The sequence below is a fragment of the Nicrophorus vespilloides genome, unplaced genomic scaffold, assembly GCF_001412225.1.
Source record: "Nicrophorus vespilloides isolate i.1.1-1 unplaced genomic scaffold, Nicve_v1.0, whole genome shotgun sequence".
NCBI classification, from domain to species: Eukaryota; Metazoa; Arthropoda; class Insecta; order Coleoptera; family Silphidae; genus Nicrophorus; species Nicrophorus vespilloides.
Genome location: NW_017096968.1, coordinates 98,399 through 161,011, shown reverse-complemented (window position 1 = coordinate 161,011; position 62,613 = coordinate 98,399). Strand labels below are relative to the sequence as shown.

Below are 62,613 nucleotides of genomic sequence, written 5' to 3'. Positions count from 1 at the left end.
CGAAGAAGATTAAAGCGATATAAACCACAGGACCTCCCTAATCGCTTTGATTCGTGAGTTTTTTTTTTTATGGGCATTCTGTGGAGTTTGGTCGCTGGATCAATCTCCAATATAAAAAAAATTTTAATTTTAATTTCATTATTTAGTCAATATCTAGAGCATGTTATCTGTTTTTTTTTTCTTTTTCTTCTTGTAGATAGATTGCTTTAAAAAAAAAAAAAAAAAAAAAAAAAAAAAAAAAAATTCCATTAGGTCCTAAAAAAAACCTATATTTTCTTTAACAATTTGAATAACTGTTTTATAGTGTAAAAAACATCAGAAATATGAAAAGATATGAATTATTTATGTAATTACATAAATATAACAATAAATATTGTTTTTAATGTTAAAAAGATCAACAGTGAACAAAATATATTTATTAGGAATACAATTATCAATTTATAAGTTCACATTTTACGGAACAGAACGAATAAAAATAACTTATGATTAAGATTTTGTGCAACTTATTAAATGGAAAAATAAATAGTATTTTTTTGGAAGTATCTCAATAATCCAAGAAGTATTTTCCAACAATGCAATATTTGATATTTCTTTATATCGATTAAGTAATCCTCAAAATGTAAAACCCATAAAAAAATACGTCAGACAGATCAGATGAATCATCGAGTCAAGTTGCGATTAGTCAAGTTACTCGAAATCAATTACAAAACGAGTTTCAACGTAAATGTAAAATGTTCAGCGTTACATAACACGCGTTATATTCGCTTCGCAAATTCGTTTCAATTTGAATTCAACGCAAATCCGCTTTACTCCGTGTAAACAACCACTCAATTAGGCATCGAATTATTAACGTGCGTTATCGAAACATAAATTTTAAAGTTCGACGACTCCGTCTATCCATTTTCGTTTCCATTGATATCTAATTAACATAAGATCGTAATATTCGTATTTGTTGTTTACATCTAATTTGTTTGCTTACCGAATGATAAATTAATACTAATGAATGATTTTATTTGAATGCGCATTTTATATACGCTTGTTATTTGTAATTAAGTCAATTTTATATTATTTATTTTAAATAAAATATGAACAATAAATTGAGATTTATATAAAAATTTGCAATTTTTTTTTCTAATTCAGTGGAACATAAGACTCTTACTCGTAACGCGAAACACTCATCTTCTCTTCTATTGCCGAATGGACCAATCTGGAATGCGAATTCGATTTGTAGAAAACATAAAAATTGAAATAATTAGTTTATTATTTATGATACATACCTAATTCTCTTCTTTTTGTGGTCTTATAGTGGCTTTTTCTTCGCGGACACATAATATGTTTGAACATAAGTTTTAAAAATGAAGTAGCAGTCGCAGAATCCAGGTCTTCTCTCGTTATGCGAAAAGTTGACTATTAAGCGAGTCATTGTTGTTACAATTTATTTGCTCGTTAATCGACTTGTTAAGCAAGGATCCACTGTAAGAGCATTTCTTCAGAAAGTTAATATTTCAATAAATTTGTTACAATTTACAAACACTGTTTAAATTTCTAGTTAACTAAATCTAAAAGTTTTTTGTTGGATTTTGATAGTTAAATTAGTGTTGATTAACTATGTGAAAGAAATACTATAGGTGAATGCAAATGTGAAAAAATCCGTGCGTGGAATTGATTTCCATAAATTGCCATAAATAGATTCGATACTTGCTATTCTGTTCCGGATTATAAAAAATATATATGTAGAGAGAGAGAGAGAGACAAAAAAAAACTGTAAATATTTCAAATAGCATTGATGTGTGAAGTGTCATATGTAGTTATCTTTACGAGACCGAAGTGCAATTAATTAGCTGAGATGCGATTATGGTATTAGTAGGAAATGGGATCGGAAGCGTGAAGAATTTGGGAGAGAAGTGCATTAAACATCCCCTGCGGTTTTCGCACTTAGTTTCAACGATATATAAAGCTGCCCGAAAACCAGTATCATTCAGTTCATCCTTCAAGTCTTTCGACAGAGCAACAGCAGAAGCTACGAAGACACGAGCAGCAGCAACAATAATAACAACAGCAGATTTAGAAATAATCAAGTAAGTCGATGTGAAAAGAGAAACAAATAAGCTAGCTAGTTTGTGTTTGTCGTTGCGTAATCCGCGGTTTAAGCAAGTAAATAAAAAGAACCAAGGAAGGTGAGTCCGAGCCTCTGTCCGGTTGATTGCCATCGAATTTCCATAAACCTACGACAACATCGGGCAACGGACAGAAGGAGGTTCGTCCGTGCCATTAACATCGAGTCGACTCGAGCACGGAGTTGTGGGGTTCGGATAACCCGGAAGCTGCCCGCTCCAAGGATAATTAATACTCGCGATCGCAATCCTTATATAGAGAATCAGTGCAGTTAAAAAAACCTTTTCCAGAGATCTGAGCAGTCAGGAAGGAAGAGCGGAAAGCTCGACGCGAGAGACGAACACATCCAAGACAAAACTAAAAATAGAGACGTGGAGTAAAGAAAAAAACAAGCGCGATGAATAATGAATATCCATGTGTTGCGGAAATGAAGATGTGGAGAAGTGCCTCGCATCCGGGTCTCCCGGCCTTGCACAGTCTAAATATGCCAAATAAATAAATATATATATATGTATATGGATTCCGAGAGAAGAAAAAAAAATCCCCACATCGACTTGAAATAATGGTAATAACGATAAATGAGGAGAGAGAGTGAAAACTGTTATTTAACGCGACTCGGACTTGGAACAAGGACGACTATTGGTTCCGCGGACGGTGACTCCCTGTCCAATCGCATATAAATACAATTGGCGCAAATCGAGTTCAGAATTCGGTACCATACAAAAAAAATCGATTGGTTACTTAAAGCTCCAAGCCGAAGTTTATGCTAATCGGTGATCCATTCTTGAGAGGGGGTGGGTAATATAATAGCCAAATCAAATTTGTAACACACCTTTTGTTCAACGAAAATAATACTCTCCCTTCTACTCTCTCTATGTGACCCTACTTACCAACCCCGTCATCTTATTGCAATTGTACTGTATTTCTTTCATTGTTCCACCCCTGCGTGCGTTTGTTTTTCTGTGTCCAGATATGGTTTCTTCGAGAAAATTCATTGTCTTGACCGGAGCCGCGCTGCTGCTGCTTCTGGTGGTTTCGCAATCCCCCGTCGTCGAGGCAAACCCGATCGGTAAGAAACAAACAACAAAATTGCGAAATTTCAACTGAAATCCGTCAGTCCGTCCAAAACAGATTTGAAACGACGGCGACACTTTCACATTCGTTTCTTTTTTCTCTGCTCGTTCTATTTCATTTATTCTTTTGGGCATTGCTCTGATCTCGTTCTCCTGTTACATTCTGCCTGCAGGGATCTGCATTAGGAATTGCGCGCAGTGCAAGAAGATGTTCGGGCCCTACTTCGAGGGTCAACTCTGTGCCGATGCCTGCGTCAAGTTCAAGGGAAAAATCGTTCCCGACTGCGAGGACATTGTCTCCATCGCACCCTTCCTCACCAAATTTGAATGATGATATACTTCGTGCCATGAGAACCGCAACAATGCATTCCAAGCTAATACTCAACAAACGCCCTTTATTATTTTGTGTTCAACGTGTCTGTGATTTTATTTTACTTTATTATGCTATGTTACCTTGCCATGTTTAATATACGATTATAGGTTTAATATAACAATAATGAGTTTTCACTTTAAACCTTATACTAAAACACTAATTCAAACACACAATTAAAACACTAATTCAATTGATGCATAGTTACAAAAATAATAAAATATCAAGTACAATCCAAGAGGTGTACTAGACACCAGATCACCTATCCCCAGCATCTTCTTACTAAACTTAATTAGTTACAAGAGAATGTAAAATCGGTTACATAATAACCTTAATTTTGAATTAGGACACACCTAACTTATTAAAACATTAACAGAAAATTGGTGCAATTTAAAAATTTCTTATTGCTAAACGGAATCAAACAAAACAGCAAAATAATTTTGCCATCCCTCAATAAAAATATGCTCATCCCTTTCTACGTCATCAGCTTCTGGCATATCAAAAATGCAAACGTTCATTTCATATTTTGACTGTTGCATTTTGCTCATTTAAGTTTTCGAAAAAAAAAATAGATTGTTCAATTATCGAAAATCAGTAATAATCTTTCAAGGCATTGACGATAAGGTGAAGGTGAGTGCTTTCTTTATTGTAACAGTCAATGAGTCGACCAAGTCACTCTTAATAAGTAGCCGTATGCTTAATAATTGTATGAACAAGCAGATATTTAGAATTGACTAATCTATGTCAAAGTTACCAGTTATAATATATTCTAAACATACACTTGTGATCTAATTTCTTCTAATTTATATGATATATGGAATATTTTAAATCATAATAAATAAATCAATTAAATATAGCGGTTATTAAAAATACACTTTTACTTATTTGCTAAATATTATTAATCAATGATAAGTATGTATAATTAGCCTTCGCGAAACACGGATATAAGGTACATAGAAAAACCGCGTTTTGCAAATTCTATATAATATTATATTTTTTTTATGTTGTATAATTTTTATTTACAATCTGTTCAACAATGTGAACATTGAGCAAATTTAAGATTGCGGTAGGTAATATTTCCCGGTGGATAGTTACCATTATGATGATTTGATTTTTTAATTTGTTGGTTGGCTGTCGACTTGTAGGTTAACGTCAGTAGTATATTGATGCTCTGCGATTCCACTATTTTCTTCCACTGTCATTGTCCATGGACTTGGCTGAAGGTCCATATGCTAAACCTCATTCATTTGACTGTTCATCTATGATGAACGATGGCCCTATTGCTGCAAGCATTGAGAGGGCTCACAAAGGGCCTAGCTTGACCAGGATTTGAACCGGCGCCCACGGAATCGTGGGTAGGGCGACTTAACCATTCGGCTATTAGTAGCTCCAATAATATTATATTCAATATCTTATTTATGTATTTATCTTTACACCGATGCAAAACAGTAGAATTGTATTGCTCATTTTTATTTATTTGAGATTGTACTCCGTATCGTGAACCATACACTTGATGAATACATTTTGTTAATCCAAATTTTTCCACCACAGTTTACTTTTAATGGAATTTTCTTTAAATCTCGTATAGAAGTGTTCTATTCATAGCCACAAATAGATGTGTTCGATTTTTATATTCCTCAAATTGTTCGTGGTCAGTAAACAATTGACATGTCAATGTGTCCATTGTAATGTTCTTTTCTTGCGATTCCCTAATATTATCCATTTTTCATTATTAATTCAAAACATTTTACAAATTGTGATAGTACATTTTGGCAAAGTATGTCCCGTTAATGCAGCAAAAGTTGATTTCGTTTCATCACTGTATTAGTCATTCCACAAGTTTGAAGCTGTAGCGTAATGGGTGCTATAATATATTATTAGAGCCTCCAATGCGGCATCTGCTGTTAGACTATATCAATCAATCCTTGTTCACTACATAATAGTATTCAGATTGGTAGATTGTGCAATAATATTTTAATCTTTAATTTTCTTTCTACTCTTTTCCATCTCTCTGCTTTCAAAATATAGGCAAAAAAATAGTTCAGCAACCACGTTTTACTTCTTATGCAATCATGTATTTCTCTTTTGAATTCAAAATTTGATTGCCTGAATCCATCTATTGCTAGTTTTATATCGTGTACAAATTGCTTTCATTCTCAAGTTGACAGTTAAAAGTCCTGAAATAACCACAATCACTTACATCATTCTTTACACTATATACTTAAACTAGACCAATTTATAGATTTATAAAGTAGCATCCTTTTTTTCATTTGGAAATAGGTTAAGAACCTTCACCGTCAGTAAATCAGAATAAAAAATCCCAGTTGTTATTATCAATAAATGACAATACAAGATTTAAATATTCTTGAAACGTTGAACTCTTCTTTTTACAAAAAACAATACTATTAATAATAAAATAAATAAAACACATCTATAATTTCAATTTTCTTTTATTAAAATTCATTAACAAATAACTATATAATATAATTTAATAAATATATTTAACCAGAATGTTATATTCGAAAATCTCGAAAATCAATATATACATAACCTTCCACAAAAGTAACAATCGATATTAGCAATTAACTCTTAAATTACTTTCAGTTACACACTTAGTGCTTTAGCTCTTCTTGCTGAAGACAATTATTTTCCACCACGTTCAACGATGCGCTGGACACAGTCTGCTAAGTTGGCGTTCAACGCCAGGAAGACCGAGGCCCTTTTCTTCGGGAAGAAAACAAATCAGCGGAAGTCACTTTTCAAATTAGCTGGAGAAACCATTCATTGCTCCAACCACATCAAGTACCTAGGCGTTACAATTGACATCAAGTTGGACTTCGCGGAAAACGAAACGAAAACAATCCGCGGCAGCCGCCAAGCTCCTAAGTACAAGACTGTCCAGGACACTAAGCAAGTAGGAATCCATTGCGATTTCGGGTCACATCATCAGAAAGGTTGAGAGGTTCACCATCAACTAGCCGACTTCTGTACAGTCTTCAAGGCAGAACTGCTCGCCATTAAAGAAGCTCTGGGATATCTGCTGGACAAATCTATCGAGGGAGGACAAGAGCTATTCGATCTTGTCTAATAGCAGAGCAGCCTTGGAGGCACTCCGACGTACCGAGGTTCTCACGGAGCTCGAGCATGAGACCTGGGAGCTAGTTAAACAGTTAGCAGGGAGAAGGATCCAGCTACCATTTCACTGGATTAAGGCGCACGTCGAGAATTAATGTAACGATAGGGCAGAACAACTGGCTAAATCTGCATCTGGCGCTGATTAATCCAACATGCCACTACTAAGTACTCCATGGCAACCCTCAAGTCGCTAATTTCTCAAGACTCGGCCGAAGCTTGTCTGAGAAGGTGAAGCACCTCTGAGACTGGTATCTAGACCAGAGAATTTATACCGTCTATCACGGAATGGCAGAGGAAGAAGGACGAGCTACCTCACCAGGCGGTACAACTGATCACTGGGCATGACAAATTTGGACACTACCAAAAGCGGTTCAACCAAACAGAGTTATCGGATTGTGCCTGAGGCGAAGAAGAGGACACAATTCAACATTGCTTGTTCCGCTGCCATTTGAAAACCACCTGGAGAAGCAGCGTAGAGAGGCGAATGACTCTACAAGGCCTACGTGGCCTTCTATCATGGCCACGTAACGAAGAAGATGTCATCGAAATCGCCGAATTGTGGTGTGCGTTTGGTCGGGAAGCCAAATGCCTCGAGAAACTTGAGCACGACGTGTAATACAGGCGTCAAGGAGCCGCCAACACTACACCATCACAAAGGATGTAATATTCTGTGTTATTTTATTTATATAAATTTTATTTTATCATTATTAACAGTAATAATTATTTCATTTTTTACTTTCTTTATTATATTTTGTTTTGTTATTTTTATAATAATAATAATTTATTAGCCAAACATGAATACATAAGAAAAAAAAGTACATTCTATACATACTTAAATTCTAACATAAAATTAAAAAAAATATATATATTAATAGACTGGTCAAAGGGCTAACGTTAGTTTACATATTATATTATTTAAGAATGTGCTATGCTTTTGCTGCCCAATAAATAAGTTAAATCGACCAATTCTTGTTCACGACATAATAGTTCAGCAGCTATCACATTGACATATTAATGGTAAGTACTCAGCTTGGTAGATTGTGCAATAATATTATAATTTTATATTTTCTTTCTACTCTCTTCCTGTTCTCTGCTTTCAAAATATAAGCGCAAAATAGTTCAGCGACCACGTTTTATCTCTTGTGCAATCACGTATTCCTTTTTAGAATTCAAAATTTGCTGAAGACAATTATTTTCCACCACGTCCAACATCTATCGCGTCACTTGAAGCCATTTACCAGATATCATTGGAGTCAGTCTTCCATCGACTATTTTTTGAATTATTGGTTTAATACCATCACCATAGCCTCTAGGTGCATCCTTGACATCAATCGACGAAGTCCTTTTACTGAATCCATCGTTTTTTTTTATGGCTAGATAACGGTACCTGATAGTTTTCTTCTAAATATCTCTTTGGTTTTTTAATTGAAGACCTCGTCTTTCTTTTTGACTTATTTGCAATTAATTCTTTGCTCTTCTCGCACGTCGTTAATCCAATACTTGACAGAAAACTTACAACCGTAACTATTTTGGACGGTTGTTCTTTATTCTCTTCAACAAAACTATTCTTATAATTCTCCATTTCGACTTCCATTTCGGCTATCTCTTTCTTCGTTTCTGCGATCCTCTTGGCAATCTGTTTTTTCTCCTTCGGCGTTACACAGAGCTTCTGTTCTTGCAAAAGTTCATTTAGTAATTGTACTTCATCAGTAACATGATCTTCATTGGGAATGACAATTGTCGCGGAACTCGCAGCAGATGATTTCACTGACAACATCTTGTATTGATGGACTGGGTAATAGTGTGAACTGTTTTTGAAAAAACTTAAGCCCTTTTGACATCCCACCCTGCGCAGATACTAAATGCGCAAGTTTGCTCTAGTGCAAAAGTATAGAAGAAAATTCAAATAATTAAAGAAATAAACATTGTTATAATTTTATATTATAGTATTATTAAAGTCTTCAAATTTTACAATATTTTACTCAGTAGCTCATTTTATTTATTTGAGTTTGTATTCCGCATTGTGATGCATTTGATGAATACATACAACTATCGTTTCATTTTTCATTATTAATTCAAAACGTTTTACAAATTGTGATAGTACATTTTTGTGGCAATTTTCCTTTAATACAGCATCAGTTGACTTCGTTTCATCACATTACACAAGGTTAAGCTGTAGCTCTGTAGGTGCTATCATATTATTAGAGCCATTCAATACTGACCTCTGCTGTTAAAAAATATCGACCAATCTTTGTTCACTACATAATGGATCAGCAGATATCGCATTGCCATATTAATAGGAAGTACTCAGCTTGGTAGATTGTGCAATAATATTATAATTTTATATTTTCTTTCTACTCTCTTCCTGTTCTCTGCTGTCAAAATATAAGCGAAAAATAGTCTGCTGTTAATAGTACTATTCGATAACGTCTGATGGCCGCTAGTGATTGACTAACTGATCAGAATGAAATGCCCGAACAATCTAATTAATCTAACGACAGGAAACTTTTCACAGAGAGTAGCTATCTTCGAGGAACCATGGATTTCACTGTAGCGCCAGGTTAGCAAGAGCTGCCCGCAGGGATCTAGCTCGGGCCCTGGCTTTTGGAAAGATCTGTACAAAACCATATTCGATACTCCTCTTCCACCCGGATGACACATCGTTGCCTACGCGGACGACACGATTCTATTGGTTTCTGCAAACGACACGATGCTACAAATTGGTGCAAACGATGAAAAGCATTGAGCAACTGGACAAAGTCCGCGAAGATTCAGTGCGCTTGGAATGAAAGGATGGAGATTCGGACACAGGCAGTCGGAGATGCTATACATGGGGATGATGGACCCGAGCCTTCTGTACTCCGACATACCGAGGTTCTCACGGAGCTCGAGCACGAGACCTAGGAGCTAGTTAAACAGTTAGCAGCGAGACGAGTCCAGCTAGCATTTCAAAGGGCAGACCAACTGGCTAAATCTGCATCTGGCCCTGATTAATCCAACATACAAGCGACTAGTCTTCCTCCCATTAACTACTAAGTACTACATGGGAACCCTCATGTCGCTAATCTCTCAAGACTTGGCCGAAGCTTGACAGAGAAGGTGGAGCAGTTCTGAGACAGGTGTCTGGACCAGAGAATTTATCCCGTCCATCGCGGAATGGCAGAGGAAGAAGGTTGAGCTACCTCACCAGGCGGTACAACTGATCACTGGGCTTGACAAATTTGGACACTACCGAAAGCGGTTCAACCAAACAGAGTCATCGGATTGTGCCTGTGGCGATTGTGCCTGTGGTAATTTGCAAACCACCTGGAGAAGCAGCGTTTAAAGCAGAATGATTTTACAAGGTCTACGTGGCTTTCTACCATGGGTACGTAGCGAAGAAGATGTCATCGAAATCGCCGAATTGTGGAGTGCATTTAGTCGGAAAGCCAAATGCCTCAAGAAACTAGAGCACGACGTGCAATACAGGCGCCAAGGAGCCACTTGCACTAAACCATCACAAAGGATGTAATATTCTGTGTTATTTTATTTTTTATGTTATTTTTTTTTTACTTTCTTTATTGTATAATATTTTATTATATTTTGTTATTTTTATATTTTTCTTACATATTTTATATTCCAATTATTTTATGTTTACATATTATATTATTTAAAAATGTGCTATGCACCCTAATAAATAAGTTGTTAGACTATATCGACCAATCCTTATTTACTACATAATAGCAGATATCGCATTGCCTTATTGCCAAGTACTGAGCAATCACGTATTCCTCTTTAGAAATCAAAATTTGATTGTCTGCTAGATGGATTATATACTTAAACTAGACCAATTTATAGATTTATAAACTAGTCCACTTTTTTTCACAATGAAGATACTTGTTTTAAATATTCTTGAAATTTTGAACTCTTCTTTTTACAAAAAAAAACTATTAATAATAAAATAAATAAAACACATCTATAATTTCAATTATATTAAAATTCATTAACAAATAACTATATAATATCATTTAATAAATATATTTAACCAGAATGTTATATTCGAAAATCTATATATGCACATAACCTACCACAAAAGTAACAATCAATAATATCAATTAACTCTTAGATTACTTTCAGTTACACACTTAATTTTTTGGCTATTCTTGCTGAAGACAAAAAAATTCCACCACGTCTAACTTCAATCGTTTAACTTGAAGCCATTTCTGATATCATTGGAGTCAGCCTTCCATCGACTATTTTTTGAATTATTGGTTTAATATCATAACCAGAGCAGCTAGGTACATCCTTGACATCAATCGACGACCGAAGTCTTTTTACTTAATTCATCGTTGTTTTCTTTGCCTAACTGAATTTTTCGTTTAGTTGTCCGTGTTATTTTCGGCTTTTTATTTTTCACAACTCCGCTAGTTTTGTAAACCATCTGATTGATATTTCTTTCCTTGCTAGTTGACGGTTCCTGATAGTTTTCTTCTAAATACCTCTTTGGTTTTTTAAATGAAGACCTCGTCTTCCTTTTTGACTTATTCTCAATTCATTCTTTGCTCTTCTCGCACGTCGTTAATCCAATACTCGCCAGGAAACTTATCTTGTCGACAGCAACTAATTTGGACGGTTGTTCTTTACTCTCTTCAGCAAAACTATTCTTATATTTCTCAATTTCACTATTTCTTTCTTCGTTTCTGCGTTCCTTTTGGCATTCTGCTTTTTCTCCTTCGGCGTTTTACAGAGTTTTTGCTCTTGCAAAATTAATAATTGTACTTTCTCAGTAACATTATCTTCATTGGGCATGACAATTGTCGCGGAACTCGCAGCAGATGATGTCACTGACAACATCTTGTATTAATAGATTGGGTAAGATTAATTGTTTGTAAAATTGTGTAAACTGTATTTGAAAAAACTTAAGCCCTCTCACGACCTACCCTGCGCAGATACTAACTGCGCAAGTTTGCTCTAATAGAAGGTAGAAGAAAATATGAAAACACTGTATACTAAAATTGGTGCAATAGTATAAAAGAAAATTAAAATAATGCACTTTTCTTGCCATTCCCTAATATTACCCAAAATCAAAATAAAAGAGTCATAGTTGTTATTATCAATAAATGATAATAGAATATACTTGCTTTAAATGATATTCTAGAAATTATGAACTCTTCTTTTTACAAAAAAAAAACTATTATTAATAGTATTATATAAATAAAACACATCTATAATTGTAATTTACTTTTATTATATAATTTAACAAATATATTTAACCAGAATTTTATATCTGAAAATTTCGAAAATCAAAATATACACATAACTTACCACAAAAGTAACAATCGATAATAGCAATTAACTTCTAAATTACTTTCAGTCTTCTTGCAGAAGACAATTATTTTCCACCACGTTCAACATCCAGTTAACATTGGAGTCAGTCTTCCATCAACTATTTTTTGAATTATTGGTTTAATACCATCACCGAGGCTCTGGTGATGCATCCTTGACATCAATCGACAAAGTCCTTTTACTAAATCCATCATCGTTTTCTTTTATGGCTAGATAACGGTACCTGATAGTTTTCTTCTAAATATCTCTTTGGTTTTTTAATTGAAGACCTCGTCTTTCTTTTTGACTTATTTTCAATTAATTCTTTGCTCTTCTCGCACGTCGTTAATCCAATACTTGCCAGAAAACTTACCTTATCAACAGCAACTATTTTGGACGGTTGTTCTTTATTCTCTTCAGCAAAACTATTCTTATAATTCTCCATTTCGACTTCCATTTCGGCTATCTCTTTCTTCGTTTCTGCGATCCTCTTGGCAATCTGCTTTTTCTCCTTCGGCGTTACACAGAGCTTCTGTTCTTGCAAAAGTTCATTTAGTAATTGTACTTCCTCAGTAACATGATCTTCATTGGGAATGACAATTGTTGCGAAACTCGCAGCAGATGATTTCACTGACAACATCTTGTATTGATGGACTGGGTAATTGTGTGAACTGTTTTTGAAAAACTTAAGCTCTTTTGACATCCCACCCTGCGCAGATACTAACTGCGCAAGTTTGCTCTGGTACAAAAGTATGAAAGAAAATTCAAATAATTAAAGAAATAAACATTGTTATAATTTTATATTATAGTATTATTAAAGTCTTCAAATTTTACAATATTTTACACAGTAGCTCATTTTAGTTAATTAAGTTTGTGATGCACTTGATGAATATATACAACTATCATTTCATTTTTTCAAAACGTTTTCAACACTGTATTTGTCATTACACAAGTTTAAAGCTGCAGCTCTGTAGGTGCTATCATATATTATTAGAGCCATTCAATACTGATCTCTGCTGTTAAACAATATCGACCAATCTTTGTTCACTACATAATGGTTCAGCAGATAACGCATTGCCATATTAATAGGAAGTACTCAGCTTGGTAGATTGTGTAAAAATATTATAATAAAATATTTTCTTTCTACTCTCTTCCTGGTGTCTGCTTTCAAAATATAAGCGAAAAATAGTCTGCTGTTAATTGCCCTATTCGATAACTCCGGGTGGCCGCTAGTGATTGATCAACTGATCTGAATGAAATACCCAAACAATCTAATTATTCTAACGAGATAGTTATTTTCGAGGAACCAGGGATTTAATTGGAAAGTTCTCTACAACACCATATTCGATGCTCCTCTTCCACCCGGATGCCGCATCGTTGCCTACGCGGACGACACAATTCTATTAGTTTCTGCAAACAATTACACGATGGTACAAACTGGCACAAACGATACGCTGAAAGCATTGAGCAGCTGCACAAAGTCTGCCAAGTCCGCTGAAGATTCGGTGCGCTTGGAACGAAAGGATGGAGATGCGACTGTACCGGAGTCAGTCGGCGATGCTATACACGGGAATAATGGAGCCGAGCCTTCTGTATGACGCAGCCATCTGACAGGATCGGTGCCGGGCGAGGGAAAGGCAGAGGCTACTTGGCGCACAAAGGATATGGCCCTTGAAGGCTACAGAACTGTGCCCACGGAAGCGCGGCTGGTATTAGCCGCACTTCTCCCGGTAGACATCCGCACAGCGTGGATGGTCAAGAACACTAAGCGAGGAGGAGTCCATTGCGATTTCGGGTCACATCATCAAAAAGACTGAGATCGAATCGACGATATTCACCCAGTAGATTCGATTGGAGGACAAGAGCTATTCGATCTTGTCTGATAGCAGAGCAGCTTTGGAGGCACTCCGACGTACCGAGGTTCTCACGGAGGACACAATCCAGCATTGCTCCGCTGCCCTTTGCACACCACCTGGAGAAACAGCGTAGAGAGGCGAATGACTCTACAACGCCTACCATGGCCACATAGCGAAGAAGATGTCTTCGAAATCTGTATTGTGGTGTTTGGTCGGGAAACCAAATGCCTCGAGAAACTTGAGCACGACGTGTAATACAGGAGCCGCCAGCACTACACCATTACAAAGGATGTAATATTTATATTTATTTTTTTTTAATTTTATCATTATTACCAGTATTAATTCATTTATTTTTCATGTTATTCTTTTTTTACTTTCTTTTCATTCCGTATATCTTTATTATATTTTTCTTACATACTTTATTTTCTAATTATTATTTTGCTATGCTTTTGAAGCCAAATAAATAAGTTGTTAGTCTATATCGACCTATAATATAATATCATTTAATAAATTTATTTAACCGGAATTTTATTTCCGAAAATTTCGAAAATCAATATATGCACATAACCTACCACAAAAGTAACAATCGATAATAGCAAGTAGCTAAATTACTTTCAGTTAGACACTTATTCTTTTGGCTTATCTTGCTGAAGACAATTATTTTCCACCACGTTCAATCTTTTCACTTGAAGCCCTTTCACGACCTTTCACGACCCTCCCTGCGCAACTTTGCTCTAATACAACGGTAGAAAAAATATGAAAACACTGTATACTAAAATTGGTGCAATAGTATAAAAGAAAATTCAAATAATTAAAGAAATAAACATTGTCATAATTTACAATAGTATTATTAAAGTCTTTAAATTAACAATAAAGTGGTAGCTAGGATTGCGAGTAACTTGCGCTCCGATGTGATCCACTTGATAAAAACATTTTATTTATCTACCACAAGTTTACCACCACAGTTCACCTTCAATTGCATTTTTTATTTATATCTCGTACAAAAGTGTTTTATTCGCAGCCACAAACAGATCTACTTGATTGTCTAAACTTTTTTTATATTCCCCAAATTGTTCGTGGCCAGTAAACAGTTGACATGGCAATGTGTTCTTTGTCCATTTTGTAATGCACTTTTCTTGTCTTTCTCTAATATTATCCACCTTAATTTTATCAAACCAACTATCGTTTTATTTTTCATTATTAATTCAGAACGTTTTCCAAATTGTGATAATACTTTTAATGCAGCAACAGTTGTTTCATCACTGAATTTAGCCATTAAATAAATTTGAAGCTGTAGCTCTGTGGGTGCTATCATATATTATTAGAGCCATTGAATGCAGCAGATGTCAATCTGCTATTAGACAATATCGACCAATCCTTGTTCACGACATAATAGTTCAGCAGATATCCCATTGCCTTATTGATTGGTAGAATTGTGAAATAATATTATAATCTTATATTTTCTTTCTACTCTCTTCTTTCTCACTGCTTTCAAAATAGAAGCGAAAAATAGTTCAGCGACCCCGTTTTATTTCTTGTTCATTCTCGTATTCCTCCTTAGAATTCAGAATTTGATTGTCTGCTGGATGGATTGATAGTTTTATAGCGTGTACAAATTGCTTTCATTCTCAAGTTGACAGTTAAAATTTCTGAAATAACCAAGATCCTCAAGACGAAAATTCGTTGTGTACTGAGATCTTCGTTTCTTTGACTTCATATCTAACCTGACAAATAGGTAATGCATATAGCAGGCTTTGTTCAAATACACCTTTGTACAACATCTCGTGCACCTTACTTCTAAAGCTAATTTCAGACTTCAATCTATAGTTCAATTATCACCACACACTTAAACCTTTAGTTAAATTATCGCCGCACATTTAAATTTATAGTTAAATTACCGCCGTACACTTAAAGCTATAGTTCAATTTCCGCAGCACACTTAAGCACTTATTATGCTTTGTATTTTATTAGAAAATAATTGAATAAATTGTTATAAACGACACACCGGTTGAATATGACTAGCCTATTTCCGGATAGTAAGCGCTTCAAAAGTAACAGCAACTACTTTATTATATACTTATATCCATACTTTTATAAGATAGACGGCAAGCGTGAACTAAGTTAATTTAATAGTTATAATAAAGTCTGCAGTTGGCCTATTGTTTATTATTATACAATCAATTAATTGTTGTTTGCTTTTGTTTACAAATTTATGATATATCGAAATATATAATCTGTATTCATAAGAATCTAAGTCGAATATTTGTTCAAGAAATATTGATTTTGAAAATAAAATATAATGAAATACCAGTAATGAGGAATGAATATGTATGTATTTGGATTTTATTGCTTCTTTGAGGCGTTAATGATAAAAGTTTGTTTTCCTATAAGTACAAAAATAATTTCATTGAAGTTATTTATAGTTGAAAAAAAGCTTTTCACCTTATATTTACAGCTGTTTTTTCGGATAACTTCGGCGTGGCCGTCACAATTCTTGCCACGTGTTAATAATGCTTTATTCGTTTTGTTCTGCATTTATTACGGCCGATTTCTGATAAATTGCCTATAGAAATAATGAAGCCCCTGGAGTTTGCCGAGCCCTATAAATTCGCTCCGTCGTTGCGACCGCTCGGATTCAAACGCAAACAACACTCGCGACGAACCAACCAATCCTATAAAACAATTATGGTGATTATAATAAAATAACAATTCGTACGGTATTAATTGAAATTATTTTCAGCAAACGATTCTTCGTTCTATGCTGCTGATCATGTGGCTGAGCGCCTACGCAGTCGAAGCCACGATCCCAGTGTGCCTTACGTAAGTTAACAAAAGATATTTATATATACAGTAAAACAAATAGAACACAAACGTCAGACCAATAGAAATGTCAAAGGCGAAGGGTTGCGAAAGTAAGTGCAAATCGCAGGACGCGAATCATGCCAAAGCGATGGCAAACAACAAACTTCGACCGGACGCGCCTGCCTTCGTACCATTGGAGAACATCCTCAACAGCATTCTAATGGCGCAACCCCGGGTCAAGGAGCCCCAGTGCTCGAGGTATTCGAGGAAATCGGTGAGACGCGACGACGATGAGGAGAATAACAGTCCGAGGCCCATTCTCGGCAGCAAGACTACCACACCCAGACCAATATTGGGCCGCAAGGAGACGCTGTTCCCGGCAGCATCCTCCAAATCGGGTCATCATCAAAACGGCGGAGCCGGCGAAGAGTTCCTTGGTCGCGAGTTTCGGTCCATATCCAGGCGAATGCAGCGCATGAAGATCGCCGAAGAAAACAAGAAAAGCGGATCGGCCGCCAGCAAAAAGAAAAACAAATCTTGAACGCTCCCCGAATTCTCATAATGTTACTAATAACAATTTACTCCCAATAACAATTAAATTTGATTACCTGTTGTTCCTTTCATTTGTTATCAGCTTCGCGCACATTATTCTCGTTCAACAGACAATCATCAACTGTTCGCTCGATTGTTTCTAATTAATAGTGCGAAATGCATCCGACAGGGAGCAGAATTCAAACAAAAGCCCGGCGCATCCACCGTTACAATATATATTTATATGAATATCTTGTCTACTATTTATAACTACTTATAAACATTATGTATGATTAAACATGCCGTCTTCGTGTTGCAGGAATTGCGTGCAGTGCAAGCAAATGTTCGGCCGTTACTTTCAAGGCCGAGCGTGCGGTGAGGCCTGTATCTCATCCAACGGCCGCGACATGCCGGACTGCAACAATCCCGGTACTCTGGGGAATTATCTGAAGCGATTGTACTGATCGCATCAATTTCCTTCTTCACTTCATCTATAGTGTAGTATAAAATAAAGGAATGTAATAGAAGCCATACATTTATTTATCAAAATCACACAATCCCTGTGTCGCTAACAAGATTATGCCATTATATCTCTTGCACCGATTTGCTTCTAGTGATATATTCTGTAACAAATTATTTCCCAGTAAATCATATAATTCTAAAAATATTTATATATATTCAAAGTAGACTCATTTTGTATTATAATACAAAAATAAATTATTCGAAGTACTGCCTGTGTTCATTATATTGTAAAACTACAATCGAGCACTGGAATTTATGCAGATAATATGTCTACTCGATTTGTATAATGCAAAGACTAAAAAGAGATGGCGACCGACCATTCTATTTAAAAAAGTGAATGCGATCTACCTGCTCTATTAAAATCAGAGAGTCGAACCAGAACCGAACCGAAACTAACCGAAATTAACCAGAAATTAACCGTAACTGCAACCAGAACGTAAAATTGCTCAATTGAAAAAAACAAAAATGAAACTGGAACTACTCTTTCATGGTAGTGTGCCGATGCTAGTGGTTTGGTTTATTTATATAGTCATTCGAAAACAAATAATTTTTCGACATTGTGTTGGTAGGTCTATTGTTAATAGAGTATATAAATAAATAATGTATAAGAGACTTCGATGAAGTCTCTTTGAATACTCCGAATTATTTTTCAAATAAACAAATACATATAAACAAAACCATCAAAGCCGAATTCCGTAGGAACGCTTAATCATCAATAGAAATAAGCCCGTTTTCATTACACCAAATATGAAGAACTTCAAAAACAAAAATCTCTCAAACAAACACCGGCTAATAAGAGAAAAATTGAAGAAGAAATTTCATTTGAAATTAAATTGATTAAAAATGATTTATTTTATTTCTACCCGATTAGCAGCCACCACAAATTTTTGTTGATTTTTCGGAATTGAACCAACGACCTTTCGTATCAGATTTTCGTGATACAGGAGACCATTAAAAAGGATATTACTGAAATATTATTTTTAATTGAAAACAATAGTAAGAAGGGAATTTGATAAATAAAATTATACCAAAATTTGAGATTTGACTCGATTTTAATTTAAACCGGAATCGAACATTTACTACGAAATTTTTAGACGAACCGAAACCAAATCTGGAACGAACATTTACTTGGAACGTAACCGTAACGAACCAGAACGAAATTAATTTCGGTTCGACTCTGATTAAAATGAAGTTTTTTTTGTCGTAATTTAATAGTGGCACATTAGAAATATATTTAGTTTTTTCAATTGCTTAATATTCGGAAAATATTTATAATCTTTCTTCTAAATGCCCCCACAAAAAGACATGGCCAATTCATTAAACATGTTTGTCGAAAATATCTTCCTTCGAAAAATATACCTTAAAAGCTTAAATGTTGGGAGAGTAGTAGCATCATCATTGCTAGTTGTCTGACTCAAAAATAACAAGATTAAACACTGCGTGAGAATCAATTATTTTAGAATTTTGTATAAAAATTTCAATTATTTAACAGGTGCAAATTTTCTCCATATTGAATATTCAAGAATTACACTGATTGAAAAAAATTAAATTAATGACTGTTAGCCCAAGACAGTAGTTAACTTTTATTATTATTGTATGGAAAATGTTTAATCTTATTACAATAAACATTATTATTAATTAACTGTAATAATTTATTCGAATTTTAAATGGTTTAGTGACTTTTAGTCCTTTATAAGTTAGTGTTCTTCAATCTTTTTTCTAGTGTCTGGAGAAAATCTTCCACGGCGCACTTAAATCATATTGATATATTTAAGTTGTTATACACTTACAGTGCTTCGACCTTCTTTGGAAAATAATTCAATTACAATTTTTCCCAGCACACCTGTTGAAAATCATTATAATCTTGATGACGAATGGGTGTATAAACTTTGAATATTTTTTAAGATAAATTGAATCTAGTCCTATAAACCAGCGGTTGCCAAAGTGGTGGTCCGCAGAAAAATGTGGAATATACTTACTCATCATGTTAAGTTATCCTATTAGTGGTCCGCGGGATTTAAATTATGAATTAACTGGTCCGTGAGGTCAAAAAGTTTGGCGACCGCTGCTATAAACTATTATATAAATGATTTTAGTATGATTTCTTATTATTTGATTTTCACATTCATTGTCATACATTTAATGCTCTTTTTTATCATGAATTTAAGTAGATCAACTTAATAAATAGTATTGATTGAAAAGAAAATAAATTAATAATTATTTATTTAACTACAAGTAATAAATTGTATACACAATTTAGAAGTAAAACCATTGAAACAGAGTGAGAGGAACAAGAAAAACAGAAACTCAATATTTTGATAATAGTAATGAACCATCTTTAAAATTAATCATATGTATATAAAAAAAGAAAAAAAGTCAAACATAATAAAAACGAAGGGATCATTTGTGGTGGTGCTTTTTGCGTCTGTGCTCTCTGTCCTTGCTTGACTGCCTATCCCTGTGCCTTTCCTTATGTGGACTGCGATCCCTATGTCTCCTATTCTTCTCTTCCTCGCGCTGTCTATCCCTGTCATCTCTGCTATACCTATCCTTTCTATCGTAATCATCCCTGAACCTGTCTTTGCGATCATAATCATCCTTGTACCGATCCTTACGCTCGTAAGGAAGCGCATCAATCCTTTCATCTCTATACCTTTCCTTTCTATCTGAATCATCCCTGTCATATCTATCCTTGCGTTCATTCTCCTCCCTGTCGTTCCTATCTTTGCGGTCATTCTCCTCCCTGTCGTACCTATCCTTACGATCGTTATCCTCCCTGTCATACCTATTCTTGCGCTCGTTATCCTCATTTTTTTCAAACCTATCTTCCCTGATTTTATCACGTCTATTATCTTTATTATCCCTCTGGTTTTGTTTGAAATTTTTCTCTCTGTCAAATCCTTCCCGAGACTCGCGATCTCTCTGATTTGCTACTTGGACGGCTTGCATTGGAAACCTCTCCTCCAACACTTTCTGAATCTTTTGCTGAATTGGAACCGGTATTCTCGGGAAGAGAGTTGAAAACCATTCCAGTTTAACTAACCACTGTCTCAGGATCATTCCCATCTTCATCATCTGTCCACCACCTGCTTTAACGTCGACTTCCTAATAAATAAAAAAAACCAATAAGAAACACATTAAAAACTTTTGAAAAACACTCAATACGACTGGATGCGATTTATCTGAGAAGATAGAAAACTTTCAGCACTCTACCTGCTATTACGCACCTCTTCATCATCAAGGTATGGCTCATACCAATCGAGTAGACTGGCAGGTGGAAACACATATCTTATATACATAAATCCCAACGCTCGAATGTAGGGTGAATCACAGTGGGTAATCAATCCATTCAGCTGTTTCCTAGTCAGCTTCAGTGTGAATAACTTGTATAACAAACAATAGGCAGTGGAAACGATGCCTCCGGCTCCGACGCCCCTAACGCCACCGCACATCCCCGTCTGTCCGGAGGTTCTTCTGGACCCTTTCTCCCATGGCTCTAAATGAGCCACTTTGTAGTAAATTTCATCGACGACTTCATGGTAGGTTTTCAGCTCATACAAATTAACTAAAACATAAAACATCAGATATGAGTCTCACTGATGACACTAATGAATTTCCATTGCATTTAATTATTATTAACTGATTAAATGAGTAAAACAAGAAAAGACTTTAAATGCAATTCTCTGACTGCTGGCAGTCAGCAACATTATTCTGCAAACTGTGTTGCAAAATAATTTGTTTACCGTTAGTACAAGTCCCATCAAGGTCTCCAAAAAATTGGATGGAATAATAATAGCACACGAAAACCAATGATCGTATAACCACACCATCCAATCCTCATTCTGTACACAACCCTAAAATATTAAACTGCATTAAAATTACAAATGTTAGATAACACCAAATTGCAAACACTTTTACCTACAATTTAGAAAAACAACATGTAACTTTGCCGAAAACATCTGAAACTCACTCACAGAAAACTATAGCATTATTTTGAAAGACAGTATGCAGAATCTTACGAATATGTGTACTTGTGTGTGTATAATTAATATATATATATATATCTATAACCAAATTGGAAGGAATACATACCCTTGAAATAATGTGAGCTCTGTATGTTGGTTAGTATCAACTGGTTTAAGTTCATGGTCCTTTCATTGCCCCACAGTGGTAGCACATTACTTGCTTTTGAACTTGGTTTGTTGCACACCTCTGAAAGAAATCAAATTTCATTATAATGGTATTCGACACAAACATCACGAATTTACCTTCATCGTTGTTCTGGTATTGATGGTCCATCCTACCCAAAAAAAAGGAACGATGAATATACTTTAAAAAATATTTCTCGTAGTTGCTTCGAAGAGCAAAACCATTCACTTAAGCGTCATTTAATAAACTGGCAGAATCAGAATGACAATCAGCTTGTGCAAATTGAAAAAAGAGAAAGTCCCTGATCTAAAAAAAAGGGAGAGAGAGGCATTTTCATTGGCAAAAACATGTATTTCCTTAAGTTAGAAAACCTAATAAATATTATAGTTTATTTATATTATATAATAGTCAGTAAATATAATAAATTAACTTTCTTTACTAAATTAAAAATAGGAATTATTTTTTTTCAGAACATTTGAACTACCGAAAGAAGTTCAATTCGAGCATAGGCAACTTCAGTTCATCAATTTATTTACTTTTCCCTTTTTTATTAGTAAATATTGTACATAAATATAGTGAATTAGATTTTTTGAATGAGAGAATAATGAGTGTGATTGACTGTAAAGAGTTGTTGGATACATTGAATGATGCTGAAACTTATGTGGAATCTCTACGGGCGTTGGGCAGGGAGCTGAAATCTGCACAGGTGCAAATAGTTAAGAGTTCAGAAGATGCAATCAAAGAAATTGAATACAATTTCAATAATCTTCAGGTTAAAATGCAGAAAGTTTTAGAAAATAGGAAGAACCATTTAATAAATGAAACAATAAAAGTATGTTAATTTCTAAGTAGGACAAATGTGAGTATTTATGGTATTTGTTGTAGATTCGGGCACAGAGTTTGGAGCCACTGAGGTGCTCTGACATTGTTATCTCTGATAAATTAAAGGAGACCACTAATTTTATTGAGTTGGGTAAGAATGTGGACCAACTGAATCTCGATGAATTTAGTAGAAAGTCTAGTTTACTTGGAAGTCTTCCTCAAGTGCCTGAATTGAAAGAGGTTTCCTGCATAACTTTTCAATTTGATGCTGGAGTTGAACAGGAGATTATTGATAGTTGCTCAAGTTTAGGTTCAGTTACTCGAATTGCTCCAGTCCAAGTACAGCAACAAAATATAATTTGTTTTATCACATTTATTAACATACTTTTTGCAGATCAATTCTTTAAGTGAGAAACCTGGTGCTATATTGGTGGAGTGGGAGATCTTGGATTCTGACGAACCCTACAGTGAAATACAAGAATATAAATTACAGAAGGCTTTGGGGAATGGACACAAAGATAATTCAATTATCTTTTATGATTGTTATCAAGGTAATTTTATAGTTTATCGAAATTTAATGTGAAATCAATGTTGAGTTTTCGTTTAGGTTCAGAACTGCAATATTTGGTACAAGATTTGAAAGCAAATCAGGAGTTTTCATTTAGAATCTGCTGCAAATTTGAAGGGTGTTTACACTATAGTCCATGGTCTATTGTGCAAGTGGGCAGTACTTGCATTAAACCTTATAGTTGGAAGGAAACTGCTAACTTTTGCTTAGCAAATGAGGGTAAGATTAGTGCTTCAGTGAGCAACGAAGATTCGTTGATTTTATCGGATGGAGCACAATTTTGCTGTGGAAACTCGCTGGATTTTACTGTAAAATGTCTGCTAATTAGTACAAATTTTTGTTAACTAGATTTTGTTGCAGATGCTAAATGTTGGTGAACAACTGAAGAATAATTTCATTGGTGTTGCTTTCATACAAGATGGTTTAGATTTGGATAAGAGCAAGGATGGAACTTTCCTTTTGGAAGCGACTGGCGAGATTTACATTGATGGATCTCTGAAGTCCACTAAGTTGCCTCCACTGTATAATGGTTGCAAGGTATGGTAGCTTTTGCAAAAGAAGTAATATTTTATTACTAAAACTGCTAATGTTTCAGGTGACTTTTATGTGCGTGCCGGTAAGCGACGATAAAGTCAGAATCAACATAGACGTGTGCAATAAGCGTGTTACCTATGATTGGTGCATTGAAAAATGCAGTGCCATGCATTTCTTAGCCAAATTTTCTGCAGCGAAATGGAAGGTTATGGTTGAATGATATATATGTGCAGTTATATATTCCATGCACATCCACAATTGGAATCTCAATTAAGTGTAATATTTTGTTCTGGGTCATGGCTAGAGGCTCCATTTATTTAGTTGTATTAAGCCAAATATTGTAGAGTTTGATGTTTAAGTTTCTATAGTATATTTATTGAAAATGGAACGTATTAAGCTTTTTATTCATTTTATATTATTGAGATTATATTTAAAAGTATTTTTATATATTATTGTTTAGACCTTAATGATTAATAAATGACTGTTAAAACTATGAGTATTTAGCCTACAATGCTGCTGGCACCCCTCAGTGCCAGATATCCAGCTGTGATGTCCATTGGAAGGGTTAACAGTGTTGAATATTCCTCTTTGTTGGCGAAGCGGAGGCGCGTTTGTGGGTCCGTGTAAGGGGCTGGTAGGCCTGAGAGATCCGAGAATTTTTCTGCTGGAAGGAATGAGGGAGGCGCATTTATACTGCTGTAGTGAATGTGATCCTCCGGCCACGGCAACGACCTCTCTGTAGAGATAATTTGCTTCAGTGACTTCCAAGCCCTCTTCTTGTTTGCTGGTTTATTCGCATTTATAAAGCTCGAGCACTTAAACACTGGACGAGATTCAACTTTACTCTCTTCGGAATTCATCTTAAACAAAGTGTTAGTAAACAGACGTGAAGTTAGTCGAACTTAACCTACAAATTGCAGCGAAGAAAATTTTGTAAAATATTTAAAAAGTTAGTTTTACTTGTTGGTTTATAAAGCGAAATACTATGACGACAGTGGATTTAACTGAAGAGTTGAAGGAGTTTAGGAATAGTGTTTTGAAGCGCATGGAGAAGGTTGATGAGTACATCAACAAAGTGGATTTGGAGTTTATGCAGCTAGCCTTTTTAGCTTCGAAGGAAAGCAACAAAGATGAGCCACAGAAAGAAGAGGAGAAGTTCCAGGAAAACCCAGATGTTGTTAACAGCCAAATGTTAGATTTATTGTTTAAAAGTGAGAAGATTGATTATGATTATGAAGAAGAGGAAGATGATGAAGACAGTGAAACAGAAGAAAAATAATTACAAATTGTTTTTAATTAATTAATGTTATTAATTATTCTACAAATTAGATACATTAACGTTTATTGAAAAAAAGTAGATTTATATAGGTATATATGGTTGCATAAAGTTACATATGCTAGGTAATCCAGTGCCACCAAAACAGTTTTTGAAGGCGCTTCAAAGAATTGTTTTGTTTACAATATTTTTATAAGTACAAAATTAGTGTATTATAAACTGTATTATTAACATAAGTAACATAAATATATATTTTTTTTATAAATAATAAATGCTATAAAAACAATAAAATATTTTTATTACCCATTATATTTTGTTTTGGTTCAAAAAAATATTTATTTTTATTTATTCTGCCACAAATTGGTTTTTATAGACTTTTCTACTTTGGTACCGTTGAGACTCAAGTTGCGGACCTTTGTGTCATATTTACATAACACATGCGATGACGAACAAAAAGCTAATCAAATAGCCAAGAAAATATATTTGATAACGTATACAAGTACTTGTAGCATGTACAATGATATTGTTGCTTTTATCTTGATTTATTAGGACACCTATTTTTCAGCAAAAAAATATGGCTTGTATTGGATGTACTTGTACAAGTTATTTTGCAAGTGTAGCATAGGTTTACATACTTATATAACAAATATTTTCCACAAGCAAATATAAATTATTTATTGCAAGTTATATGGAGAGATAAATAAAATAAATTACCAGAACATAATTAATTAACAATGCGTTAATTAATTGACTATTCTCGCTAACAGTAAATTGAAAAATTACTTCACCGTACGCTTATGAAGCGGAAATTAAAGTTTATCGACCAATTAAATAGATTTAACAGACTTTTATGCACCGGACATAAGAATGACATAAATAAGACCAATTATTAGATTTATAAATAATCAACATTATTTATCATCAAAATTACTAAATTCTTTAGATTTTTCAGTATATTTTTGTTGAAATTAAGTACAGTCTTCTATTAGACCAACTTATTCTTAAAATTGACTTTTTTCTTAAACAATGATGGCTGTAAAATTACTAATATTTCAAACAATGACATAATCAAGTTTGTTAAATATCGAAATGGAAATTAAGAATAATAAAGTTATTTTCAATTATTTGTGAACGACAATTGGACAATTTTATACATATTAGTATTGTTTGTAGTTTGCATAATTAACTGACGATTTTTTTAGAAATCAAGTTGATAAACATAGAAATCTTTAAATACTTTTAAGTTATATATTTTAACAAATTATGTAAAGGAATATTGTTGTTTTTTTTTATATTTTAATATATGTCTTCAACGTACATTGATATTTATCTTAAAAATATCCCAAAATAGTATACCAAAGTGTTATACTATATAACACGATTAATTGGTACCGAGTAATACGTGTTATAATAGAATTAGTACATATGAGATTAATTCGTTTCGCGTTATATGAAAACCGCGTTATAAGTAGCTCAGAATTTATAAAAATTAAATTACTTTTAATTCTTTAACCATGTCCATAATTCAAAATGAAATTGTTAATCAATTCTTTATGTATTCGAGGTAGGTGAATCAATTAATGCCATCAATTGCTCTTCATCAAAACTTTAAATTCTTTCCGAACTATTACATACTTTTTTATTTATAATTCTAAGTATCTCCACTTCGTCGATTTAAGTTGAATAATTTATATATTTAAATAGAAGTAATCAATAATAAATTAACGTAAATTGGTATTACTTCGTAATTCATTCAATAATAATGTGACATCAACTAAATATATAATTTAAACTAAATTATAAATTTGTTCTATTTGTCGAGTCTGTTATCCAATAACATAGCTATTGCATTTGGATAATTGAATTAATTCAATATTTTAGACATTCCCAATTATTTAGTGATATAATTAATTAGATATATTAATTGATTCCATTTATTATTATTGTTGACGTAGATTGTAGATTCTAGACTTGCTCTGATAACAGCTATTTTTCTGAGTTTTGTTTAGAATATATTTAAATTTTAAAAGTCTTATATTTACAATGGGAATCTTAAATTTGAATTATTGAATTACTCCTTAAAAAGCAAAGTTTTTCTTAGATTTTATGATTTTGTTTCATTGGAATTTTAGCAAATTTTTATTGTTGTTCGGAATGTAATAAAAATCTAATTATAATGAAAACAATTTATTACAAAAAAAATATTTAATTTACAATTGTAATAAAAAAGAAAATAATCTGGTGATAACCAGAGGGAACAATATAAATTGATGCAAAAGCGTGTTGGAAATAGATAAAAAGAAAATAATAATTACTAGAAATATATTTTCCAAAACTACAATTATTGGGCTAGTTATACAAATATAGGTGGCATGGCCTAATACAGTAAGACCTTGTTTAGCGCTGCCTTCATTAACGCTGATTTGCTATAACGTTGGAGACCTTAAAAAAGCTCAAAATTTACCCGGATTCGAATTATTGCCGCATTTCATTGTTTCGTATAAAATACGATTATTCCCGAACACGTAGTGCTGTGCTTCCCCAGAATATTTGCTTGATTGAGATGTAGATGAGTAGGATATTAAGGAGTTACTGCATGTTTCTGGCGAGGATCTTACCAACTATGACCTTCAAGTACTGGCAGAACAAGGAATTGAAGTAGATTTTGAACTTTAAGAACTTGCTGAGAAAAAGTTTATAAACGATATCTGAATTCGCTGATCAAATTGTAGCGAATGATCCAAACTTTGACAGGAGTGCAAAAGCAAAAAGGAGTTTTGGGTGCGATCACCTGCTACCAATATTTGCTTAATGAAATAAAATGAAAGCACCAAATGACTAGAAGATTATATCGCCAAAAAAAATCAAAAATATCAGAAGAGCCAGGACATTCATCACCAAAATAAATTTAATATTTCTGTGTCCAAATGTTTGTGTTATATAAAACATATATAATAATGCAAATTACTATAAATACAGCTTAAAATTAAAGTAAAATTTGTTTATTTTTGGTCGGGTGTTCCTTTTTCAATATTTGCTATGTGTTAAAATTACCTCCTATAACGCTGTTTCGTTTAGCGCTCTGTCTTCAGGAACTCATGTAATGCGCTAAACGAGGTCTTAATGTATTTAAGTTACCAGTGCAGTTATTTTTACATTTTATTTTGATAGAACAAAATTTATTAGCAAAATTAGAGAAAGCTTTAAGATATTAACATTTGTATGTTTTTATTAACTACTAAATACACGTTATAGGTAAAATCTCGCAGTGCCGGAAGCATTTATACCATTTGTTAAAGAGCAACAAAAAAAAAACTCCGAATGTTTATTAGTATTGACGGATCATTATAATTTTTCATTGTGTTGAACATATTTGCACAAGCTAAGTAAAGAAGAATGCCTATTGGGTTTAGTATTAGATTACTGTGTTCTTCAGTTAACTAGCATTGTTGAAGCTAGTATATTACTATATAATTTACTGAAGGAAGAACCGATAGGCAATGAAGAATTCTCGTGGAGAAAGACGGCTAGAAAATGTGCAGTAAAAACGAAAAGAAAGAAGTGCGCGTATCGTACAAAGACGACCTTCGACCTCAGCATCACCGGAGCCAAAGCTTACGGCCGTGCAATAAATAATAAGTTCTGTGCTCACTCGCTAATGCATTTTAGTGCCCGTTTTATGGCGCATTAAATACGACAGCGCCGAAAAATTCCTCGGACTCCAAAAATTTTTTTTCGGCCTGCTTCTAGATCCGTGACCTCCTCGCCGAAGAACCAAGAGGATGGATGCTGCCTACATCTGGACACATTTCGCAATACTCCGAATATATTTCTATGGCAACGAAACGACCTACTTAATGCAAATCCCTTTCGATAATTGTGCGAAAGGGCTCCAAGTGGCAGAAGTCACAAAAGAGGTCCCTCTAATCCCCACAGAAAAAAAATAATAATGTGGATCCCATCCAGGTGTCGTGAATGGAGGCCTAATGCCCCGCATCGAAGCTACCTCACGACGTCCCGCAATAATATTCCGACCCATTCAATCGTCACGGAGGATACACGTCTGCTCCTTTTTTTATTATTATTATGATCATCGCTAGCGCTGCTAACGTTCTCATTATTATTTGTGTGACAAAATCCTTCAGAGGGGAAGCTGAGGCCATTTGTCAAACCGCGCCGAATTCCGTCCGCGCCATTTCACTTCCGCACGAAGGACGGATGGACGGAATCTCATGCAACCGAATGGGTTTCGCATTGAATTTCCAAAGCCGTCCGAAACGTTCGTTTTCTGTTTTTTTTGAAATTAATTATGTAATAGTTGGATAAATATTAGGGTTGATACATCTGCAGCAGCAGCAAACCAGAAGTTATTTCCTGTTGGTGGATATCGTTGCAAGAAATTGCGCGTTCCGCATGATCCCATCTGATTGTCGAGTACCTTGACCGATGATAATTACTTCTAAGCGAGACGTATATATTAATAATATCTATTGCAAATGTCTGTAACCAACTCTCATTACGAATTCTCTTATTTTATCTAACAATGACGTATCTACAATCGCTCATTCCATTTAACTGTACATAAAGTTTAAACACAATTAAATTGAACAGAAAAAGTAGATTAATTTTATTCAGAAACATTACTATTCATTATTTAAAATACTATGACAGAACGTCAAAACCTACTTAATATTGTAACTAGATTAATTACTAATTTACGGATAACAACGTATTTATTTACCTTTCCCAAGTTTTTAAGAACCATTTAATAAATAAAAAGAAAATTCTTATGAACTTACACAAGTTTTTCAAAGTAATAATAAACATAAATTATTGTGTATATACAAACAAAGAGCAATTGACTGCAGTTTTTCCGCCTTTTGAAACTCTATTTTGATAAAACGGGATAAAATTGTTGACATAACCATCAATTTAATATTTATATACAGTATCATGATTGGAAAATAGATGATACCGGATAATAGAAACATCTTATGGTCCCAAAAATAAGGTAGTAGTTTTATTTTTAATTTACTTAGTACCTTTATCTAATTATCAAATCTACTAGAAAATATGTTCTATATTTGTAGATGGTTTGGGTCTAATCACTTTCTATAATAATCTGGATTTTATATCTGGATTTTATTTATTTATATAAATGTACCCAATTTGCTAATGCTAATGCACCCTGACCATAATCCCTTCCTAAATTTCTGGAGTTTTACTCGTATAGTGAAAAAATTTTCATCATATAAAGTAATGTAAAATACGATAATGAGATAATTATGTTTGCAGGGTATAGCCGCTTTAAACAAAGATGACAAAGAAAATCGAAGGTGGTTAATATATTAAAATATACACATATGTGTACACAAGTTTTAAAAATGTTGTATAAAGCGCATAATTCGGGACTTCTCTTCTCCTCATCACTCGTTATGCGAAACGTCGTTCGTTAAGCTTCATTTTTCTTACAATTTATTTTGCGAGGTTCCATTGTAATTGGAAACTTATATTCCGGAAACTGTAATTGATGAATGCAATGAATTTCACATATTCACATTAGATTAATTATATTGTTAACAGTGATTATTAAAAAATAGATAAATAGTCAACATATTTATTAGCAATTAAACACATATAAATATATTGGCCACTATTGACTGTGAACTTTCTATTTAGATATTATATAAGTTGAGATACTATTATGAGACGTGCAAGAATTTAAAAAATGCAGAGACGAGTTAAATAAAGACAAGCATATTTTTAGGGATGTTAAATATTGTAAAGGGGAAAAGGTTGAATGGTTGAATTTGGGATGGAGGGACATTATGGTTCAGGGTTCAGAGGGGTAAAAAATCGGAAGCGGGGAATTATGATATGAGAACAATTAATATTAAATCCGTAACTCGTAAAAAATATCTAAATTAAGAACATATTAATTATGGACTTATGACATTCTTTTAGATATAATAAGATATATGGAAAATCGTTTATATTTCTACCCTCTGTTAAATGTCGCACTTAGGTCCTATTGAGCACGCGGCGGAATCTGGCGAAATTATGCGCGGCTCAAGCTAAATGATAAAAGTGGCGGAAAGAAGAAGAATTAGATATATTTAAGGGAATAATTGCAATAAATATCTATAAACTACTAAACTAAAGTTATTTAATTTATAGAAAAAAAAGTAAAATACGATTAAAATAATTGGAAACAACATTTTTTTGTGATCTTTAGATCAGATCAGATATATACTGAATTAAAATAAACTTGAGTTAATTGTAATTAAAATTTAGAAATTGGACAATTTTTATTCTTGTCTATAAATGCTATTTTCAAATTTTAGTGCTGTAATTATTTTTCAGTAAATTATACTTATAAATTACACTTATAAATAAAAGTTAATTACAATTAAACGTGTTAACTGCAAAAATGTATTCTGGTATCATGTTATAGAAAAATAAAGTAAAGGGGTTTTAATATAAATGCATAACAAATAGAGAATGTTATTGATAAAAGAGCATCGTGTGGATTTAGTTGGAAACAAAAACTACTCGAAGTATTTATGAAAACAGTCGAACTATTGTTTCTAGCGCTCTTTTCCGATTTAGTTTTTATTTTATTTTTTGACGTGAAAGGCTTTAAACTGTGCGCTTTATCGGCGATGTGTGTGTATTCGAGAGAGAAATAGAGAGTGTATGAAAGAGGAGAAGAGCGTTGAAACGTTTTCCACGAGTGAAAGGAGGGCGAAATTGCGAAATGGCAGAGCTCGATGGTTGAAACAATGGCGGTGCACTTAGACGGCCATTCGGGCCCATATTATATGGGAACAACGATCGGGGTAGGTCTGCAGTTCAATGGGAATGCAGGCCACTCTCAGTTGCATTTATCGAAGAGGAAGACCACTCCATCAGGGTTGGACTGAATGGGAATAAAAACGAAAGACGAAGAACAAAGGAGGAAACGTCTCTTAAGTAATTACGAATTAGTTTGCCTGCGAAATTTGAAGTGCATCGCAGCAAGATGAAGAACGTACAAAAACCATCAACGTTATTCGAACAAATTTGTTGTGAGGTTTGCTTGTGCGCTTTATCGTCTATCGGTTAAGGGCGAAGCGAAAGAATGCAACCCTTGCTGGTCGAGGTGGGGACCGTTAATCGATTCCATCACAAGCACAACCGCCGAGAACTATAAAAAAAAACTATATACACCCAACATATTTCGCGGTCATTTTGTTTTATTATCGTTATTATGTACGATTAAATTTCATTGCCGCTGAAAATTCGCCTCAGGAAACGTATTTCTTTTTTGTTGCAAAAAAATCAATACATAATTTTGTTTCAGATTTATTGGGATTTATTTCATTCTAAACCGGTCATTCACAAATTTATGTTACTACATCAACTCGTCAGTTCTACTTTAGTGTCAGTTTATTACTAGAATATTAGTTACCAATTTAACTATTATCATTGGAACTAGATTTTGTAATTGTGTAACCTACGAAACATCTTTTACCTCATCCCAAGTTAACTTTCACTATAATGTCTAGCAAAAAGTAAATAGTTGTCATGAATTTTTTTAACTTTATGATGGTATATTCACACCATACCTGAAACATACTTGTCTATTAGACATATAAACAACTACACGCTACTGTGCTATTCATGACATGTTTTGGGTATTATAACCGATCTATGGTTATAATACCCAAAACCCGGCGTTTACTGCGCCCTTATTATATAATATTTTTTTCGCGGCGCCCCAAGTCAAAACATTGATCTATCTCAAAGCGAACTTTATGTTAATATATCATAATTTTCGCACAGTTTGAAAACCCCTCTGTTATACTATCACATACTATGCTTTTCGCATTTATAATTAGTGAATATAAATTCGATAACAATGAATATGAACTGACAGTTAAAATTACAATATGTTCTTCCAAATCTACCAAGTTATAGAAATATATGTCACTATAAGACATGATTTAGTGATATATAATTACTGGCATGGTAGCGCGGACAGCCTGCTAAATGAAGATGGTTAAGGAAAGAAGAATAATTACTATATAGTAATTGGATTGCCTAACTTTATCATGTTAAATTGTGCGATTATGGACATTATGTACTAGCACGTAAAAAATCCATTTTTATTGACAGTTTATTTTATTACGGTTATTTTTCATCAAAAAAGTACATCTTATATACATTGTATCATAAACTATTACCGTGAACATTTCTAAGATTATAATGGAAAGGATTACTTTGAATAATTTTATTCTTCTTTTATTTTATATTCCGTTTTATCGGTAGTTTTTAATTAATTCACTGCCATTAACGAAATTTATTTTACATGTGTACACTAATTGATGAACGTATTCCAAATCTTCATTTTGTCTTCCGATTATCTAATCTTAGAGAGTATAAGAAACTTCAAAATTAATTGATACAACTTCTAATTACAATAGAAATAAAGCGTGAGAACATCAAAACAACTATTTTTTTGTTAAAAAAGCAATAAAAATCAAAATAAAATTAATTATTTTTATTAAGAAAATAATAAGTAATTTATTTTTTAGAAATGAATTTTGTCCAGTTACTGTCTTTACGTAATTACCACTTAATATGGATATGTACTTACAAAATAAACTTATCAAGTAACTTGTAACGTAATTTACAGATTTTAGATTGTGTATACGAGATGTGAGTAGTTCCATGAATTGGTTCTCAAGTAGTTGTATGAGCATACTTGAATGTTTAGATCAGTGTTTTCCAACTTTTTTTTATGTCCACCTCAGATTTTCTAAAGTTCTTATGTTCCTCATGTAACTTTTGCCATACGGTTAAACTATGTATGAGTTCTTTTTCGTGGTACACACGTTGTGAAACTGGTTTAGATAGTTAAAATATTATAGATATAAATAATCTATCAAGATTTCATTTTTTTGTTATTACAATAAATCATGTAAACTAAAATATACTCATGCTGCAACTATTGCATGTAGTGTTGATTAAAATAATATCGCACCTAGATAAAATCATTGAGAATTTCCTTTCATATTTAGACGTTTTTTTTAAATAGTTTTTAAATACTTATGCTTAGGTGATTTATTAACGTGCTCTAAATTGACATTCTTTAAAACTAATAGAACCGTTATTGCAAGATGCGAAAAAGTCAATTACAAAATGTAATAAATAAATTTATTAGTAGAAATTTACTTTATTTGTACCTATGTAATTTCATACCTTTTCACCGTAAATTGGTATTTTCCTAATTAGAAAATAAACGAAGATTCTGTAATTTTCCATTAATTAATACCCGTTTTTTTAGTGAACAGCAAGCAATTAAAACGATACGTTTTACACGTGGAGTTATAATTTAAAAATTATTTTCCGAAAAGAAGTAATTGTATGGGAAATATATGGAAAAATTGGTGAATTATTGCTTACATTACAAAACAAAGAAATAATAAATTAAATGTTCAAAAAAGTATAATATTTAATTTTGTCAATGTTTTTGGATACAAAAAAAAACATTTTTTATATTAACTATACTATTACGTAATTTATAATGTTTTTAGTACAATATTCATTTTAAAGGCGGAAATACTACGAGCATATATACAATAAATTATTTTTGAAAAAAGTATTAATAATTTATTATATTAAATTACAATTATAATGAGATATCAATATATAATATAATAACTTCAAGATTTGATAAATAACAATCTCTAAATTTGTAAAGTAAATAAAAAATATTGGTTCCTGTTGTTGCAATACAATGTTTATAATTAGTGATCAAGTTATACGAACGATGTTCTTTCAAAAACTTACCAATCTTTTATTCAAGCACTGAAGAAACATTTAAGAGTCATCTAATTATTTTCATTCGAATGTGCTTTTAACTTGATTATGTTAATTTTATTATAAATTACTTTTTTTTGCTGTAAATGAGTAAATGAAGACATGTCGGCTATTTAAGATAGTTTATATGCAAGAAGCCATACATAAAAAAATGTAAAATTAATGAATATACGATTTAAATAATTGGAGAGAAATGGTAAATGCATAATACATAAACGAAGTTCAGATTCATGACGAAAATAAGAGACGTTCATGTTGTGCCAGAGGGCATCCTTAAATGTATAGGTATTATTACACTGGACTGCATTTAGCATGCACTACTCGGTCGGTTTCAGTTCTGTTTCATACATTGTGCAAATTCAACTTCAGGGAGTTTAGTAAAGTCAAACATCTTATTACTTTATTTACTCACAGCAATTCGATAAAACGCGATACTTTTGACCAGACTCTTGCTTGTTGTAAAAATTCTAATAATCATGGGTTTTGGTACTTTTCGAAAAATTTACATATAATTTTCTTTATCATAAAAAATAATAATATTATCTAGAAAAAAAATGAATATACTATAGTGAAATATGATTTGCAAACACAAATACTTATATTAATTTATAGATTTAAAAAAAAGTAAGACAATTTGTACTAAGATTACAGTCTTAAATTGAAACCAACCCGGAAAACCAGCAGAAGAATGATCATCGTACAGGCTACTACCAATTATATCTAAAGTTTTTACTAAAACGCATGAGCACAATACTCCAAGAAAACAAAATATTCCCGGAACATCAGTATGGTTTTCGCAAAGGGCATTCCACTGTGCAAAGTGCATCGTGTTTCTGAAATAATCACCACTGCAATCGAAGAAAAACAATACTGCTCTGCTGAATTTTTGGATATATCGCAGGCATTCGATAAAGTATGGCATCCTTCTTCCAAATTATAAAATCATACTTAACGGATAGAGTATTCCAGATAAAGATGCAAGATGAAAATACCAACTTATTTCCAATTAGATCCATGGTACCACATGGAAGTGTACTCGGGCCTATTCTCTATCTTATTTTCACATCGGATCTCCCTACAACAAATAAAATAACTGTCGCTACATTTGCAGATGATACAGCACTAATCTCATCTGACAGTAAACCAGAAGTTGCATCACAAAATTTGCAAAGATTAAATGAAATAAAACGCTGGCTCAAAGAATGGCGAATTAACGTGTCCTCCAGTAACTATAAATAACAAAGTTTTACCGCAGGAGGATCATGTAAAATATCTTGGCATGCATCTGGATAGAAGACTCACCAGGAAGAAACATATATGGACAAAGAGAAAGCAACTAGGTCTGAAAAATTCAGCAAACTATATTGGGTGCTCGGAGAAAAATCAGTGCTATCCCTTGACAACAAATTATTGATATAAAAATCAATACTCAAACTAGTATGGTCATATGGTATACAGTTGTGGGGTTCAGCAAGCAACTCTAACATCGAAATACTTCAGCGATTCCAATCAAAAACATTGCGGACCCTGGTATGTCTTCAATAGTGTCATACATAGTGACTTGAACATGGAATCGGTTAAAAGTGTAATTACAAACTATGGTGATAGGTACAATGGAAGACTACATTTACACCCACATAAAGTAGCGGAAAATGTAATAGTAAATCCAACGCACTGACTTAAAAAGTGCAAAATTCTAGACTTACCACATAGATTTAATTAAATGATATTATACTGTTGAGTTCCCCATCTTCATTACCATCATTTGTACCGCTAACAAATGTACTTCTACTTCTTCTACAGAAAATAAAAATAGATGTTATATAAAAAATTGAAACCCTTATTTTCACATTGCATCAAGAAAAAGACAAAAACCTAAAGTATATTATTATATTGTTATTTATTTTGACATTATTTCCCCCATTTTGTCGTTTCAACGTAATTTTGTTCTCTAATGTGAAAATAATGAGTATTATTGAGGTCTATGTTATTTCTTTCTATATTTATCCATAAATGTCCATTATGTTCACTGGTTTTTCAATTTATACTTCTGAATATTACTTGATTAAAATAAGGTTATTATCAATTCAAAAATGATGTCATAAATGTGATTAGTGAAATGTCAATGTACTGCTTTCCAATTAATTAATCAATTATTCTCGAGCTAAATTTGTTAATCTTTTGCTCAACGTATACATATGCTGCTGCACAAACATAATAGAAGTTTATTTATAAATAAGTGGAACAAATTATCATGTGTTATTTTTGATATGGTTTCTTTTCAATTTATTTGAATTTTCAATTTGGATATTCGTTAATATTAGTATAGTTATTGGATTATTGTTAAAAAATACATAAATTTGTGTGGAAAGAGTATAATAAAACATGTATTAAAAAATAAAAATAAACAAATTATCATTATATTTATTATATTAAATTAATATTATTAATATTTAATGTAGAAATATCAATTAAGTTTTTTTTTCTATTGTCATATAATTATATTACATTGTTTTTGTTTTAGTTGCCAATACTTTATTTTTAACTCGGTGACAAAACAAGCTATTAACATATTGCAAAGAATTCAAACAAATTATATAAATAGGAATCGAAAGATGTTAAAAATGTTATACTAAATTATGTCGTAAATGTCGTATTACGTAGTTAAGCGTAGATCTAAGAAAAAATCCCCATAATAAAAGTATCTAAGACATAAGTTTTGATATTAATTAAGGTGATTAATCTATGCTATAGTTTCTTTTGATAGTTCAATTTAATTGTCATCGTATTCCATGCAGAGAGTCGAACTGAAAACCGGATTTTTAACTGATTCGTAACTGTAATCGGAACGTATAATTGCTCAATTGAAAAACTGAAACCGGAACGAAATTTTAATATCGGTTTTCATTAAAATTGTTGATATAAATGATATGAAAGGCATTTTTTCATTAATAATAATATTGTTTATCAACAGTCGTACAAAAAAACATGTACAGAAATAAAAAGAACAAAATAAATATATATAATTTCAAAAAAGTCAATTATTAATAATAACAAACAAAATTTATTGTACAAAAGACTATTGATTATTATTGTGTGATTGTTAAAATTGTTTAACTTCATTTCAGTGTTTCCAAGCACGATCAATTTAAATAAAATGGATTTCAATATTAATCAATATTGTTGAAATCCATAACTATATTTTATTTTTCCGTATTTATGAAGAGTATGATTTTTGTAATTGGTAGTTTTATATTTAACTAGAATGATAATTCTGAATTTATGCTTAAAAGACAATTTGGTGACTTAAAAATTTCAACTTCTTCCGCATTGTCCAGGTGCGTTTCCTCCAAGTGAGCCAGTCGCCTGTCCAGATGCAAACCTAGATATTTTACATTATACACCTGCGGTGTTTATTCTTTGTTATTTAAATTTACTGTGGGACACGGTTTTAATATAACATTTCCTGAGACAACTTATAACATGTATTGTTTACATTGATAACTAAATAACAATATTTGACCAAAAATTAGTTTATTTTAAGAAAAATATAAAAAAATATATTTTTAAATATAATTTAAAAATGGAAAATTTTAACCCAACTAACGTGAATTTACAAAGAAGAGATGCTAAATCGAAGCAATTGACTAATGAACAACATCATGATATCTTGCAACAGATATTACTGTGTATGAAGAACAAAGAAAAATTGGAATACGGTTCTACTAATGGTTGGATTATTCAATTTAAGTCACAACCACTACCGATTTACACGTTCTCGATTTGGGTTTATATACTCTATTTAATCACTACAACATGAAGCATCGCCAAACATAATTGATGAATTATGAATGTATTTTAGATGCATTTAATAAATTAGAGAGAAATATTCTTGATAACGTATTTGTAATATTATAAATGTGTATGGAATCAATTATGTTAACAGGAAGAGGAAATTCCAATACATTTCAATACATATAAATAAGGTAAAACTTCGTCTGAGGGTCGATTAACTGAAATGTATAGAAAATTTATTTGTTCAAAAGAAGCGTTCAACTAAATTTGGATTACACTAAAATTGTTTGTATTTAGTTATATTCTGATAATTTAATATTTTTTATATTTAATACAATATTTATTACATTTTTTCTTAAATGTAATAAATTAAAGGTTATTGCTAATGTTTATTTTAGAAATTAAGAGTTAAGTTAGCTAAAGAAATATAATCGATCACTACTTGTATAAAAGTTATTATTCTTTATTAACTCTATCCAAATAGTATGACGTTTTAGTACTCTTGTAATACGGCTTCATATGATGTGGAACCAAATTATTGATTATAATGCGTTGATGTACATTTGCAGCACACTTCAGTTTAATGTACAAACTTATTGTTTTTGATGTATATTATTTAGAATGTATAAAGCAAAGCCTCAACGATCTAAAGAAATACAGACTACTTCTGTCAAGTTATGTTGCAAATCGAATCAACAGATGGCACTTCAGAGGTGCTACTGTTGCGTAGACAATGTAACCATTTTCAATAGCCGGTCCCCCATGGTTGACCCTTGTGTTAACCATTGAGTTAACTGTAATTACAAAGTTAAATATCGGTTCCTTTAATGCAAGTGGGCCATAAACCTTTTGAGTAAATTTAAGAATTCCACAAAATCAAACAAAGAAGAAACGGAACCAAACTAGGATACGGTATGAAATTCTACTGTTGAATTTTGCTAATTTTTACATTAAATATTTATTCGCATACCCAATACAATGGGGTTTGTTGGGTCCTATATAGCAGGGTTTCCTAAACTATGTTCATACGGGTTCCGTGAAAACCTGGAATTACATAATAAATTATTATTGTTTATGTGTTATTACCTACCATACAAAATAAAGAAGGTGTTTCGTAAAAAAATCACGATTTATAAACAGTTCCGTTGCAGAAAAAACACTGCTTTATAACACTCAAAAGTGACAGCAACCTCATCATGTTTTGAATGTTTTGTTCGTTTCAATAATTTTTTTGCAAAGTTTTAATCTCATTTTGTGATTAACAAAGACAGATCTGTTAATATAATGCGTATAGATAAATATAGGAATTTATATTTTAATTATTATACATTATATTAATGTATTGCTTCAAAAGATATGATGTAGAATATGCATCATTTATCAATAAATTAATGTTGCAGATTGTAATATTGAACATATATTAATTGTTTTTAATAATAACAATATTTATTATAACAGTCACATATAAACAAATAATAGATTAAAACAATGCGTTGTTTGTGTTTAATATATTTTTAGTTTGTAAATACATCTTTCCAATAAAAAAAATACTTAAAAATGTGATATTATTTTATTATCAATTACAGTTACAGTTTGTATAGTGCGGCTTCGATCAGTCCCGATTCACAATAATCCGGTTTGTAACTTTCAAAACAAACTAAATTCTAGATAATTAGTACATAAATGATCATTTTTAATCCTCTATACCAGTTTTATGCCGAAAGAGCTAATGCTTACCAAAATATGTAACCTTTTTCTCTAAAAATAAAAACACTGAAAAGAAAACCTCTATACCAGTGATATCCAAACATTTTTGTGTATAAACAGAACAATCAAATTGTTCTTCTGTAGGGCATGGGTCCCATGTTAAGAAACGCTGGTGTATACAGTAAAGTCTTTGTTGTTCGGTTTATTTTTATGCGAATTTAAAGTCCTCGATTAGTCTGGTTCAAAAGATATTAGCGGAACAGATTACTCAGACTATGCGAGATATTCATTTTATTAACTTTAACTGTGGATAGAAATTCCTAAATTACTAAACCCAATAAATTTCTAGACAATTGAATCAGACATCTTCGTCAATTGAATCAACATCGGATGGTATGGAATATCAAAATTCATCTCTTAAGATACCAACCAAATTAAAGAGTAATTCCTCTTTCCTATACATTTTTTAGAAAATTATAATAATGCATTACTATATAGTAATGTTCAAAAAGTGGCGTGTCCCATCGCCCCTCAAAGAGTTAAACAACTTTTTGTTTAATATTTGTATTGATAGATTGATTTGTGTGAAGTATAGAGTTAAATTCAATCTGTAAAAAAACTACATTATATTTATATCACGTACGATTTGTTACAAACATTTAATTTATTCTATAATAAAACAAAGAACCCATATATTTTGAAAGAAAGATACCATCAATATGTCGAATTTTCTCAAAATCCATTGTTTGCACAACCAGTAGAACCTTCCTATTTTGTTATCTAATTTATAATTCAAGATATTCCAAAAGTCGCCTTTAATGAAACGCACAGAATTTACTTTTTATTTTCCGTTTTTATTTGTAATTCAATTTAATTTTGAAAATGTTCTAGATGATATTTTTTAGTTAATTTTATTATATGATTATTGCAATAAATATTGTAATTATTACATATTATCAAAAATAAATATATTTGCAAAATAATTAGTTTATTATATCGTTGTACACAGTTTTATTTTTTGTTGTGTAAGAGTAGATTAATTTGATAATGATTTTATATCTGTATCCATATTATAAAAGAATTACATATACAACTTTTACTATTTATTTGCAGATAATAAATGTTAAGATTGATTACTTATAATACTATGACAATTATTGTTAGGTCATGCTATATATTTATTTAGTTTTTGAGTAATTAAGTGAATAAAAGTAAAAAAAAAAACTAGTTCTAAAACTTAATTTTATTATGAAATTATGCTTTTGGCATATTCGGAAACAGATCATTTTAATATAAACATCTGTAAATATCTAAGAGCAACAAAGTTTGAAAGTTCATAAGAACAACATATGAACTTTCAAACTTTAATGATTAATATTTAAAATGAAAAGAAAATTGTATTTCCTTGTTATATTTTGCATTTGAATGATATTTTTTTAAAGATTGGGATCGTTATATAAGATAATTAATGGTACGAATAAAGTTATGTTAATTTAGTAAATATGTTAGTAAGCTTAAGTATCATTATTAGTTAGCATTTTTTGTTGAACTGCTACATTTAATTGTTTTAAATTTCATTATTTTCTGTGATTCTGAGTATTAATATTAGGTCGGATCATATGACATGTGACATAAAGAACAAAAGTAAACACATTTAATTTCTGCGGGTTGGCATATTTTGGGATACCCTTCAGCATGATTTTGCGATCGCAGTAATCTGCGTGTTTTATGTTTAACTTTCTAAACTGTCATCGGGCGTGTGTCAATTAGTGCGGGTCGGGTTTTTCAGGACGAGCACTTTCGTGGGCGGATTGACGAAAATAAATGTCGCGGCGTTGTCGGGAATTTGAGTGCGATGCACCTCCACCGACGATAATAGAGGTGCAAGAGGAGAAAGAGAACAACGATTTGATGCAACCAAGCAAGGTCGTTTGCGCAAACTGCGAGCGAGAGAGGTGTCCGACGACGAATCTTTCGGGGTCGCCTCCTCGGACCTAGGTATGCCTAGGTGGGTATAGTCAAGGAGGTTGAAGATGATGAAAAAGAAGTAGAAGGTGAGGGACCTGACGTGGTGTGGTGAGGCGGCGGGACCCCCCCGAGAGGTCCGCGCAGACAAGTCGGCTCTCCGGGTTCTCCCACCCCCGGAGCCACGAACGGCTCCAAACTCGTTCTCCGCTTCCGACCAGATTTCGCGTCCGCAAACGCAGTCGAGTGGCTGAACGTTGAACGTCGAGCGAACGTCGGGGTGTCTGTCGTGTCCGTACAGCGTACAGCAATCGTCCTCCCGTAGAGCCCGAGCTCTCGGCGCCAAAGCGCGTATAAACAACACACGTACACCAAGTTTCTCTTCAACATCTCCAGCGAGTGCCATCCCGCTGTGCCCGTCCTCCACCTGTACAATATCCGCCGTCAGTGTCGAGAAAGTGTTTTGTTTTTGTTTATTTTCTTCAGTTTTCAATTGTTTGCCATCCCTCGCGTTCGAGTCTGTGAGGTTTTCTTTTTTTGTTTTTCTTATTTGTTTATTCGCCACCGCTTCGACCGTCGCAGAATGTCTTCCAACGACACGTAAAGGTATTTATAAAACATTTTTACTATTATTCTACCAAAAGATACAGCGGTCTTCGTTCTTTGCAGCATTTTCTAAAACCAATTCCAAACTCTTAAGCTACTTTCATTACACATCCAAGAATTCTCATTTAAAACAAAAAAAATATTTACTATCATATTATAAAGGCATAGTTTTCATCCGAATTTTGAATAAATATGTCTATTACAAACGATTATGATTGTAAATTCGTTTGTAAACTGTTAAATAAGATTATACAAATCTGTAATATATAATAAATTAATCTCTTTTGCTAAATTTCATTGCCTTTTTTTGTATATTAAATATTCTAGAATTGAAATACTTTTACTGAAAAATGAAAATAATTTATTATTTACTGTAAGTAAAGGTATTTATTACCTTAGAAAACTATACTTCTATATCTTCAGTCTTTCCAAATCCATGTGTAAAAACTGAAATTAAAACTCAAAGAAAATGTTTCCTATAATATCTGATATCATTTTTTTAGATGTTTCATTATAATTTGAAATTACCAAATTGCATTGCAAAAATCAAGGAATTTTCGTATATAAACGATAATATACAATAATATTAGGAATAAACAGTTATGTGTATTTCAGAGACTTTGGTCTATAACCAAATATTAATATTTTTAATTTTATTTATTTATTATTATATAAAGCAAATTGATTTTTTTTTCAATATATTTAGTATATCAATGTTGAACAATTCTACGGCAGAAAACCAATACGCTCAAATTAGGGTTATAGAATAATAAAAGTTATTAAAATATATTTCTTCTTTCTTTGAAAATATTAATTGCTATGTTTTACAAAATATGTGTAGAAATATATAATGCAAAAGTATACAAAAATACAATACGCAAGTATGTTCTAAATAGAAAAAAAAACTATTTTGAATATATTTAAATTCCAATAAAATAATTTCAATATAATGTTATCAATGATAATCGTATTGTATCTTTTTAAATTAATAAAATTCTACTACAATAGTTTATTTCAAAAAAATATTAATCTATTATAATTTTGTCTTAAATGTTTTAAAATCCAATTATAATAATTGCGCTCTACACATTAAACAAGAAATTCTATTTGCGTTATTGTTTAAATTTGATTAAAAAAATAATTTCCGCAACGAAACGGAAGTATTTACTGTGTGAAATGTGAAGAAGCAAAACTTTTCCGACAATAAATTTTATTTAATACATACCGAGTTTCCGGGTATTGTTGCTTTTATTTAGAAGCGCGAAAACTTTCTTATACGCCTTTGCAACACTCGAACGAAAACTTTTCACTTCCACCCGAAATCAAAGGCGAACTCGCCCCCCAAAATGTTAAGCTGTAATTCCTTCTTAGTTATTGCTCCAATCGTTGTTGCTGAAAACTCAACGATCTCTTTCAATAAAACACGTATTATACTTTATCATCAAAACGACTTTATTAATAGAATATTTTAAGAAATAAATACAAATTATCTTATTAAAACCTGAATTCACATTTTCTTTTATTTTGATATTAATTTGATTAAGTGTAATGGATGTATTTAAGACATTTTGTTAAATTCTGATCTTCACTTTTTTTCTTCTTGAATATATGAAATTACTTTCAAATCAATATTAACTTAAGCAATAGTAATTTTCGTGTGTTGATATAAACACTATATTTATATATATTTCATTAGATAATTGTATTAAAGATGTTAATGCATAAAAGTTGCTGTAAGAACTGTGGTATTTTCATTGCATAATAGGAACTATCAAAGTAGCAATCTGTTTTGTAGCTCTCCGGATATGACTGTCCTAATTTAATTAGAAAAATGGTATTATTAACATACACTGCAAAGGATAACAAATAATTTCAGTTCAGTCGCATTTGCATATTTATTTTTGTTTCGATAAAGAGGCGAAACCGTTTTTGCAATGGTAAACAAAGTGCGCTCTGGGAGTTGGCGGAGGAGGCTTTGGAAAGGTCTCGGAGAGGTCGATTCCATTCACTATTTCTACCATCGCGTTTCTCGCATAAAACCGTAATGTGCTGCAATTAAGATAAATTCATAAATAAACTGAGGCGTTTCGTTTTCTTCGGCTCTCTATTACGTAGGAACAATCCACACTGCAATTCGTTAAAGGCCGTTTTCATTTTCAATAAATAAGCAAAGGAGGGAAGGACAAAACTAAAAAATAAAATGTGACTTGCAAGTAGGTAAACGAACGTTGAAAATGTATCGTATAACACATCGCTCGTTAATTCTTCATATTTTTACCCCAACCCCGCCCCGTGGCGAAGAAAGCCAAGAGACGAAAGGGATCCCAAGGACCCTTGAAAATTACCATAAACGTGCATTTTCTTTGTGCTTCCACATGTTTCGTCTTTTTTTTCACTCTTTCATAATTCTTTAAACAAAATTTAAAAATTATATCATTAAAGCGTAAATTATTATTTTTGAAAAATTTGACATTGTCAATACTGAAAATTAATCAAAATATTGGATGTTATTCTTGTGATTATTAAAAATGCGACACAATTTGCAGAGCAACTATTTGCAATGTATAGTAATACTTTAATAAGTGCGGATTTACTATTAAGCGGTTTGACAATCAAAATATTTACCCCTCTTTAAACAATGTTTTTGAAAACACACATCTTATTTGATTATTTTCTTTTGTGGGATTCATTGAAGCAAGTAACTGTAAATATAATTAACTGTGAGCCCTGGGCTGATATCTCTCCATCAATGCTCGTGCTCAAATTAAAAACGTATAAAAAGTGAATTTCGGAGGATCATCGTAGCCAACCTAGAAAAAAATAAATGTAACCTAACAACTGACACTTTGATTTACTACACGAGGGAAATAAATCGTCGGTAATAAAACATCCGCCAAAGGCAATCAACATTTACATTTGGAAAGTCTTATTGAATTTTAATTGCAGTTTAATAACCGTCTCGGACAATTTAGAAAATTGACACTGTGGTAATTAAGAGTCGGCCATCTATGAACTAAAAATAGAATCAACGATGATGGCCGGGCGGAAGTTTATTTAATAATGCGAATTGAACAAAGTTTAATTGCGTCGATTAATAGTTCCGTGCGGCGGTGGAACTGGTTATTTCTTCAATATATATATTTTTTCTGATTCTATGAATGTCTTTCAGGGAAGCACAAATTCCAACACGTAACTGTTTATCAATCGTTAAATATTGTCTTTGTTCGTCGTGCGTTTATTTACTTCACAAATAATGTTTTTATAGTATATTATTTACTATCTATTCCATTAGTAAATGATATTGCATTCATTTGTTAAAAAATAAGCCTCCGTTAACAATTACATAATTATATTGTGCATAACACGTACAGGTAATACAATATTAAAGTTTTGTTTGTTAATGAGTAGATTTATAGATAAATAATTTGCGTGACATTGAGGCATCTGTTGGTGTTTGTATTGAATTGCTTTCTCTGCTATATTCACTGGGTGATCTTTGTGTACCCTCTTGTTTGTCACGTACTATCGCATGCCAACCATCTTTTTTTAGGATTTTTTAGTGGAAGCTTTAGATACTTTCTATGTACGTAAAAATACATAGGTAAAAAGAAGTTTTAGAATAAGTTCATATAATTATGCGAATTTTTACATAACAGCCACTAAAGTTTACTGTGTGGCAATTCCAGGTTAATCTGGTCTATTCAGGTACATTTTTAGTTATTTGATGTTGTTGGATTAAGGTATTATTTCGGAGATGGTCGGGATCTTTTCTCATTGTAAACGTGACATGTAACGATTTGGTTACTTTACCGTTATGCGTTGTCTTTTTATGTATGTCTGGATTAAATCAAGATTTACTTAGTAGGGTTTGAGTTTACAACATTTAGAAACGTTTTTATTATTGTTTTCTGCCCTAAAGGCAGGTTTGTTGGTAAACTTTCATCAATATCTGCTTCAATAAAAAGAGAAGTTTTAATATTTATTCAGGTACAGTGTCATTCTTAAGATCCAGAATAGCTTGCTTCATATGTTTTGATACTGCTTCAATTGCTGTAGGTTTCTATGTATTCAGAATGTAAATGGCTTTAAAGAAAATATTTCTATTGTCTCAATATTAATAAACAAAATTGAGTCACTATAAAGTGAATCAGTTGGAAGTGAATTACTAATAATGGCAAATAAAAGTCACTTTCTTCGTGTTTTCAAAAATATGCATTAAATAAAACACCCACAAAACCAGTCGCTCTTTACTATTATATATTTCGTTAGTAATGTATATTTATATCTTCATTGGAGTGCCGAGTTTAAAGGAATCTCAAATCACATGGAAAATAATAGCATACATCGAAAATAAGAAAACACAATTTGGGATATTTAAAAATTTACTTCATTTTCAATTATATTACTTATCTTATACTTATTATGTATTTACTGTAGTACCAAGTTCAATGACTTTAGTTTGAATAAGAAACTTAAACATTAATAGCCAATAAATTCTGTATATATGATTGGATAGGATATTCATTATCTTCAAATTTGATCATGATCTCTTTTTCTGTTATGTGTTATTGAAAAAAAAAACAGTTATGTTTTTTTTTAGTCTACATTCAAACCTCTGAAAAGGTTCATCTTCATAGCTGATTAATACTATTTTTCCGAAAAAAAACTTTTTCGTCAATTTTAGGACCTAGGAGTATAAGATTCCTAACAAATGCGGAAAACTCCTAATAAATACTGTTAATACAAATAATTGGGTTATGGATACGTGCGAAGAGTTATTTTAACGGGAATAGCGTCACTATGTGCAATAAAGCCGTTAATTATAAAACGTTAATTGTCTACATGCGTAGCGATTTTTTCTCTCTTCTGTTCAGCCCACCGCCCTTCCGGCGCATGCATGTACTTGGGATCCGTTACGTGCGTTTGCGCTATTATTAATAACGTAAAACACGCATATTAATTGTTATGCCGAATGTAAATATTTAATTAAACGCGCCGAGCGCCCCCCCAAAGGAGGAGGAAGGGCAGCCGGTAGGCCTGTGCATTGTGTATTATGTACGTGTATGTATGTGCATGTAGGCTTTGCGTGAGCACCATCGATTCGCGAATCCGCTGACCGATCGCCTAGCAATTCATTATTTCCGAAACATTTGCTCCACGTACAATGGAAAAAGTAAATAATAGCATCAACAACAAGCATTGCCGAAATGGATTAACCGAAATGAAAGTCTAAATCGAATTAATCGATATTCACGGCGGGGGCACGTCGCAAAGCTCCGAACACTCGCTACCGGCAAACAATCCGAATTGATTACGCAATTATCGTAATCGGGTTACCACCTTGCTGCAGTTTCTGTTTGATCCGCGCAAGGGGATGAGCTTGCAGAACCTTTGTATCCATTGAAGATTTAGTAACCAGCAAATAAAGCAAAAACTGAGCTTTGTATCAATTTCAATTGTATCGCAAACCTTTTAGTTTATGAACGGCCCCAAAGGTCTATTGACCATAGGTTTGGTTTTTAATATTTTCTCTTAGTTAATTTAATTTATAATTTTAAGAATAATCTGAGTTTAGTCATAAATTAAATTAAAAGCTTTTCCATTTGTTCATACATATTTTCTCTGATTCAAATTAATTTATCTGAATTTGCAAACATTTGTATTCTTTGAAGATGTATCAAATATAAACACAAAAATATAGAGATTCAAGTCAATATAAGACAAAGAAGTTTTTACTTTTACAATTTTAAATTATATTAATGTTAAAACTATAATGCGAAAACTATAATATTTTCAAAATATTATGTTCGGTTTTACAATATAATCAAAGTAATTATTTATATAATATTCTTGGCGTGTATAAAAACTTGCGTTGCTTGATGGCAGGTAGTTTCCAATGGTCCATTATATGACTGTTCATGTTAGAGACCTTTTCACAATTACCTAAAAACAGTGGGTATGGAAAAGAATACTTTGTTTTTTGGTGATGTATTGAGGTATGATAGAAACACTAAAAGATTCATTTTAGTACCTTGTTTTTTCTGTCGTAAAACAAGAAAACTGTTGTCAAGGATTTGACGTTTGAAGTAAATTATGTCTGGGTATTAGTATAATGATATATTTTGTATATTATCTAGGAAATAAAATTAAAGAGTTTTAAATAATAATTAATTAAATAATAAACATAATTTATTACATATATGTTTACATACATACAAACGGCTTAACTTAATTATTTTGATATTAATTAAGTTTAAAAAAGTCCATGATATAAAAAATATGAATGTATTTGTTATCAATTTTGTATTTGTTAAGAATTTCTTGTTAATATTTTGTATAAAAAGAAAAAAAATGAATTATTACATTAATTTATCAATTTATCAATTAATGTAATAATTATTATTAAGTGTATATAGAAGATCCTATATTTCTTCGATTTTTTTGTATAATACTGCATTGTATTGCCAAATATATTTGAAGAAAATAACAAGTACTATGTCCTTTGACAACGGAGAGCTAAAAACATCGGGTCTTGATAATTGGCGGGCATTTTTTCCCTTTCGGTCGTCTCCCTCCAGAAAAATACATAAAGGCAATCTCGTTAGGAAACGGATTTCTATAATTGCAGCCCCCCTTGTTAGCAGCCCACCAGCTACCTACTACTGCTCTCCCAAGCACCTGTCCACCACTAAATTATCCTCAGTGTGTTAGTATGTAGTATGTGTGTGTGTATTTTTTACCTACTCTACCTTCAATCCAATTATAAAATGAAAATCCGAACATTCGTTTTAACACGACTCACATCATTACAAACCATTTACATGTTTTCCTTAGGATATTAACATCTTTTTGCCCAAACAATCCATCAAATATGGAAATCTGAAGAATGAAAGTAAGATAGAGTATGAGAGCCTTTTTTTGCGGATTGATTGATTGGCGACCCATTGTTTTTCAATAACGGATATTCTCTTGCGTCTTTGTTGTTATGTACATTGGATGAGGGCCCGATGGAAATGGAATGGAAAGAGAGGGAGGAGGGCTTCAGGGGCTGAGTTTTATAAAGTCGAACCCATCGAATATTTCCATCCGAAATACACATAGCCCTCGGGCAACGCGATCCTTCCACATCGTCTTCGGCAGAAGGACGCGCCTCTGGGGCATCCTCCACGCAAATAGTATCGCGCTTTTGCGACGTCTCCGCTAACCTAAGGGCGCACTTATATGAGATCCAGGACGCACCCTTCTTCCGGGAAACGGTCCCAAAGACAAAGAGGAACGAATCCTCGGAAACGGACGGCACGAAAAGGAGAGTCAAAATCACAGTAGGGCGTGAAATGAAATTCACGGTAAAGTGTGAGAGAGAGAGGAGATAGTTGGATGGTTGGAAATAGAGGGAGGAGGAGGAGCGTGTAACGGGGAATTCGTTTTGATGTGCGTTTCCAGTTTAATCAGAATTCGCACCGGTCAAATTTAAAACTCGTAACGTGTCACGCCGATTCGAATCACATGCATATGAATCAAATTATATTAAACTGGGGATGGGGCTAAAACCAGAGAGGGGAGAAGTTTTTTTTTGTTGTTGTTGGTATGTTTGTTTGTTTTGTAACTTCAACGCTTGGGAAATTAACGAACTGTCAGTGTCCGTCCGTTTAAAAAGCGCGCCCTTTTCGCGAATTCCAATTAAACTTGTAGGTAGCGTGTATTGGTTGCAATGCGTTTTGCGTCTGCTTTCGGCGTTTAATTGCGTAATTACATGTGCAAATTCAGACACATCGTAGATAATAACGTCACAAGGTGTTAATTGCTTCTGTTTTATTAATTTAACAAAACTTAAGTAAATAAAATATAATTATAAATAATAATAAATGTTACATAATGATATAAACTATACAAAATTCAAGAACAAATATATTGTCACACAGCTGATATTTGCATATCTAACTGAAAACTATTAAAATTTACATAAGGAATTGTGTAAAATTCTCAATATCAGAAAGTATTGAGCAAATAAGATATAGAATTTTAATTTCAAAACATTAAATTTTAAGAATAATGGAATTCATATTGTTTATTAATTTTGTGTTTTATATTTTGATTCAAGTTACGAAACAACAAAATCTAATCAATAATTTATATAGGAAAGTTTAGATGGATTGAATATTTTACAATATCTGTCATGAAATAAAACAAATACTATTTTTTGTTATTGTTATTAATAACATTAATTTTCATAGTAATTGTTAACAACAATAACAAAACTAGTCGACAGTCGAATTTTTGAGTAGTTCAAATAAGTTTAGGTTAAGTTTGAAGTGTGTGTTTTTTTCAGTTTTTTTGATAATTCAGTAATTAAACTATTTATTTGATCTAAATATTAGTTTGTTGTATATCGGTGGTGTATAAATATGGGGAGGTTGTATTCAATAAATAGTTAATTTATAAATTCATTATCGAATACGTTCCGACAATTTAAACCTTTAAATTGAAAAACTAAGTGTTGTAATTAAATAAGAACAAAATAGTTGCCTACTAACAACATTCAATACTTACCAAATACCTATGTATAGCCATGATGAGTATCAGTTATTATATAATGTAGTTTTTGTTATTAAATAAGTAAAGAAGAGGCACTTGCCAAGTAACTAGTGATGCAGGACTCATATGCAACACACACAACGTGATATACGACAAGTACTTGCAGAGTTTTTGTTTGCTTAATCTTTTTGTTTATTTTTATTAATTGTTTTGTTAAAGTGTATACCTTGCCTTATTAGATAAAAATAAGTTTTCAAATGACTGTTGTAAACCAAAACTAATTTTACTAAAATTCTGTTAAATCATTGAAATAAATTTGTAGATTTTATCTGGTTTTAACGAGTAACGCTTACAAATTTCGCACCTTCTACAATGCTGTATGTTGTGACTGTTGCATTTACAAATGTCACGTCTGACATTGCGTTGGTGTAAACGCGTCTACGTAGAACAGAGCAAGTTCAAAACAAAAATTATATTGTAATGTATTACAGCACTTCCGTTGAAATCATTGTTTCGTGTTAAGAAAAACAATAGAGCAATTGACAGAGGCGATTATCAGATTGTTCTAAGCCTACTTTAGCGCTTGACCGCTCGGGGAATCCCCTTTACATAATTATCTTTTCAAGTTTTCTCATATTTATTTATTTATTTATTTGCTTTAGCTGTGCATGTTGCGGTTATGCTAAAATTGCGGGCCGTTGCGGTCGAACGTATATAAATGCGGCGTAAATAAATAATAATCTTCTATGGGGAGTGGAAATGCACGTGGATGTAAACGGGGAGGAAAACACGGTGTGGAAAAGTGAGGAAGCTTATTTTCTCAGTCGATTGATCTTGCTCTTTTTGAAAGGAAACATACGTATATATATATACACACACACAAGGACGCACGTAGCCACCCCCTAAAAAGTATTTGATATGGTAATTGGAACCTTTCCATCGATTCCAAGTTTTGTTGCCCGGACGATTGCCGTCTCCTTCTCCTGCTTTGAGGTATAAAGCAACGCACAAAGCAATACATATTTCTGTTCGCTGTGTACAGAAATGCTCAATATTCGGATCTTTTACAAACTCAGTGCTAAATATTTTGAGCGGCGTTGAGTTATTGTGACGATAATTACTGTTATGCATCGGCGAAAAGGATAAAACGGCGACGCTTTAGCTTTCTATCTCCTTATTTAGAACTTTGGGCTCGCTTCCAAATGGTCTTTGGCGAGCCGCGCCAAATGCGAAAACAAAACGAAACACCTCAGGTAATCCTGCATGCACAATGTTTAAGTTGGCAACAATAACAAAACACGATCACGCAATATTTACTGTCTATGGCATCCAGACATCTCCAAACATTAGGATTGTTTCTAAAGAAACCTTGAACATTTTTTTAAAATTATTATCCTATATACTATATCATTAGTAACTTAATTTATGAGATAATTTATGTCTAAGAAGAATTAGTTGCATAGAAGTATTTCAATAAGTTTTCATCATCTAATGCTAACAAGTTTAAGCAATAAATTAAAGAAAGTACTGGAGAAGGTATATATTTTGGTATTTCATTGAAGTAATTATTTTCTAAACTTTAATTAAACATTTTTAAACAAAAATGATAGAGTTTGACAAATTTGAAGACAGCTGTGACGGTAAACTATTACTGTCAAAGGTTGATGAGATATACTCATAACTCAGTTCTTGGTGTCTGAATGAAAAATACGTGGCTATTTAGATTAGACTGTATGATGATGGCATAGTCATCGTGCAAACAGAAAGCGTTGGATTCATATACATTTTTATGGAATTAATCAGCGATTAGGAGAATCAATAATCTTTATGGAAGTCACTGTGTGTGCGTGTATGTTTTTTCTTTGATTTCCCAACCGTTACAATAATAATTGTTATTGGTGCGGATACAGCGAGGTCAATTACTTTTACGATCGTGATTACTTTTAATGCCTGTTTACCGAATGATTCGACTTGTGGAAGACTGCGCGACTATGGAATATACAGCGTTATTACTTAATACAATGACTTGAGAAGGGAAGTGAAGGCAATAAAATGGAGAGGGAGGTGAAATAAAATAAAAATAAAAACTACTAAGAAATCTATTGAGAACGAATTTGTAAGTCAACACTTGGTTGGGAGAGTGGGGTGAGCGCAATCCCCACGGGGGAGAAGGCACAAAGGTCTGCCCTCGGGGGCCCGGAAGCAATACGCGCCCGTCTTAAAGAAGTAGAATAAGAAGGGGGGCGCCAGAAGAGGGGAAAGGCCCTTCAGGAATTTATATAAACACATAAAACGGTGAATTCATTCGCCCGTCAATCGATTCCAATATCTACATTCACTCACTCACTATACTTTATATGTGTGTACAGGCATGTACGTATACATACTTACACATGTACACTTAGCATATATATCTCCACAAGTCTCCGCATTTCCCCCAAAGGCCATAAACGTTATTGAAATTTACTTTATTCATTTACGGGCGGCGGCGGCGAAGGAGGCGCGGAGGAAGAGGTGGAGGCGGCGACGGCGGTGGCGGCGAACGACGACATTCAACATTCCCGAAACGAAATTAATACACTCACCTCCGCCGCTGTTTGCAAACAAAAAGTAAACGCACTCGCAATTTGGTCTGAACGAAAATCAATTTTACTGTTTCGAAACCGATGATAGGAAGGCGAATTCTGTAAACCATGAACTTGTTATGCGAAATTTTATGCAACTGTGGAAACTTGAATTAAATAAAAACAAATTTAATATTATTTATAGCAGCAATTATAAAGTTATACATAAAATTTATGTTGATATAATATAAATGTAATCTTTTTAATATTTACTTATAGTAATAACAAATATTAGTATACATTATATTAATTGAAAAGCGGTATAAATTAAATATATTAACATGTGATTTTGTTTAATAATGAACTCAACTTCAATTTTAAATTTCGTAATAATTTCTGAATATGTTTAGTTTAGATTTATTTTTATTAAATTGACGTTCTACCATGAATTATGGTAATTTTTATAAAGAAATAGTAGTATAACATCAATAAATTCTTTCATTCAGATATATTAATGTACCTTTCTTTTAAATTATAGGTTTATTTATGTTTTTTATATTTAAAGTTGATATAAAAAAAAAACTCTGAAACCCAAAATCTCAAATGTATTTGTATTATAAAAATTCAAAAGCTTCATAACTAATTTTATATATTTTATACATAATAATAATAATGTTTATTGCATCGGTCGTACAAAAATAAACAAAATAATTATACATAATTTAAAAAAAAAAATAGTTGACTTTTTTACAAAGGGCTATTGACCATAGGTCTTTTGCCCATTTTATACATATTAAATAATTATTATTATGTTTTACAAATAAAAATATTTATGATCATGTGATATCAAACAGTCCAATTAATAGGAACTGGAATCAGATGACTTTTGAACATGATGTGACTTAAATGCTTAGATTTTAGAAAATGTTCTTCTATTAGTAGAAATCTCAATAAAGTCGGTCACATTTAAAAGATAGAAGTTATTTCTAATGTGTTAAATGAATACTCATTGAAAAATTTATTAACTAAAACATATAGTATTTTATTAAATACACAATTTTTACAACTAAATATCTGTAAAATGTGTACAGTAAAACTTGTTTTTGTGCGGTAGACAGGGACCGCATAAAAGAAACCGCACAAAAATATATTTGAAAATTTCATAATTTCTTATATATAACAAATAACTTTGTACAATATATATTAGAGAAACTTTTTTTATATTATTGATAGGGACCTTATAAAAAAATCGTCAAAGATTTACGATATACATGAGAAAGTGCATCCAAGCTAAATAAATAATTAAATTACAAATGGAAACATTTTAAAAACACTTAATTTCTCATTTTCAAAATGCACATACATAATTTAGTGTTACTCGTGTTAATCTAAAACGCGCATTTTCTTGTGATGAATTGATTCAAAATCAACTAATAGAATCGTTTGAGCAGGTTGTACATATGTACTAATAGAAAACATTACAACGCCGTTGGAATTCATATACCACATAAAAACAAGTTTTATTTGCATTTTTTGTGAGAGTGTCGAATTTCAAATCTATTTTATAAATAATATATAAATATTTTTAAATTTTCAAATGTAAATAAAGTAATCTTAATTATGAGTTGAATTAAATTTTCTTTTTTCCGTTGTGCATATGAAATTTCACCATTCATATGTTGTTTTGTAAACATCCGCGGTACACATTTGCGTTTCCCATTTTGCTACGTTTAGAGGGTCATTAATTCGCTTAGTTCATGTAAACATTAGAATGACTTAATCGCCTTACATAATTATGTAAACTGTTGGAATAACCGATTCAAGCAAGTGGAAAGTTCTCAGCGCGGTTCTGCACCACGCTCGACGATTCTACTGATCATCTACCAAAGCAACGGAGGTGATTGGTAGATTCGATGGTTGTCACTTAGTCAAATCCCGGGAATGCATGTATTCCCATTTTCCCAAGGAAACATAATTTGAATGCATTTAAGTGAAGGGGACGGTCAGCACTTAAGGGAGAAGTCAAGTGTCTTAGGAATTGCCTTAGATAATGCACTGATATTCATACGGCACATGGACTGAGTTGCAAGAGACCATATAATAAACACGTCGTTGGTCATGCAGTACTTACTCTGGTAGCGGAAACAGAGGTAAATAAGGGTAATCATAAAATTACATAAGCTGGTATGGCGATAATAAACGTTTAATTTACTCACTGATTTTGAATGGGGTATTAGCCAACATTACAATGTACTTAGAGTCTATGGGTTCGAGTTACTGATCATTAGCGTTTCCATTAAGACCGGCATAAAATTCAGTAAAATTATTTAGAAATGAATGAATAGATTCATTTTATGCTTGAGTAAATTTTACAAATTATTTATAAATAATTTACAATATTAACCAAAAGAAAAAATATAACCATATGAATTATAAAATATTATATTCATCTTCAACCTACCATGTATTTCTCGAAATGTGAATGATATTTTCAACTATGTTGTTACCTATCATATTATTTTATTAAACTGTAATAATAATTTATCCAGCTTCTTTAAAATTGTTAATTATTAACACTTCTTACACAATTATGTCTAAAATAAAATAAATAAATGATAAACTATGAATTTGCTAGAGTAACGAATATTTATCGAAAAATATATAATACGTTGAAGAACCTTGAGATATTAGAAGGAAAATTCGAATGTCATGATGTATATATTTTTTTTGTTGAAAGGTGGATGTTGGATATATTTGTATGATTCTTAATTGGAAAATATTAAATGAAATTATAAAAAGCTTACAAAATCGGATTAGTTGCGGTCACTCACCGACAACAGAGACCGCGTTTCTTTAATGAAAGAGTCGAAATCCGTCTTCTTAGTAAAGTGTTGTTAGAGAATTATGTGACTGATCCGGTGGGCGACGAGCTTCGGGCGAAAATTGTAATATCCAATGTTAGTTTTATCGCGATCGCAACACCTGCGCCCACCTATCTCTCACTTCACTCAGCCTAAGAGAAAAGCGGAGCGCAAGAAAGGAAACACACGCATTCCTCTAATGGACCAATTACATTCTGCATTCCCGAGACGCAGACGGAAGAATTTCCCCCGAGTGCGTTTAATTAATTGCTGTTACGTTTGTTCCAGGACACATTTTTCAATTTCGAGCGAAGCGCGCCAAAGCCACTGCAGCCGCGTGGGGGCGTTTCCGGTTCCGTCCGTCTAGGGGATTCCCAGTCATTGTGCACACAGTGCCGTAATTTGCGAGACTTCGTGCTTACATTGAAGCCGAAGAGCAAACCATAGTAGACAAGAGTCTTGGAAGAAAGGAAAAGATCAAGATGCGAGGAGCAACACTGGTGATCCTAGTTGCGGCTGCCCTCGCCGCAGCTCTGGCTGAACCCTACAGCGGCGGCTACTCGGTGGGCGCGATAGGCTCGTCCTCCACGTCTCAGTGCCCCAGGCCTTGCTCGTGCACAGGAACCACCGTCGACTGCTCCCATCGTGGACTCACCCAGGTCCCAAGAAACCTGCCCGCCGACTATGATAGAATGTAAGTACAAACACGCTCCACTTGAACTAATATTTACATCGAGAGACGAGATGCTTCACGCACGACTCTCTCCGCATCGTAACACCAATAGACACCAATCTCTACAATTGCATTTTCTAACTTCAATCATGAGAGACTGTATAGCAAATATTGCCCATACCGTTCCATAAAATGAAGAAATAAACAATCATAACCACGCACAGTATAATTTAAGACTTAAAATTGTTCCATTACTGTTGTTATTACTTATAGTTAAAAATGATAGCTGCTTTTCTCTGTAACTTTCTCTATTTGAAATAAATACATATTCTATATTTTAAACTAAATGTTTATAATTGCTATTGAGAATTAATAAAAAATAATTTCTAGTTGTTCGATAGTTAAGCAAAATTTTAAGAATTTTAGCGTTTTTTTTTATAACGTACAAAATGGATTAGAAAACTTAATTCAATGAATTAATCTTTAATTATATTTTGTTAAATTTTTAGATAAATTGTCTTTCTAGTTGCTTATATCATAACTAATATATCAACCTATGAGATTTATTTAAATGGCACGAAATTGCGATAAATCTATTCTTGGTACATAATTTATGGTTCTGTCGCATTTGATTAATACCCCTTGCAGCATGGGTACTTAGGTTTATTGGAAATATATAAAAATTAGTTAATCGTACAAATTTACTGTTCAGCCATAATTTAATATATTTTTTTATTCTTCCACTTATTTTTTTTTCATATTTTTACTATGCTGTAACCGAATTGTTTTAGAAGGCAGGTATTTTCTTCAATAAGTAATTTTTAACTTTCATTATCTATTAGATTTTCATTATTCAATGCTCGTTTATTTTTCATATATTTATTAAAACAAATATGATTTTCTAACATGCCTAAAATCAATCAAATTGAATCGTACAGTATCGTACAGTTGAATGTTTATTTAACTATAATTGTTTCATTATAAAGACATCATCGCATTAGGTATTAAGTTCATTGCTTAATGTTTGGTTGTAATAAATTTTATTTACAACTAATAATAAATTGATAATTAATTTAAATATTTATACTGTTAGATCCCTCGAGGGAGTTAATCAAATATCGGATGAGTTTTAGTATTTATTAATTTATTTCAATTTACAATCTGTTTTTAATTAACATTTCATAAGCGCTTTAATAACATTTGGTAATTAAAATATGTAATTGGTTGTTGATATTGATATATTAATTTTGTTATTTTTTATATTAAATAAATTTTGTAGCGATTTATATAATTTTTAATTAGTAGATTTATTGATTACTAAAATCTTTTACATATAATAAGAAAATAATGAGAAATAATTACTTATAAAATGATTTGGCAATACAGTGGAACTTCGCTTAACGAGTTTAATCCGTTTTACTCGTATAGTAAAAAATTACAAAATACGCATAATATGTGTATACAAATTATGTAGCAGGCGCGCAATCGACAAAAACTTCTCTTCTCATCGGCACTCGTTATGCGAATCGTAGCTCGTTAAGCGAGTCATTTTTCTTACTATTCAATATGCTCGTTAAGCGATATTCTCGGTATTTGAGATGCTCGTTAAGCGAGGTTCCACTATATATGCTATGTAAATAAGTTGTTTAAAACTATTTTGCTTTAATTAAATATAACATTTATTTACTATTATCAGTATAATTAATTTGTGTAAGTATATAATATTTATTATCAACTTAAAATTCTTCAAAAATCAAGATACAGTGAACTATGTATAAAATATAAGATTAATTAGGATTATTCTATTTGATACAATGTCATTTTCATACATAAATCATCTTCAAAATTATTGTTTGAAGTTTATCAATTTGAATTTCTAAATTTGCTTGAGATTTCAGGCTTTTGTAGCCGAGTGTGAACAGCAGAAGTAAAATATTTGAAACATTGTAACCGTCCAAAATGTTCTTGCAAGATATTATAGATTTAATAGAAAATGACAAAGCTAAATGGGATTTGCAAAACAACTTTATTAAATCTAATTAGAAATGGTCTAGTCAATAAAATACAATTACAGCGAAGCGCATATTAATCAATTAAATCTAATTAATTCACATGTTTTTTGGCGACTAATACAATCAGTTATGATTCAATTATAGCCGCCAGTTGGGAAATAGTTAGTCTATATGTGTGTACGTGTGTCTGTGTGTCTGTTTCCAATTAGCACCAATTTTCCGTCTCGCCCCTTAACCCGACAACAACATCGCTTTCCTCTTCGCGTTAATTTTTGAAGTTATCGATTAGCTTCGTTGCCATTCCTCACGCGGAAGTGTACATATCGCTACGATTGTTGTCTTTGCCACTTCACCAGGTGCAACAACGAAAGTCACGTTGCCGTACGACTGTAAAACTTATTTGCTATAGGATTTTGCAAGTGCGCACGATGATTTTGCATTTTTCTTCCCACTTTCAAGATCAATAAGTTAATGTCAAAACAGTTGTTTAAATGTTATTAGTTGCATTATTTTTTTTTGAAGTTATCGGCATCTTTGTACTGGACATGTGTCTAGATGGGTGCTGTTGAAAAGCACATGCTCTCCTCGTCGGGGTTTAAGTAGTCTAAAGCAGGATGAATCATAACTGGTCCGAGAATAGAAAGACATCCAATACAATTTATCAATTAAATATCAAGTGCGTACGAGTCAATTATTCGGTTAAATGCTGCCCTCTTCCTACGTCCTTTATGGAAGCCACTAATTGAGCACGGCCATAAATAATGCCTTCATGAAAAACCTAACACGGAACGAATATGATTGTTCAGTTAAACATTGCTCTCCAAGGTTTTAAGGTTTGCAGCGGTCAATCGGTGAGGGTGGTAATTATGTACTAGGAAATTTATTCCGTTCTGGACTTCACTGCGATGATGATAATGATGATGATGATCATAAGCAGGAGGAGGAGAAAGAGGAAGAGTATGATGGAGTGGCTCGTTCGAGTGAGCTTCTGCTGCTAATTGCGGGGGCCAGCGCGGAGTCGAAGTCCGGTTGGTCTTCTACTCTCTGGCTTCTCACTTGAAATGATTTTGTTTAATGAGCCGCATAAGTCTGATTTATCGTCGACGATAAATTACGCATGTAAAACCGGCGCGCCTGAGATTCATGCCGCAGTTATTTGGGTCCCGACGATTATAAATAATCCTCGCGACCGATTGCCACCACCTAACAACATGCACGACACAACCGTGATGGACTGTCTGCGAAACCAATGCGACTTCACACCAGAAACTGTCATCTATGGATGCTCGACCATCCGTAACCATCTAACTAAACATTAAATAATTTATAAACAATACTTTTTAACAAAATTGTCAAGTATTAATAATAAATATGCATAATCTCTATGACTATTATACCTTAAGTAAGATGTATTTGTATTAATTACTTGGAAAACATGGTATAATAAGTAAACAAGTAACTAAGGTACTGCATTACAAACAAACAGTCAAATACAATTAATAATAGTAATGGCTTTTACCTAATCATTTTAGAAGACACGACATGAACAGTTAAAACCTAAACTCGTTTCTCTTATCAAAACATAGTATCATGACTGACCGACATAACTAACTAATACCCGGATCCATGAAAGTCTTTTAATCTTAGTGTTGAACCTTTAAATATAATTTTCAATTTTAGAAAATATATATTTAAAGTAATCGTTAAAATTATAACATTATTACATAAGGAATAATTATATACTTTAAATAACAAATTGCATTATTATTAATCTGCTTTCTTGTTTGTTTCGAAATATTAGTCATAATTTAGATATATTTTGAAATATGAAATATATTATTAGAAAATAGATATAAAAATAACATTAGTATAATATTTTTAAGAGCCAATTTTAAAATAATGTTTTTAGTTCTAATAGCAAAGGTGATAAAATTATTACTTTGTTCGATTTTTTGAGTTTAATTGTTTTAGAATATAATAATCAAATATATTATTTATACTAAATACGAGTTTATATCAACACAATCGGTTGTTTATTTTAAAAGCTAGTGGTTATTAACAAGTTATCTAATGCAATTAGAAAGAATTACTTCGGATTTAAATAAAAAAAATCGTTTATCTAAAATGGCTGGGTAATTAACGAACTTTGTTATCCAAATTTAAAAAAACAGGTGGAAGCGAGCAACGCTAATTGTCCGGAAAAGTTTCGTGATTGGCGCGGGAAAACGCGAAAAACGACGGAAAAAGAGAGAGCGCGGTATAGGGTTGGGGTTTTGGAAAAAAAGTTGAACGCGAGCAAATAAAATTACGTAACTGGCCGCCGTTGATGTGATTTAATGCAATTTGTTGTTGATTTATATCGCGAATGCAAATGACGTTCGGGCGTTTTACGAGCGGATTTTCCGTGCGCGGCGGGAAATTCAAACTACCGCTTTATTTTCTCTACATTTGTACGTACGTACATACGTAGGTAAGCCGGCCGCACTATCTTAATTGAATTTATAGTTAAGTCGTCCCCAGCGTCGAACCTGATCTTTGATTACACATAAATAACGCGGAGATAAATGACTCTGTTAACGCACTAAACTCAATTATTTTCCGAACATAATGAAGAACACATTTGTAGCAGATGAAGGAAAATAAAGAGACTGAGAAAGTGGAAACGAGAGAAGGAGCGAAAAACGAACGAATGGATAAATACGTCGAGGTTGTTTCTCTTCCAATCCAATCCACTTCTCCCTTACTTCTTCAGACCTAGACCATTGAATCCACTTTGTAATATGTAAAGAAATCCAAAAGTATTATCCGGTTTTCTCGATTTGCGCATCGCAGATCTCGATCTCGGTATTCCTTTAATCCACTGCAAAATGAGTAACTAGCAACCATTAAAATAACCAAGTTTATGTTGAGAAATGTACACTCGGTGGGAATAAAGTGGGACCTTCCGTGGCCGTAAATACAACGTCGTAATTAA

At 32.4% G+C, this 62,613-nt stretch overlaps 5 protein-coding genes across 5 annotated transcripts; 3 read left to right on the top strand and 2 right to left on the bottom strand.

The window, feature by feature from the left end:
- Window positions 1–2,004: 2,004 nt before the first annotated feature.
- Window positions 2,005–3,575, top strand: LOC108558599 (eclosion hormone-like). The gene is made up of 3 exons (XM_017915564.1): window positions 2,005–2,078; window positions 3,086–3,184; window positions 3,362–3,575. Exons 2-3 carry the CDS (start codon window positions 3,088–3,090, stop codon window positions 3,517–3,519), a joined length of 255 nt encoding a protein of 84 aa, XP_017771053.1. The 5' UTR covers window positions 2,005–2,078; window positions 3,086–3,087; the 3' UTR covers window positions 3,520–3,575.
- Window positions 3,576–16,499: 12,924 nt separating this feature from the next.
- Window positions 16,500–17,822, top strand: LOC108558598 (eclosion hormone-like). The gene is made up of 3 exons (XM_017915563.1): window positions 16,500–16,541; window positions 16,594–16,673; window positions 17,506–17,822. Exons 1-3 carry the CDS (start codon window positions 16,539–16,541, stop codon window positions 17,648–17,650), a joined length of 228 nt encoding a protein of 75 aa, XP_017771052.1. The 5' UTR covers window positions 16,500–16,538; the 3' UTR covers window positions 17,651–17,822.
- A 2,150-nt stretch (window positions 17,823–19,972) lies between these two features.
- Window positions 19,973–22,117, bottom strand: LOC108558595 (pre-mRNA-splicing factor 38B). The gene is made up of 4 exons (XM_017915559.1): window positions 21,977–22,117; window positions 21,801–21,920; window positions 20,936–21,273; window positions 19,973–20,813 (listed from the first exon to the last, which is right to left on the bottom strand). The coding sequence occupies exons 1-4, from the start codon at window positions 22,005–22,007 to the stop codon at window positions 20,109–20,111; spliced, it is 1,194 nt and encodes a 397-aa protein (XP_017771048.1). The 5' UTR covers window positions 22,008–22,117; the 3' UTR covers window positions 19,973–20,108.
- Window positions 22,118–22,355: 238 nt separating this feature from the next.
- Window positions 22,356–24,196, top strand: LOC108558596 (cytokine receptor-like factor 3). Its single transcript, XM_017915560.1, has 6 exons — window positions 22,356–22,689; window positions 22,743–23,018; window positions 23,074–23,230; window positions 23,287–23,555; window positions 23,608–23,784; window positions 23,843–24,196. The coding sequence occupies exons 1-6, from the start codon at window positions 22,462–22,464 to the stop codon at window positions 23,999–24,001; spliced, it is 1,266 nt and encodes a 421-aa protein (XP_017771049.1). The 5' UTR covers window positions 22,356–22,461; the 3' UTR covers window positions 24,002–24,196.
- Window positions 24,197–24,218: 22 nt separating this feature from the next.
- LOC108558597 (INO80 complex subunit C) lies at window positions 24,219–24,659 on the bottom strand. The gene has a single exon (XM_017915562.1). The coding sequence runs from the start codon at window positions 24,639–24,641 to the stop codon at window positions 24,282–24,284; it is 360 nt and encodes a 119-aa protein (XP_017771051.1). The 5' UTR covers window positions 24,642–24,659; the 3' UTR covers window positions 24,219–24,281.
- Between the last annotated feature and the right edge of the window lie 37,954 nt (window positions 24,660–62,613).

Coding starts and splice junctions, on each gene's coding strand:
- LOC108558599 (XM_017915564.1), top strand. CDS start 3,088: ATGGTTTCTTCGAGAAAATTCATTGTCTTGACCGGAGCCGCGCTGCTG. Junction 3,185..3,361: donor CGTCGAGGCAAACCCGATCG/GTAAGAAACAAA, acceptor TTCTGCCTGCAG/GGATCTGCATTAGGAATTGC.
- LOC108558598 (XM_017915563.1), top strand. Junction 16,674..17,505: donor ACGATCCCAGTGTGCCTTAC/GTAAGTTAACAA, acceptor TTCGTGTTGCAG/GAATTGCGTGCAGTGCAAGC.
- LOC108558595 (XM_017915559.1), bottom strand. CDS start 22,007: ATGGACCATCAATACCAGAACAACGATGAAG. Junction 21,921..21,976: donor ATACCAGAACAACGATGAAG/GTAAATTCGTGA, acceptor GATTTCTTTCAG/AGGTGTGCAACAAACCAAGT. Junction 21,274..21,800: donor GAGCTCACATTATTTCAAGG/GTATGTATTCCT, acceptor TTTATGTTTTAG/TTAATTTGTATGAGCTGAAA.
- LOC108558596 (XM_017915560.1), top strand. CDS start 22,462: ATGAGTGTGATTGACTGTAAAGAGTTGTTGGATACATTGAATGATGCT. Junction 23,231..23,286: donor CTTTTATGATTGTTATCAAG/GTAATTTTATAG, acceptor GTTTTCGTTTAG/GTTCAGAACTGCAATATTTG. Junction 23,556..23,607: donor GAAACTCGCTGGATTTTACT/GTAAAATGTCTG, acceptor ATTTTGTTGCAG/ATGCTAAATGTTGGTGAACA.
- LOC108558597 (XM_017915562.1), bottom strand. CDS start 24,641: ATGAATTCCGAAGAGAGTAAAGTTGAATCTCGTCCAGTGTTTAAGTGC.